At 40.9% G+C, this 72,089-nt stretch overlaps 3 protein-coding genes and 1 long non-coding RNA gene across 6 annotated transcripts; 1 reads left to right on the top strand and 3 right to left on the bottom strand.

The window, feature by feature from the left end:
• Positions 1-1,016: 1,016 nt before the first annotated feature.
• LOC131257850 (uncharacterized) lies at positions 1,017-40,861 on the bottom strand. Its single transcript, XR_009177669.1, has 2 exons — positions 40,641-40,861; positions 1,017-1,187 (listed from the first exon to the last, which is right to left on the bottom strand). It is a non-coding gene; the product is annotated as an uncharacterized LOC131257850 (long non-coding RNA).
• On the bottom strand, positions 1,426-15,979 carry LOC131257837 (disease resistance protein RPM1-like). 3 transcript variants are annotated; one of them, XM_058258748.1, is made up of 3 exons: positions 15,777-15,979; positions 2,842-5,787; positions 1,426-1,492 (listed from the first exon to the last, which is right to left on the bottom strand). In XM_058258748.1, the coding sequence occupies exon 2, from the start codon at positions 5,647-5,649 to the stop codon at positions 2,899-2,901; it is 2,751 nt and encodes a 916-aa protein (XP_058114731.1). In that variant the 5' UTR covers positions 5,650-5,787; positions 15,777-15,979; the 3' UTR covers positions 1,426-1,492; positions 2,842-2,898. The 3 variants fall into 3 exon arrangements, with proteins under 3 accessions (XP_058114731.1, XP_058114730.1, XP_058114732.1); XM_058258747.1 differs by having other exon boundaries at positions 2,842-5,801; XM_058258749.1 differs by lacking the exon at positions 15,777-15,979 and adding an exon at positions 5,964-6,119 and having other exon boundaries at positions 2,842-5,801.
• A 2,697-nt stretch (positions 40,862-43,558) lies between the features above and the next one.
• On the bottom strand, positions 43,559-46,678 carry LOC131257645 (putative disease resistance protein At1g50180). Its single transcript, XM_058258425.1, has 2 exons — positions 46,419-46,678; positions 43,559-45,488 (listed from the first exon to the last, which is right to left on the bottom strand). Exons 1-2 carry the CDS (start codon positions 46,676-46,678, stop codon positions 43,559-43,561), a joined length of 2,190 nt encoding a protein of 729 aa, XP_058114408.1.
• A 13,438-nt stretch (positions 46,679-60,116) lies between these two features.
• On the top strand, positions 60,117-71,069 carry LOC131257846 (protein COP1 SUPPRESSOR 2-like). Its single transcript, XM_058258760.1, is given in 7 exon segments — positions 60,117-60,295; positions 60,355-60,558; positions 61,315-61,347; positions 61,349-61,436; positions 61,966-62,039; positions 70,646-70,695; positions 70,975-71,069. Coding segments are annotated over 7 exon segments (612 nt in total). The 5' UTR covers positions 60,117-60,212; the 3' UTR covers positions 71,055-71,069.
• The last annotated feature ends 1,020 nt before the right edge of the window (positions 71,070-72,089 follow it).

Below are 72,089 nucleotides of genomic sequence, written 5' to 3' on the forward strand. Positions count from 1 at the left end.
TAGAAATTCAGCCCGCTTCGAGGGCCACTCTATGTCGGAGAATGCTATCATCATCAGAGTCACTAACTAGTTAAGAGAGCTTGGCTCGTCCATAGATTCGGAAAAGAAGCTCCCTATGGACTCCCTCATCACTCTGCAAATCCTTCAGATCAAAAATCTATAGCCCCGAGTGTAAGTCCCACTCTCGTCAAATGGTCCAAGCCTCCTGTGGGCTGGCTAAAGTTAAACATCGATGGTTCATTCAGAAACAACCCGGGTATTAGCGAAGGAAAAATGTGAATGAATCACCACGGTGGGCAATCACCTACCTGTTGAGAATAACAGGCTACTTCTGAGAGTGATATACTGATGAGCGAAGCAAAAGTAATGCTTGAGATTACAATTATAGTCGGCCCATCGTAAGAGAGTAGGCAAACGGGTTCTTAAACTACTGTTTTCCTTAAGGGGATCCCCATTCGACTTGCCCTTGGAGCATCTGGTATAGAATGGGCAATATTCTCTCCAAAAGGCACTCTCTTAATCTTACCTTTCAGCACATCTTTCGTGAAGGCAATGCTGTGGCGGATGCTCTAGCTCGTTTGGCCAGTGAGGGTTGCCCAGACAGAACCTTCTGGCATCCATTTGACCTTCTCAGGCTTATCAGAGGTGCTCTTGTTTTGGACAACTCTGGCCTTGGATCCTTGAGAAGGCCTTAGTTCGGTTTGTATAGGCTCTTTTGGAGTCTCTTGTTGTTCAGTTTCTTTGTATTTAGAGGGGTGATACGATAGGAGTGGTCCGTAGCCTTTTTTGTTTGAGGTCCATGTGTCTAAAAAAAGTATCCATGGACCCTGTATGGCCCATGATCCCATACAATTCTAGCCTGTTTAACTTTGCAATATGTGATCCTTTAAGCATGATATTCATAAAAGATTATATACCTTAGACAACTGCATAAGAAACTCATTGGAACGTTTTCTTTTGACAAGTACTGGAATTTTATTAGAAAAACACCACACAAAGACGCACACACATATATAAACAATAATGTCAGCCCAAATCAAGAAAGAAAGATACACTTGTCAAGAGCTTCTAAACTAGAAGCCCATCCCAAAATACATCACTTGGCACTAGAAAATAATACAGAGACCACTCTACTTATATTCTAAAAACACTGGCGAACAAAGCCAAGCATCACAACACCCTACCTTCTTTCTTTCTTTCTTTCCTTTTTTTTTTTTTCCCTCCAAATCTCACTGTCATGCCATGCTAGGAACAAGCCATCAGTCACTGAGCACCTATTCCTACTCACTTGCCAAGTGAAAGCCAATACCTTATAAGCAGCAGCATAATGTCACATGAAAGCGGTGTGATGCAAGCTCTCTGTGATGATAACTGAAATAGCAACCCATAAAAAGATCGGACAGAAAATTGACTGGACTTTTCCTCCCTCCTAACCTTGCGAACGGTGGTAGCCTTGAAGACGCTCCAAGAGTACAATGAAATCAACCACCTCCTTATCCATTGAACATAAAACCATATACAACTCAGCTGGGGTAAAAAGAACTTTATTATGTAAAAAAAAAAAAAAGGAATGGAAAACGTCTTTTAGTCCGTGGAAGTTGGGTCCATTGCTCAACAGGCTAGACCATTAATCTAATGCACTAGATCATGAATGGGTCCCCACAATCTCTTAGATTAAATATTCTGAATCCTCCGATTTGCCTGGTAGAACTTGGCAATCAAGAAGGAAATATGGCAGTGATCCACATTCAACTGAACCAAAAACCAAATGTCAGAGCCATGTGATCTTTGTGGATTGGGAGTGACCCCAACACTGCTTGCGCTGTGTGGCCCACCGTAATGTATATGTTTTATATCCACGCCGTCCATCCATTTTGCTAACTCAATGTTTTAGCATAAGCCATGGCAGAAATGAAGAAGTCAAAAGCTCAAGTGAAACATACCACACAAAGCAGTGGTGATTGAATGCCCACCATTAAAAAGTTCTTAGACTCACAGTATTTTTGGATCAAGCTGATATTTGTGTTTTCCTCTTCAACCAGGCTGAATTGCCTTACCTATAGGTTGGATGACAAATAAACATCTTACGATAGGCCTGGGAAAGGTTTCAAGGGTAAGTGTCATTATCTCTACTGTTTCTTTTGGTCTGATCCACTTGAGCTTTGGATCTGTTTCATTTTTGGGCTCGTGTCCTAAAATAAGCTAACAAAGTGGATGAATGGCGTGGATATAAAACACATACATCATGGTAGGATCCGGACCAGGTGGTGTTGCGGTAGTCAACCAATTCGCTTCCATCAGACGGACTCGTCTCGGGTAGGAATCCCTCCCGTACGAGCTCCAGTGCTGGAAATACTTTGTGGGCCCCCCATGATGTATTTGTCTTATCTACACCGTCTATCTATTTTTCCAGTTCATTGGAGGGCAAGAGCCCAAAAATGAGTTATATCAAAATCTTGAATGTACCACACCACATGAAACAGCGGTAATTGGACGCTTGCCATTAAAAACTTCCTAAGGCCCACTATAATGTTTATTTTCCATCCAACCTGTTGATCAGGTCACACAGTGTCAGCTACAGGAGACAGTGGTGATTGACCATTAAAAACTTCACATGAGTCAACAATGTTTCCTGTGGTGTGGTCTACCTAAGATTTGGATCTGCTTCATTTTTTGGTAACATGCATTAAAATTATCTGAAAAACGGATGGACGGTGGGGATTTAAGGATAATATATTACCGTGGGCCCCACACTAAGGGGATCCACCCACCTCGGTGGATCCAAGTATCCACTTAAGCCGCGCCCTACAATACCTGGGAGAGAGAGAGAGAGAGGAGTACAGCTGTTGATTGTTGTACCTCCTTGCGAAGACAGTACAACCCGCATGGATGACGGTATTAGTTCTTTTCTCCATCCCAGACTGATTCCTGATTACCATCTTCACCTATTGCAATAATTTTAGGGATGTGGCGCACTTTGAAATGGTCATCACCGCCTCTCCTTACCCTCTTTATAAATTCTTCTGACATGCCGTTGAAAATTAGTAGTTGGATGGCAGCGAGGTGCTGAAAGCCATCTGGGAGCATCTTTAGCTTTGGACAACTGACGATAAACAGATGCTGCAGAGATTTCATTGTACCCTCCTCTATTCTACTCCACTCTTCCAAATCTTTCATACCTATGAATGCCATGCTTTTGAGCTTCGGAAATCCATCAGACGTGCAACAAATCTGCTTCCCCACGTACGCATTATTGAGACTCAGGACAACCAGATTGGGTAACTGTCCAAGGGTAATGAGCGGATCTTTCACAAATTGGCTATTCGTCAGTATTATCCCCCGGAGACAGTTGTGTGAACCAACCCATTGGGGAAACTCTTTCATCACACATACCAAATAAAGTTTCTCAAGGTAAATTAGCTCTGACAATTCTTGTAAATTGAGTTCTTCATCTTGCCCCTGGCCCGCTATTTTGAGAGATCGCAACCATTTCAACTGACTAATGGAATCACATAGTTGTCTACAATCTTCCCCTTTTACGTCTCCAATTGATAATCCCTTAAGTTGGGTTAAGTTACCCAACTCTCTTGAAAAGCCACTGTCGACTGATGCACCTGATAGTGTTTGGAGGTTGCTTAAACTGGCTGTTTGCTTAGGCATTTTATAGAATTCACTTCTTTTAGAAAATTTCATCAACTTAAGATGCCTCAACTTTGTAAGCATCTCTATTCCAGTGGGTAAACCTTTCAAGTGGGAATCTCTAACGTCCAGCGTCTGTAGGTTGTGCAGTCTTTGCAATGAAACAGGTAGTTCCTCAATCTGTGTCCTCCTCAAGCTCAAATACCGTAAGTGAATCAACCCTCCAACTTCATTCGGCAAAATCTTTATCTTAGTGCCTTCTAGATCTAATACCCTCAATAATTTGAATTTTGAAAACATTCTACAGAAAGAGGAAGAGGGAAATTCCTGGTCGTTAAATAGAAGAATTGACCGAGGATTCAATTCACGCATGCTTCCTGGAATATCAATTGCAGTGTTTTGGATGGCCAACCGACGCTGTGCTTCTTCGAAATTATTTCTTCGGTTTGTTAGGATTGCTGCGAATTCTTCCTTCTTAAGCATGTGAATAGCAATGTCACGCATGAGGTCATGCACTTGACACGCTATCAAATCGCCCGTGTACTCATCAATGACAGGTTGGAGTAGGTTCCTATCAATGAGCTGAGCAAAGTAATTACTTGAAACTTCTTCAGGTGTCTTCTGTTGATGTTCCTTAATGAAGCCCTCGGCCACCCACATGCAAATCAGCTTCTTTCTCTTAATCACATAATCCCCAGGAAATAGACCACAATACAAGAAACAATATTTGAGGTAAAAAGGTAAATAGTTGTAACTCGTTAACAGGGCTCGATTTAATCTTGCAAGATCTTCATTATCTTTCAGTTCCCAACAAAGATTTTCAAGCACGTCATTCCATTCAGCTGGATCAGTGCTCTTCTTTGACATGAGGCCACCAATTACCACAATGGCGAGTGGTAACCCTTTGCATCTTTTGACCATGGCATTTCCCACTTCGACTAAGTGTGGCGGGCAAGTTCCCTGAGTGTCTTGCTTCATAAATGCCTTTTTTTGGAAGAGTTCCCAAGACAATTCATGAGATAATGGCTCTACTCTGTGTATAGAGCACTTCTCATGGACAGGACGGGCTGTATTTTCAATGCGAGTGGTGAAGATGATCTTGCTTCCACCCTCATGAGGCAAAGCATGTTTCACATCTTCCCAAACACTAGTATCCCATATATCATCAAGGAACAGAGCGTACCTTTTTCCTTGCAAGTAGTCGTTGATCATCTCTGCTATGTTTGTCTCATCCATTGTCTCCCCATGATTTGGAGCCACCTCCTTCCTACTCTTATAAAATCCTTCAAGAATGCGCTTCAAGATATCCTTCTTTTGGAATGATTGAGACACATAAATCCATGCATGGCAATCAAAACTGGTCTTCGCTGTTTTGTAGATTTTCTTTGCAAGAGTCGTCTTCCCTGAACCGCCCATCCCCACAATCGAGATGATTGTACGCTGCTGTGTCTCCTCTTTTTCCAGCAACAATTTCTCGAGTTTCATGGTGTCATTCTCGAGCCCCATGATGTCTGCTTCTTCAACCCAATAAGCAGCAATTCCAGGATCTCGATGTCCGTTATCTGTAGCAATTGAGCTTTTCCCTTCCTGAAATGCAGTGTGAAACCCAAACCGATCGCCTCTTTCTTGTATCTCCTTCACCTCCTTTCTAATCTTTTGAATTTGAGTACTGAATCGGTGCCGAAATATCAACCGCTCGATGAAGCAGGCATGAAAGACAAAGCAGCCCATGTGTCCATTCCGAAGACGGCATTGCGAATCCATTCGGATCATGAACTCATCAACTGCATCTTCGGCATTGAAGACTGAGTACCTTACTTGGGTAATCCAAGCCTCCACAAGTTCCTCCCTGTCCTTTCTTCGATCAGCGTCCTTTAAGAAAGCTCTCATGGTTTGGAGCTCATTCCTGATCCACACAACATCATCATGAACTCCAGTGAGGAGCTCCACTTCATGGACGAGTTGCTCACCCAATTTTTGAACGAAAAATGAAAGAACGGCCTCAGCCATTGCTATACTCTCGTTTCACTAGTAACTGAATCAACTAAAACTTCTGCTTTCGAATTTTGGATGGAGAGAACTCCAATTCCTCCACCTCTTACTTTAACCTCTCCTTGCTTTCTTTCTTTCTTCACTCCTTCCTTTATTCTGCACTACGATTACTGTAAAGAAGAAGAAGGGGGAAAAAAAAAACCATTCAGGATCTTTTTTGCATTTCCTGGATTGTTTCCCAAGTCCCTTGTGGGGAGCCAAAGAAAACAAAGATGCAGCTCGTGAGCTTAAGCTAATCTGGGCTTTATTACAAATAAAATATTAACGTGTACTTATGACTTATATCGATAATGATAAGAAGATATCTTCAGAGGATTACGTTGGAATTGAATGGTAGCTTTCTTGGCCTTCATTACAAGTTTCTTGTGAAGATAATGAAATTTCTGAGCGATATAATATTTCTTGGCCTTCAGTAACGTTTTCTGGTCCCAGTGTTTGGATGGTATGCCTAGAATTGGGCGATCCTGAAGGGAAATAGAGAAGTTATTTGATACATTGGTAGAGTGTGAAGCTCCATGTGCATGCATATTGAAATTGTACACTTGGCATCCATATGCCTCAAATTAATCAGCCCAAATAGTGGGACCCACAGTAGATGGGGATATATCCCCAGACTCAGATCAATAGAGATTTGTTTGTTGAACATTGAATATTGACTATTTTAGTTATAATCATCCATTGCATGTCCTCAAAATCGGTCAACTAGGATGGTAAGTTCAGGGCCATTGGGTATCTCTACTAATGATAGCTTATTGCCTGATTTTATTTTTTTTTAAGGGCAAAAAGTCTTTTTTTAATAGGTTGTTAAGTAATTAATTGTTTAATTTTACACCTACATAATTTAGAAATAAGAGATTTATTTCATAATTCTTAAGAGAAGTTTAATTGTTATTCTGAGATTTATTTTGCCAAGGGGTAGACATTTTTAAATTAATTTTGGAACAAGTTTGGTCTCCATGTAATGGCTACGACGGAGGTCCTGAAGTAGGTGTTAGCCAAGTTAGAAAAATGTCTATTGAGATTCTTTTGGGGATGTGCGGATGGGAAAAGGATGTTCCACTGGATAGCTTAGAATAAAATGGCTAGCCCTATAGAGGAGGGTGGATTGGGAATTAGGAAGCTTCAAGAGGTGGTGGATGTTATGAGAATGAAGAAGGCTAAGGACGTAAAATTCGGCGACTCGAGTGGCCCATGGGTTCTACTCATGAGAGCCAAACACGGCTCAGAGATTCTCCCTTTGCAAGCAGCCCCTGCGGCTGCTATTGTGTCTCCTTTGTGGAGCAAAATCAGACAGATGTTGCCCAAGATAGATAATATTGTTCAGTGGACCGTGGGTATTGGCGAGAGAAGCCTTTGGTCTGAAAATTGGACCAGGTTAGGTCCCCTGTTGTAGAGCACCGTCAGGCCAATCCCAACCGCTTTCCTTTCTCTGGCAATCAAAGATTTTCTGGGGCCAGCTGGACCACTGTCTCCATCCTCGGTTTTCTCTTTCCTGTCACAAGAAGTGATGTTTCCAATCTAGGCTCATAAATACACCTTGCATCAAAAACACGATTAAAGCAGGGCGTTAAATGGTATCATGCTTGTAAATCCAGGCAATAACTAGGGTCTAGCATGCAATATTTGACCCTCAATACTGTGGATGACAGAATTCAAGAGAAAGGAATTCACATGGTGTCTAGGTGTGTCTGCTGTAGCGAGGGGAGTGATCAGTATCCAAGTACAGAATCGATCAACCATCTCTTCCTTTATGGCCATCTAGCAAAGAAGATTTGGTCCCATTTCAGTGCATTGTTTGGGATCTCCTTCATGCAAAACCAATCGGTGGTGGATAGGGTCAGACAATGGTGGATAGCGTCGGCTATTGGGAGAGTCCCCACCTCCATCCGTAAATCCCCTCCAGGCCTTCTTTTCTAGGAGATATGGCAAGCCAGAAATCCAGCCAGGCATGACCAAAAAAAGGTGCGTTTTGAAGCGTGCTTGGCCCAAATCTAGTGGTGGATGAGGGAGTTGGCAGGATCAAAGACTAAGGGAAAGGTTGGGCCTCAAGGGCAACGTCAAATTTAGGAGAGTTTTGGTTTGCCTGACCCCCCGCATAGAAAAGCTCGGTTGGAAATCATTAGATGGGTTAAGCCAGCCAGCAACTGGGTTAAACTCAACATTGATGGCTCCGTCAGAGGGAACCTAGGAAAGTCAGGAGGTGGAGGCCTTACGAGAGATGAAAAGGGGGATTTTCTTTTCGCTTTTGGATCTGGCTATGGGTTTGGATCCAACAACCGAGCAGAATTGAGAGCAACATATGACGGCCTTCTTTTATCTCTTACCAGGGGGTTCCACAAGGTCGAGCTAAAATCGGATTCAAAGTTGATTATTGACCTCCTTTCTGGTAGATCCTCTCCCTCGTGGCAAGGGAGACCTTGGGTTGCTAGGATTGAGAACCTCATGAAAAGAGGTACTATATCTCTCAGTTTCATCCATCGAGAAGGCAACGGCCTAGCTGATGGTTTGGCTCGCTAGGGATGTGAGTTGCAAGTGTCCCTCGTCGTTGATAGATACAATGACCTTTTGGCTTCCATTAGGGGATTGATTTTCCTTGATCGGGTGGGCCTTGGGTCTATTAGGGTCGTTCCTGAGTCTGCATAGGTTTTTAATAGGTTGTTAAGTAATTAATTGTTTAATTTTACACCTACATAATTTAGAAATAAGAGATTTATTTCATAATTCTTTAGATAAGAGAAGTTTAATTGTTATTCTGAGATTTATTTTGCCAAGGGGTAGACATTTTTAAATTAATTTTGGAACAAGTTTGGTCATAAACTTTTTAAATAATTTCTTACCTTCTTCTCCTCTTTACTACCTCTCTCTCTCTCTCTCTCTCTCTCTCTAGGACCTCTTTCTCTCTCTCTCAAGTGTGCCCACATGGAGAATGGAAATATTGAAGGTGGGCCCCACATGATGAATGGCCCACATTAAGGAGGGCCCACATTATGCATGGTTTACAACAAAAGTAGGCCCCTCGTGATGGATTGCCCAATCAAAGTGTGGCCTCCTAGGATCGATGATTCACATCAAGTGGACCCTACCTAATAGAAATCCACATTGAAGGTGGAACCCACATGATGGATGGTAGATGTTGACGCAAAAATTTGAACGTCCTCCTTTGACCACTTGATGCCTACAAGAGAAGATGAAGATGGAGACTCTGGTTGCAGCAGGGAACCCTCTGATGCCAAAGTCAGATAGGAAAAACTAGGTCTAGTAGAACGTAAGGTTTTGGAGAACATTTTCTGCATGAGATTGTGTTAAGAGATGGCGGTGGCATAGGGGATGATCTCCCTATTTAGCAGGAGTGTATTGTAGAGGAATTCAGATCTCAGGCGTATCGGGGTGATCTTCCGAGATCTTTGCCGAAGATCTCAGACAGACCCGTGTTGCAGCTATTTTCCGAGATCCTCGGCTGAGATCTCAGACGTGTAGTTTTTGGTAATATCTGGATAGTCGATACCAGTTCAGAACTAGTAGAAGCGCGCGACAGGAGGCCAAGGTGGAGAGTCTAAGGTGACTTACACGGTTGCTTCTGAGAGTGGTTTGCCAACTTAAATTCTCTAGTGAACCGTGGTCAGGCTTTCCCTAATGGTGAAAGGTACAAGGTCCTGAGAGCGGTTGCTTCTAAGAGCAGTTTGCCAACCTGCCAATTTCCTTAGTGGAATATATATGGAATTGAGGATGACCTTCCTCTTCATCTTACCACATGGGGGTAGGGTTTCCCTGAATGTAGCGGCTCAGACTCTTACTTCGTGCAGGGTCATCCCTTAAGGGCCCTCACTAAGAGACGTTCCGAGCAGCACTCGGAAATAAATGGGATCGTAGAAGGGTTCAACATATGACAAAACTGTAGATACTTCATCTTCTAACGGCCGAGCTTGAGTAAGTTGTTTCCCCAGCAGTGGATTACTGCTTTCGCCATTGAGGGACTCCTTGGTTGTGATTAGTCTTTGGCAATTCATACAACGTGTACAGAGGTCCGAACTAACCTCTCTTCCTTAGTAAGTCTGTTTTTACCCATAACAATGGACATTGAAGGTGGGCCCTCATGATGGAAGGTTGACATCAAAGGTGGGCCCACATGATTAGTGACCCATATTGAAGGTGGGCCCCACATGATGAATGGTCCACATCAAGATAGGCCCACATAATTCTGTAGACACATCACGGGTGGGCCCAACATGATGGATGACCCACATCAAAGTGTGGCCTTGCATGATGAACTATCTACATTAAGTAGGGATGTAGAGAGGGTCGCAGACACTTTTATGGCAAAGATGGACTAGAGAAGGCTCGATTGGAGGTAGAAGTCATAAACAAATATTATATTAAATCAGTCATATCTAGCAAACCGGGATGAGTTTTCGACATATCATATATGATTTTAGGGTATGAGAAACTACTTTAGCCAATTTGCAATGGATTTGCGAGATTCCATTAGATCGACGGTCGAAAACCCATTTTATTTTCATTTTTAATATAAATAGTAAGTTTTTGTTCGATCATAACTTTTGATCCTTTGAGTTTTAGAAGTCGTGCCCAATGTGAAAAGGGCTTAGAAAAATTAGGAGAACAACGTAGTTTGGCCAAATTAGAAACTTACTATTTTTAGAAAACTATTAGTAGGAATCATGACTATCTATAAAATAGTAAGTTTTCTATTTATAGTGTTTGAGTCTAAAAATCCATCCCTAGGTTTGAGTACACTATTTAAAGGATTGGAATTTCATTTTTTCATCATCAATCAAATTATTTCAAATTTATTAAAATTTATCCCTCATGGATTCAAGGAATCTCTATGAGGAGTCCGGATAAACTCCATGGATTTGGAATAGTTATCCCCGAGGAAGACAGTGATCAACCTCATCATGCCCATCCCTATGTCAGTTGGTAATACATGATGGATAGTCCACAACAAAGTGAGACCCACATGATGTAGGGTTGACATTGAAATTGGGCCCACATGATGGACGATTGACATAGAAGGTGGGCCGACTTGATAAACGATCCATATTGAAGATGGGGACCCCATATGATGAATGGTCTACATCAAGGTGAGCCCACATAATGGATAGAGTGGGCCTCACATGATAGATGGCCCACATCAAAGTATGGCCTGCATGATGGATACCACCTCAAGTTATCTCCACTGTAGACAACCCACTCGAGTCGAAAAGATTATTAGATTGGATTGGTTCAACCCAACCAAATGTGTACAGAACAGTCCAACACCTAACCTAAACCCTAACCCAATCCAACCTAGTCAAACTCAACCCAATCCAACCTAGTCCAACTCGGTGAAAACTCAACCAAAACCTCCGGTCCTACATCCGAGTCAACTCACCGGTCAACCTACCTAGTCAATTTACTCGGCCAACCCATTCAAGAAAACCAACCACGAAGCTAGGCCCGAAATAAGCCCAAACCCAAAGCCTAGAGGAAAATAATCCTACAATGGTATGACCTTGAGGAAACCAAAGCCACCACATGTGCATAAACACCCACCGCCAAAACAAGGGGTGTGGAGTGGCTTGGCGGCACACTATGTACCTCTTGCTATGTGGCATGCCTCCTAGCTTGGATGGAGGGTGTAGCACATATGAGGTTGCTCCTAGCTTGGGGTGCAAGCATGTGGAATTATAAAAGACTCGGTGCCCTTTCATTGAGCCACGGTGACCACTATACTCTTCCATATAGCCACCAAGATCCCGCCATGTGGAAATCTTAAATCTTAGTTATTCATTGCTAACCCCGGACATTGTAAGAATTACCAGAAAATCAGGCTGGAAGGCTATAAATAGCCCCCTCCCTTCTCATTTCAAGCATCGGAAAATCATAAGAAACATCTTAAGCTCCCCTTTAAGCCCTTAGCCTAGCCATTCCATTCCTCTACCAAGGAGAGTGAGAGTCATAGAGAGAGCCCAACCTTGGTCTAGCCTAGCCTAACCAGAGCCCAAGTTTCCTGAGCCACTTGAGCCCTAATCCACGCCACTCAATCTAGCCTTTGCGATACTACCGTCTATCCAACCATTCAACCTTCAAATGTATTCCTTTATGCAAAATCTTCAATCGCAGATCAATGAGTCATTTGAGGACAAAGAACTTTTGGATTCTCAATCCTAACATTTCTATAGGTTCTAGCCAACTGTGGAATCGAACCAATTGGCTAATGGCAGCTCCATTCATAAATAACATCCCTCTCTCATATACAACAAAAAATCACACCTGTGAGCTTGGTCCGCCCTCTGCGATCCAGTGTCCACACCCACTTAATGGACGGTGCACATCTAAGGTCTTACATGATGGATGAGTCACATCCAAAGTAGCCTAGATGATCCACATAGAAGGTGTGAGAGAGAGATTGCTGGTGCTTGGACTCACTGCCATCTTGAGCTGAGCTGAGGGCTCACCCTCTGGATGACCACGTCAAGGTGAACTGCACATAATGGACAGTATACATCAAAGACCAACCCCTAAAGATGAATGACACACATCCAAGGCAAGCCCTACGTGATGGACAACCCGCTTCGAAAGTCAGGCCCACCCAATGGACACATCAAATGTGGACTCCAAATGATGGATAGTAAACATTGAAGGGGCCCACGTGAATGAAAATTAACATTAATGGTGGGCCTCACATGATAGATGACCTACATCATGGTGGGCCCCATTAATAGATGGTTCACCTTAATGGTTGGCCTCTACTGATGAATAGTCTACATCTAAGGTGGGTCCCACATGATGGACGAACCATTTTGAAAGTTTAACCTACATTATGGATGGTCAATATCAAAGGTGAGACCTACATTATTAACAATCGACATCCAATCTGGCATAATGGATGGCCCACATCCGAGATGTAAAATGGAGTGCTTGTTGGAAATGAAATCGTTGCAAATTTTAAAATGACGGTAACTACTCATTAAAAAAAAAAAAAAAAAGCTCTCATTTGAATATTTTATCAAACACGCTTTTCTCAAATAAGCTTTTTCAGTTCTTAAAAAGTGGTTTTACCCAATGAGTTTATTGTAAAAATAAGTGGTAAAATAATATATATAAAATATTATTATTATCTAGTTTTTATTAGGTAACTCTTATTCTTTTAGATAAGCGATGCCAAACAAGCAATTAATGCTTCTTCTTTTTTAATTCTTTTTGGACACATGCATACACTGCAATGGGCTGCAATATTTAGATAGTTTGAATTTGAGTCATATGTGTGCCGCATGATGTTCAGATCTAATTGTGCATGCTGCCGTTTGGTTTTTCCTCTGCAGGGAGATATTTTTCCTCAAAACTAACCACATGATCTTTACAGATCTTTACAGGAGGCAGATGTTGATCGAAGGGTTTCATGTGTTAAGCTTTGTGAGCCCTATTGGACATTATTGATACATGTAAATAACTATTAACTTAATTAATATTAAGATTTTCCCATGTTCAAGTTTAAATGTAGGAACATCAGTGATGTTGAGATGGTTGCAGATACTTTCATGGCAAAGATGGACCAAGAGAAGACCCGATTCCAAAAATGAGCAATAATTACAAATGGACAGCATGGATATATAATAAATCCATCAAGATGGCCCACACTCTTAGAAAGGCTTTAACCGTGAACGCATTATCCTCACTATTTCCTGTGGTGTGGTCCACTTGATCTATCTTTGATATGCTTCAATTTTGAACTTTGTCCTTAAACGAGCTGGTAAAATAGATAGACGGCTTGGGTTTTAAAGATCTAGCCACCTAAATTAAAACCAAAGGGCAATTGAGGATTTCTCAGGTGCCACGTCCTAGAGAAGCTCCTCAAAGCACGTGAACATAGGCTGGCATCGTACACGGGATACTGAAGTGACGTCACCATGTTCTGTGGGACCCACCATGATATATGTGTTGTATCCACACGGTTGATCCATTTGGAGAGATCATTTTAGGGCATTAGAGAAAGAACGAGTCATATCCAAAGCTGTAGTGGACCCCACAACAGAAAACAGTGGAGAGAGTGATGCCCACAGTTGAAACCTTTCTGAGGTCCACCATGATGTTTATTTGATATCTAACCTGTTCATAAGTTAACACGGATATGAAAGAAGGGAAAAATACAAATATCAACTTGGTCGAAAACTTGTGGCCCTTGGAAAATTTTAATGGTAGGCATCACCATCCCCACTGTTTTCTGTGGTGAGGTCCATCGAAGCTTTGGATCTAAATCATTCTTTGTCTCATACTTCAAATTGATATCCCCAGGTGAATGGACTGTATGGATATAACACATACATCATGGTGAGTCCCACATAACTCGGTGATGTGGTGGAACTCAACCTTTTGGTAGCTAATCCGTGTCCGTGTATAAGAAGGTATCAACTGGATTCCGTAGGTGGAGAGAGCAGTGTGAATTGAACTTTTATCATTGAGAAATTCTTTAACAGAACTTTTAGATCAAGCTTATATTTGTGTTTTCCTTTATGTAGATTCAATGGTTAGAATCATTATTCCCACGGTTTCTGTGGTATGATCTAGAGCCACTTGAGATTTGGATTTGGCTCAATTTTAGGCTTAACCCCTTAAATGATATGGAAAACATATGGACAGGTGGATTTCTCAAAAAATCATGGTAGGTCCCACATAGGTCTTTAACGCAAGGCTTTTGCAGAAAATACGCAAGAGAGAAGTGGATGGGTATTTTAAAATTTCATCTAGTTTAAAATTTTCACCATCCACCAATAACTTGCTACCACCACTAGACCTCATGGGAAGGTAACGTATAGTCAAGCGCATATTACCTTTTTCCCCACACACACACACACACACACACACACACACACACATATATATAGGCATGCTCACCTATGCACCTATGCACGTGTGCACCTTTGCATACGTGTCATGGGTGTCGAATCTAAACGGTCCATAAGATGCGAAATCCCATCAAACCTTTAGGGGTGAATTTTCACCCTGATCTAAGATTCTGGTGGACCATAGCAAAGAAAAATTCAAAGCAAGGGAAGAAATTGTTTGTAATTTTCATGGCCTAAGGAAGTTTTGGTTCAAAGTAAAAATTGGTACCAAGGGATTTCAAGAAGTTATGCTTCATGTAGACTGTTCAGATTTTCAAGACTCATTAGATACGACGAGTTCTCAAAAAAGTTCGTATGTAGTTAGTACGAACTAGTTCGCAGTGAACGTTCCGCTATATATACACACACACACACACAAGAGAGAGAGAGAGAGAGAGAGAGAGAGAGAGAGAGAGAGAGAGAGAGAGAGAATCATGCTCCTTGCGCACCTACGCACGTGCGTACCTTTGCACACGTGTTATGGGTGTCTGTCTGAACGGTCCATGTGATGCGAGAATCCCATGAAACCTCCTATGGCAAATTTTCACCCGATCTAAAATTCTGGTGGGCTATAGCAAAGAGAAATGCAAATCACGAGAGAAGCTGTTTTCATTTTTCATGGCCCAACAAAGTTTTAGATCAAAGTAAAACTTGGTCCGGGGTTTCACGAGGTGTTGCTTCACATGAACGGTTCAGATTTTGGTTCCACGTCATGTATGATGGGTTCTCAAAAAGTCCGTATGTAGTACGTACGAACGTGGTTCCCAGGTGAGCGTTTCCGTGTGTGTGTGTGTGTATGTGTGTGTGTGTGTATTAGCTTCATGTCGCACGTTTGACCAATATTGGTTGATTGAAGGCTTGATCTACTTCTTGCATAAAGTAAACTATTGTGCAAGTGCATATTGCTTAAGTATGCATAACAGGAAGGGTGCAGAATTAAAATGCATATGCCGAAGAGAGGTAGCTGTCTTAATTTATGAAATGATCATGATGAGAAGTTCGGCTCTGTATGTCCTCAAAATCATTCAATTGCAGCATATGAATCTTCAGATCTGTAGTAGTCAAAATCATTCAAGCATATATATTGCAGCAGGAATAGATCATTGATTGATCAGAAGGATCCCACCTAATGATTGTGTATACAATAAACACTTGAATATTATGATGTATAAATTGAATCACATGTATTGCTAGGCCAATTACCTGTATATGACAGATCGATTTCAAGAAGAACTTCACATCATCGACGAGCTGCTTGCTCATTTTTTGAACGAGAATGGAAAGAATAGCATCAGCCATTGCTATATACTCCGGTCTCACTTCCCATCTCTCCGAATAAATACAAATAAGGAAACAACACGATCAGCGTCTCTCCCAGATTTGCTTCTTCCTTCTTCCTTCTTCCTTCTTCCTTCTTCTTCTTCTTTTTATTTTTTCAGGACGGTTGGAATTTGGAAGACCAGTAAGGAAAGGAAAAGGAGCCGTTTTCTATGTACTCCTTCGCACACGAGTAGTATGATTGCCTGCTGCCCCTGCGTGCCAAAGCTGTTGGCCCACCGTGATGTAATATTTTATCCACGCTGTCCATCTATTTTTATAGCTCATTTTAGGATATGAACCAAAAACTGAGGCAGATCCAAATTTAAAGTAGGCCACACAGTGGGGATTGAATTCTTATCATCCAAAACTTCTTGAGGGACGTAGAAGTTTTGGATCAATCTGATATTTGTATTTTTCATTTATCTGAGCCTATCTGACCTTATGAACAGGTTGGATGGTAAATAAACATCACGGTAGCGCCTAGGAAAGAATCAACTGTGGGTGTCTATCTTCACTTCTTCATATGGTGTGTTCCGCTTGAGCTTTGGACCTACCTCATTTTTGGGATCATTCCATAAAATAGTCTCAGGAAACGAATGGACGGTGTTGATATAACACATACATCATGGTGGGACCATAGAACTTTGCATCAACACACCACGGTCACTGCCGATCCGAGTCCTTTTTCTTGGATCACGTATCTTCGATAACGCGCTTTGGTGGACCCATATCCTGCGCAACGCGCAATGGCAGATCTTTCAATAATTGCACTAATGCGGAGTCCGCAGATGGAAGTGGATTGCATACTGGCACGCTTTGGACGCATTAAGTGGACATCACGACAGAAGCAGAAAAGAGATAGTGAAACTTACTATTGAAGTTTTCTAAGGGGCCACCTTATGTCTATTTGCCATCCAACTTGTTTATAAAGTCATATAGACCTTGATGAACAGAAAAAACAGATATCAGATTGATCAAAAACTTCCACCGCTCATGTAAAGTTTTCAATGGCGGGAGTTCAATCCCCACTGTGTGGTACACTTGAGATTTGAATCTAATTCATTTTTGAGTTCATATCCTAAAATGATCTAGAAAAATGAAATGAATCCCATACATCACGGTTGGACCCACATAGCCCTTCCTGGATGGATCGGGCGGGGGCAGTACGCAATCCACTTCGGTGCCCAAGGAGAAATGCCACGGCTAGTGGGAGCAGATTAGGTGTAACCCTTAGTGCGTGTTTGGGCGGTGGGATTAGAAGGGATTGGGTGGGATGGGATTCAAAAAATATAATTATTACCCATGGCAGAGATTGTCCCTGTTGCCATAGGATAAGATTAATTTCATGCTTTGTTAGTAATATGGTGGTACATTGAATGGATATACCCGCCATCATTTGAAATTACTATGGATAACACGTGTTATATATAAACCATTCATCTGTTTTGTAACTTGGTTTTATGGCATAGGCCTAAAAATGAGGCAGATGCAAAACTTATGTGGCACCAAAGAAGTTTTCAATGGCAAGTATTCAATACTCGTTGCTTTTCCTGGTGGGGTCCACTTGAGCCTTAGATTTACCTGATTTTTTGATCCATGCTCTAAAATAATCCCGAAAAATGAGTGGACAGTGTGGATATGGTCCACACATCATGGTGGGACCTACACAACTTGCTAACATTGAGTAAAATTGGCACAGAAACCAATGCAATTCCAATAAATTCTAACTCAAGCTTTTCCATACTCCCCAAACATGGAGTAGAATTGGCACGGGACCAGGTGAATCCCATCCCACCTAATACCATCTAATCCCACTGCCTAAACACGCCCTTAGGGGGCATTCCCTATATTTATTATTATATATCCATGCCGTCCATACGGTATCTTTTCAAGATGTGATCTCAAAAATTAAGCAGATCCAAATCTTAAGTAAACTACACAATTGAAAACAGTGTGGTAAATGACCATTAAAAGATTTTTATGAGTCACAACCGTGTTGGATCAAGACGATATTTGTATTTTCCTGATGGAGGTCTGGTTGACCTTATCAGCAGGTTGGATGGAAAGGAAACATTACAGTGGGCATTACTGTGGGCCCTAGAAAGTTTTTAATGGTACAAGTTCAATCACCACTGTTTCCTGTGGTGTGGTCCACCTGGAATTTGGATCTGCCTAATTTTTGACAAAACTTCTTAAACTGGGATAGAGAAATGGACAGACGGCATGGATATACAACACATCATTAAGGGGCCACTATAATATTTGTTTGTCATCCAACCTATTTGTAAGGTTATATAGACATAGATGAAAACATAAATATCGAATTGATCTAAAACTTTGGCCACTCACGTAAAGTTTTTAATGGTGGGGAGTTCAATCTCCACGGTGTGATCCACTTAGAGCTTTGAATCTATCTATATTTGGGTTCCTATCCTAAAATGATCTCAAAAAAATAGATGGACAGTGTAGATAAAGCCCATACATCACGGTGTGGCTCACTGGTGACTAATCAAATGTTAATTTACGAGGTTTTGCCGGTGGGAGTGGATTAGGTGTTAGATGAGTTTTTTGGTACATCTATGTTGTCCATCTATTTTCCCATATCATTCCCAGGTGTGATCCCAAAAATAAAGCAAATCCAAATCTCAGTTGGAACATACATATGGAAACAGTGGTGAATGGCCATTAAAAGATTTTCATGGCCACAAACAAACGTTTTGGATCAAGATGATATTTATATTTTCCCTTCATCCATCCAGATTTGGTTGACATTATCAAATGGTTAGATGGATATTAAATATTATTGTGGGCATTACTATGGGCCTTAGGAAGTTGTTTTATGGTGTAAGTTCAATCACCATCGTTTCCTATGGTGTGGTCCACCTGGGATTTGGATATGCTTAATTTTTGTCATAACGTCCTAAACTGGTTGAAGAAACATACAGACATCACTAAGGTGGGCGCTAGGGTAAGGGTAACACCACTAATGTATTATCCTGGTGGTTTGGCTGCTGACCGCCAGGGCAACGAGTCGAGCTGGACGACTTAGGGCTGACCTGACTTGACCCTGTTTTGAAATAGACCTGACTCGAACTCGATTGACTCGGTACCGAGTTCAACATGCTTGGCCGAATCCAAGTTCAGGTCTAGCCTGGACTAACTCGAACCGAGTCCGACCCAGTCACAAGTACCGAGTCGGGTCGAGTCAACACGGAGTCGGTTTGGGTGCGGTGCGTATCTATAGGCTGAAATCACAGCTCAGAACCTCAATGCACATGCTGGAATTACAACCTCTCCATCAGCTACACGGTATCTCATATCTGAAATGTCAAATCTGTGTTTTTTCTTTTTACACGTAGGTGCTGGGTTTCGGATTGAGTTGAGTTAGTACTAAGTTGGATTTTGGGTTGAGTCGAGTCGAGTCACTGGCTGACCCGAACTTGACTCAATTTGAGTTGGGAAGTCTACTCGGTTTGGATCGACTCACCCTCTCAGTTCGGGCCGAGTTAGGTCTAAACAAGTTGGATGAGACAAGTTTGCCAAATCCAGTCGTCCCGTGCCCAACTTTATTCATCATTTCTCAAGTTTAGATGTGAGAAAGGAACAATAGAGGCGGCATACATAAATGATTATTTTTATTAGAGATTAACTTAGAATTTATTTGAGAGAAATTGACCAATGTAGACGCCATCTTTTACCCAGTGTCTTTTCTAAATGTTTCCAAACTTTACTTTTCCAAAGTAAACCATTCTGTACGGATACACTGTAAGACCCGTGTCCTAGTCCGTACCATTCCATTAGCTTCCGCGGTCCTTCCGGTCGAATTCCGGCAACCTTCGTACCGTATCCGACGTTTGCACGTGATCCTAAACCGGGTCCCGCATACCTAAGTCGGTTCGAACCGAAACCTGTATCTTAGCGACCACGTCGTTGCCGCGGTTCCAACGCCGCGACTCGCGCACCGAACAGATACCCAGGCCAGGAGATTTAGGCCAGCGTTTGTTTCTAAGAAACGCCGCGTGTTGCAAATATCGAGGGAATCTCTACGATATGTCCCATCAATCAATCAATCAATCAATCAAGTACACTCCATACCTCAAGTACAAGTCAAGTACAACAACCCATCCCCACCTTGTCAAAAGTCTACACTCTCTCCCCTCACCATTCCTCTTTAACCAAAATTTCAACCCAACCCATACCTCTCCTTACAACCACCACTCCACCCATCCCTTCATCCATTAATTCTCCATTTTCCCTTATTTCTTAAAAACTCTCTCCCAAGCAACAACACTCTCACACGTCCAAGCTCTCTCCCTCCCAAATGCCAAGTTTGGCCCACTTTTTCTACTCTCTCATCTCCCATCTCAACCGTTGATTCATCATTTACCACCATCAAAAGTAAAGATAAGGAGCCTAAGAGTCTAAGGGATCAAGAAGAAGGAAGATAAGGTGGGTGATCTACCATTGTTTCTAATTTTAAGGGCCACTTGTTGTGGAACCCACTTGATGTATGTGTTGTATCAATGGAGGGCCCATAGTGGCGAGGTCCCTCCTCTCCATCACCGTCTCTCTCTCTCTCTCTCAGTCTCTCTCTCTCTCTCTCTCTCTCTCTCTCTCTCTCATTGTATTGGTGTGGATCCCACCAAAATGTGTTATATCTACTCCATCCATCAACATCAGATGGTGTGGCCCACCCTACTGTAGGTGAAGATCCGCACCATCCACTGTTGAAATGGATCCAATGCCCTTCTTGTTATATGTTATATTTTATATGATATATAATATAATATTATATATATATATATATAAAATAAAAGATATATATATTATATATGTATATAGGTGTAGGTGGGCCACATGCATGTGGAGCCCCACCATGATGCTGTGTCTATCCCAGCGTCTGGACACTGGACGTGAGGCAGAGGGAAGGATGGGCGTGGCTAATAGTGAAGTGTAAACTGACATGGGGTGTATTAGGCTTAGGGTAGGCCACTCATGCAAGCCCCACCTTGATGTATGTACTCAATCAAAGTCGTCTATCCGTTTCTTCAGGCCATTTTAGGCGTTGAGCAAAATTTTGGAACCAATCCGATTCTTGGGTGGGTCATACCATAGGAAATAGCAGTAATACCATTAAAATCCACCTTGAATTTTCCATTTGCCTAGAACACCTTACATATTGGTCTCATTTGGTCGATCATGGGCCGTAGAATCCAATGGCTAGGTCGAATCGAACTGATGTGGGCCCTACCACGGAAAAACTGCAGAAAAATTGATTTTAAAAAAAAACAAAAAGAGAAGGCAGCGCTGACGCTGCTGCAGAGCGTCCGCAGGCAGTGCCTACGCCTGACGCACAGATGGGCGGGCTGAGCCTCACGGCCCCGGTTGTGGGCCCCACCATGATGTGTTTCGAACATCAACACCATGCATTTGATGGGTCCCCTCGGACCAGGAGGCCGCCCCAAAAATCAGCTGTATATGGAACTCAGGTGGGCCACACCATCTAAAATCATGTGAAGACATGCCTAAAACATATAAAATCACTTGGTGGGGCCTACCTGAAATTTGGATGCAGATGAAACTTGGTCTGAACCCTCAGCCAAGTGGGACACACATAATGGGTGGGCTGGATTTGCGGACCACATTCCAGTGGGCCCCATTTTCCCAGGTCCACGTGACCTTTTAAATAGTTTGGATGGCAAATAAACATATCACGGTGAGCCCAGGTCCACGTGACCTTAAGAATAATTTAAGTGGCAAATAAACATCACTGTGGCCCCTAGTCAGTTTGGATGGCAAATAAACATTCGGTGGGCCCCAGGTTTGCATGACCCTATCAACAATTTGGATGGAAAATACACATTACAGTGGGCCCCATATCTGTGTGACTTTGTCAACAGGTTAGGTGGAAAATAACATAAGCATTATGGTGGGCCCCACGTGGGACCCATTGATGATTGTATTATATCCACTCCTTCTAATAGTGTGGAACCCCCACCATGATGCATGTGTTGCATCCAAACCATCCAACCATTTGGCAAGCTTGACTTACAGGCTTGAGAATAAAGCGAGACAGATCTATAATCGAAGTGGACCCCCCACCATTGAAAATAGTGGGGATAGTGACATTCACCGTTCAAAACCTCTTATGAGCCACGGTAGTTCCGATCAAGCTGGTGTTCTGCTTTCACTTCATCTATCCTCATGAGAATTTATGTATAGGTTGAATCTCAAAACACCTAAGGGTGGGCCTGATTGGTATACATGAGGCCCACTTTGATGCATATATGAAGCCCATGTGATTAGGCCCACCTTGATGCATTTGTGGACCGTTGTTGAGGCCCACCTTGATATATATATATATATATATATATATATATATATATATATATAAGACACATTTTATGAGGCCATTTGATGTATTGGAGGCTCATGGGTCGAGGCCCAATAGGCTATACATAAGGCCCATTGTAATGCGATTCCACTATGGTATATGTGTCGACCCTTATAGCGGGCTATGCTTTGGGAGCAATGATGGTTTAATGTCCACATTGCAAGGATGATGTTAGTTAAATGTCCACATTGTCACTCTCCTTAGGGCCTTTTGATAAGCCCATACCTGTAATGTGTAGGCCGTCTAGGCCCATCTTCTTTTTTATCAGAGCCCATCACTACATAACATGCTTAATATAGATCCATTATTCATGATCATATGCATCGTATGTATGCCTGATGTGAGGATTGACTAATCATTACACATGCCTTCGGGTAGATTGTTTATGGACTCCCTGATAAGCGGAGTTGCCCTACATGAGCGCGTGGTGCGCGCAGGATTGTTGCATATCTGATAGTATGATTCATGCACTTGCATTTGTGTGATTGTGATTATTGTATGCCCTAGCGACATCAGGGCCATAGCCTCCACAGACACATCGTGGGTGGCTGGATTGGATACCGAAAATATTGTTACTAAGCATCGGGGCGCCATAGATGTCCTTGGGTGAAAATCCTTAAACCTGATGGTACCAGAGGATGACTCTAACGTCGAGACTGAGTGGATATATAAGTGCACGAGGGTTCGGCCAGGAGGCCGCGTCTCCCATTGTGTCATGGTCGGTTGGAAATGGGTGTGACCTTACTCGCCCGAGAGTAGGGGGTAATACTAGGCTGAGTTTGACCAGCTCGTGAATGGATCGGCTATCGACGTGCCGGATAGGTATTAGCAGACTATTAGCCAGGCGGATAGTGAGGTTTCTTACGCTCACTTGGACTGTGCGGCTAGGAGAGCGGTAGTACCATTTAGAGTGTACTGAACCCTAGTGATTATCCAGAGAGAAGCTGTCTTGATATATGATGAGGATTGACATGCTTGACTTGCATCTCGCATCACATGGCCGCATTATGGCCGATAGCATTCATATCTTGCACCGCATAGCCTTGGTACGGTGATTGCATTCACGTATTCATCACCATGATTCCGCATTACTCGACCTTACATTTTCGAGCACGCTTATATTGCGTACACACTTACACCACCCTCTAAGCTTTTCTATAAGCTTATGCACGATTGATGCGTGCGGGTGACGCCACACAGCCGTAGCATAGTAGCAACAGGAGCGGCAAGCTTTTGGAGTTTCTATCTTTTGCATTATCTTGTATTCCCTTCAGATGCATTGTACTTAAAAGTTTTTTATCATAGTGAATTTTGTGATGGTGTTCTTGTGGTTATTGTTCGTGGGTTATGCTTATGGTTATGCTCATTATGAATTAAATTGATATTAGAAATCCTCCTTGTAGGATCCCAGGATCGGAACCTGGTAAATGGGTGCCGGGAGCCGAGAATGGGGTTCTACGGAGGCTGTCGGCGCCGGATTCGGCGATCGAAAATTTTGTGAGCCCGGTTTTCAAGTTCGGGGCTTATTATCCATCCAACCTGTTGATTATGTCACTTAAGCTAGGATGAAAGGAAAACACAAATATTAGCTTGATCCTAAACTTCTAAGAACTCACCAGAATTTTTCACTAGTAATCATTCAATCCCCATTGCCTCCTATGATGTGATCCACTCGAGCTTTGAATCCGCCATATTTTTAGGCTCATGCCCTAAAATGATTTCCAAAAATGGATGGACAACGTAGGGGGGCCATAGAACTTTGTGTCAACACACCAACGAAGGAAGGTGATCCGCGTCCCCTTTTGTTAGATCCCATGTTCTTGACTCTTGAGACGATATCAGGAGCGCCACTTGCCTGCATGCTTAGGAACCAGCAATATGGGTGAGACCTGATTGTGGGGCCCACTTTGATGGATGAATTGTATATCCATACTGTTCATCTGTTTTTCCTGCTTATTTTAGACCATTTTTTACAAATGAAGCTGATAAAAATTTCAGGTGGACCACACTGTAGCAAACAGTGGTTATTGAATACTAAAAACCTTTCATCAGCCACAAAAGTTTTGGATCAATTTGATATTTGTTTTTAGTTTTGTCCAGGTCCAGGTCTTTGTTACCTTATCAACCGGTTTGATGGACAGCCACGAACGCAAACTCATTTTGACGAGTCCCCTCCTGCCACGAAAGTTATTTCGCATGTCCATCAATGGCTTTTCCGGATGGGGTCATCACTCCCCATTCCCAAAAGTGCCACATTGGCTTCAGTCACTGCCCTTGCTGAGATAGTGATTTTCGGTGCGGTGTCTTCTATGAGGTTGACCCGGGTGATCAAATGGACTGGACCCAAAAGGGATTGAGTCAAAATTAATGTAGATGGATCAGCCATGGGGAACCTCAGCCCATCGGGGGGAGGCGGCGACATTGCTAGAAACGGCGAGGGAGATTTCCTATTCGCCTTCACTTCCGGTTACGGGTTTGGCATCAAATCTCGGGTGGAGATCAAGGCAATTTGGGAGTGCCTGTCCCATTTTGCGGAACTAGGCTTTGCCAAGGTGGCCGGAGGTGGAGAGTGACTCCAAGTCTGTTGTAGATATCCTCTTCGTCGACCATGTTCTACTGGTGGACAAGGATCAGGAACCTCATGACACATCCAGAGGTGGCCATAAACCACTCCCCTAGGTAAGTAAATGGTGTGGTAGATGATCTAGCTCGAATGGGCAGCAACAGCCAATCCATATTATTTTTCCAATCCTCGGCGTGTCTCCCCAAAATGACCAAAGCTCTTTTATTTCTAGATAGGGTGGGGCTGGGTAATTTGAGGGAGGATTCATTTTATACAAGTGTTCAGCTATTCTTTTATTTTCTCACGGTGGGTGACCTTTTTACCTTTTTGATGTTAGGTCCGCTCGAATATCCCCCGTAAAATTTATCCCTTTTAATGAAAAATATCATTTCCCAAAAAAAAAAAAAAAAAACTCAAACTAAACCATCTAAAAAAAATACTAATTTGATTGCCAATAAACATTACACTGGATGTGAGGAAGTTTTAAACGGTGGGTGTTCAATGACCACTGTTTCGTGCGGTCTGTCTACTTGAAATTTACATCTGCATCATTGTAAAGCCATATCCTAAAATAATATGAAAAAACAGATGGTCGGCATGGATATTCAATTCATACATTGGTGTGAACCCTACTGTCAGAGCCAAGTCACGATCGGATCCCACGCCCTCAATAATGCACCATGGTGGACCCATATCGTTCTTTTCCTGGAATCCATGTCCTTTAATAATACACTACGGTAGATCCCATGTCTTTCAATAATTGCACTATGGTGTGCTGCATGATGTTGACTGACCTAGTGCTATATATGGCGGCGGATTGGCAGCTGTAACACACACCAGCTATGTAGCTTCTGTAGGCACGTTGAAGCATATAAAAAAGCTCAACTGAACTGTACCACAGGAAACAGTGAGAAAAATGATTTCCACCTTTGAAACCTTGTTAGGCCCCACATTGAAGTTTATTTGTCATCTAAACTGTTCATAAGATTTTAAGAAAAAAAACATGGATGAAGGGAAAACATAAATACAAGCTTGATCCAAAACTTTAGTGGCAAGAAATTTTCAACGGTAGACGTTCAATTCACACTTTTTCCCATGGTGTGGTCCATTTGCGATTTGTATATGCTTAATTTTTAGGATTAAGCCATATAATTATCTAGTACAATGGATGGAAGGAGTGGATAAAATATATAAATTACGACGGACCCTCTCTGTATACAATCCACCTGCTTCCCCTCTCTGTATACAATACGTTGAATCCGCCAACACCCCAGTCCACACACGGATTGCGTCCTACCGCCGCCGGTCTCCAACTAGGAATGGGCAGGAGCTTTGAGTGGTGGTCGCTTGATGTATGGGTTTTATCTACACTGTCCATCCATTTTTCCTTATCATTTTAGGGCATTATCCCAAATCTCAAGCGGACCACACCACATGAAGCAGCGGTGATAATGATTCTCATCGTGAAATATTTTTTAGGGTCCACCGTGATGTTTATTTGACATCCAACTAGTAGATTAGGTCATACAGACTTGGATGATGGCAAAAAACAAATACCAGCTTGATCCAAAAATTTGATATCCCCATGAAGTTTTTAATAGTGAGAGTTCAATCAATACTGTGTGGCCCACTTGAGAGTCTGATCTACCTCAGTTTTGAGTTCATATTATAAAAATATTTTTAAAAATGTATGGACGACATAGATTTATTACTAACATCTTGGTGGGACCCATCTAGCATCTCAGAGAAAGAACTTCATGTGAAAGGCTTCCGTCGCATCCTTCGGAGAGTTAGAGAATATGGTAAAGACTGAATCCTTACTCCTGTAGGAGTATCCATAGGTGATGAAATCCCACTACAAAAACAAGGGTGAAGATGGGTGTGAGAGAACGGAGCACTGATCATCCTTTCAAACTCGCACATAAGAGCACTTTCATGCGCTTTCATTGAGACCGCCTGCCTTATCCCTCATGGCATGTTTGACTAATATTGGTTGATTGAATGCTTGATCTACTTCTTGCATAAAGTAAACTACTGTGCAAGTGCATATTGTTTAAGTATGCATAACAGGAAGGGTGTATAATTAAAATGCATATGCCGATGAGAGAGATAGGTGTTTTAATTTATGAAATGAACACGATGAGATCTTCAGCTTTGTAGTAGTCAAAATCATTCAAGCATATGTATTGCAGCAGGAATGGATCATTGATTGATCAGAATGATCCCACCTAATGATTGTGCAGTATACAATAAACACTTGAATATTATGATGCATAAATTGAATCACATGTATTGCCAGGCCAATTACATGTAAATGACAGATCGGTTACTTCAAGAAGAACTCCACAACATTGACAAGCTGTTGCTCATTTTTTGAACCAGAAAGGAAAGAATAGCATGATCAGCCATTGCTATACTCTCGTCTCACTTCCCATTTCTCCTAGTAAATACAAATTAGGAAACAACACGATCAGCGTCTCCTCCAAGAATTGCTTCTTCCTTCTCCTTCTTCCTTCTTCCTTCTTCCTTCTTCTTCTTCTTTTTATTTTTTATTTCTGGAATTTGGAAGACTAGTAAGAGAGCAGTTGGAGAATGGAAAGGAAATGGAGTCGTTTTCAATGCACTCCTTCGCACACGAGTAGTATGATTGCCTGCTGCTCCTGCCTGCCAAAGTTGTGGGTCCACCATGAGAACGCTCATCATCCAAAACTTATTGAGGGCCGTAGAAATAATGGATCAAATCCATCTGACCTTATAAACACGTTAGATGGCAAATAGACATCACAGCGAGCCCTACGAAAGAATCAACGGTGGGCGTTTATCTTCACTGCTTTTTACGGTGTGTTTCGCTTGAGCTTTGGACCCGCCTCATTTTTGGGGTCATAACATAAAATAATCTCATTTTTGGGGTCATTTTTGGGCGTTTATCTTCACTGCTTTTTACGGTGGGCAGTACGGATCCGAGTCCTTTTCCATGGATCCCATATTCTTCAATAACGCGCTTTGGTGCATCCCATACCCTTAGATAAAACTATGGGATCCCATAGCCTTCAACAATAATTGAACTAATCTTCAATAATTGGACTAATGCAGAGTCTGCAGGATGTTGCGTCGACGACGGAAGCGAATTGCGTCCTGGCACGCTTGGACGCATTAGGTGGACCGCACCACAGAAGCAAAAGAGATATTGAAACTCACCGTTGATGTTTATTTGTCATCCAACCTGTTCGTAAGGTTGCATAGACCTGGATGAACAGGAAACAAAAATATCAGATTGATCTAAAACTTCCACCACTCATATAAAGTTTTTAACGGTGGGAGTTCAATCCCCGCTGCATGGTCCACTTAACCTTTCAATCTACTTCCGTGTTATCTACGGTAAGAGATCTGCAAATTACAAAGAAGAGCTACACATACAAAGTTTGGATACGTGTGCACGACTGGGTACGTTCATCAGGCGAGCCTTCGCTGCTTGTGCCCTGAAAATAAATAATAATAAAAAAAAAATTAAACACGTGGAACACCGGTGTAAGGTAAGCCAACTCTCTCTCTCTCTCTCTCTCTCTCTCTCTCTCTCTCTCTCTCTCTCTCTCTCTCTCTCTCTCTCTCTCTATATATATATATATATTCATGCTGTCCATCCGTTTTTTCATATTATTCTAACGATGTGATCCAAAAAATTAAACAGATCTATATCCTAGGTGGACCGTACAATTGAAAACACCGGTAAATGATTACTAAAATCTTTTTACGAGCCACAACCGTTTGGATCAAGATAATATTTATATTTTCCCCATCTAGCTAGGTCTGGTTGGCCTTATCGTTGGGTTGGATGGAAAGCAAAAGTTACGGTGAGCATTACCGTGGGTCTTGGGAAGTTTTTAATGCTATAAGTTCAATCACCACTGTTTCCTATGGGGTGGTCCACCTGAGATTTGGATATGCGTAATTTTTGACAAAACATCTTAAACTGGGCTAGAGAAATGGACAGACAGCATGGATATACAACGCATGTTAAGGTGGGCCCTAGGGTATTAACACCTAATCCGCTAGGGGACACGCTTTTGGCTGGTGCAGTTAGTTTGTGTCAAAGCCCTGTGGGCCCACAATGATATACGTGTTTTATGGGTTGTTCGTTCATTTTTGTAAGTTCATTTTAGGGCTTAGGTATGATCCCAAAAACAAGATAAATTTAAATCTCATGTGGATCACACCACAGGAAACAGTGGTGATTGAACTCCCATGGTTAACAGTTTGCTAGGGCACACCATAATGTTTATTTACCATTCAATGTGTTGATTAGGTCACCGTATCCTAGATGTAGGGAAAACACAAATATAAGCTTAATCCAAAACATTTGTGACCCTTAAGAAGTTTTCAGCCGTAAGCATCCAATCTTCATTGATTCCTAAGGTGTGTGGTCTACTTCAGCTTTGAATCCGCCACATTTTTATTCTCATGTTCTAAAATGATCTCTAAATCAAACGGATGGACAATATGGATATAACGCATACATTATGGTAAATACATCACCAAAACTAGATCTGCCGTCCCCTTTTTGTTGGATCTCATATTCTTAGACAGTCTGCGTTGGTGGACCATATCGTTCTTTTTCCTTGGACTTCATGTACTTTAATATTGAACTATGGTGGATCCCATATCTTTCAATAAGTGCACTATGGCGTGCAGCACGATGATGTGTCGATGACTGACCAAGTCCATTACGTGTTTTTCCAGTGAAGGACGCAGTTTGGCTGGTGAGCCAACATCAGCCAGTCCGCAGTGATGCATGTGTTTTATCCACGCATTAATCCATTTGGTAGGGGGAAACGGATTGGCTACTCTCCCTACCACCAGCCAATGGCTGGTGGGTCCCACCATGATTTATGTATTTCATCCATGCTGTTTATCTATTTTTCTAGATCATTTTACGCTATGAAACCAAAAATGAGGTATATTGCATTCTCGAATGAACACATTACATGAAGCAGTGTTGAATGAATGTCGACAATAAAAACTTTTTGAGGGCCATAAAAGTTTTGGATCAAGTTTTGGATCAAGTTGTTTTTTTTTTTTTTCCTTTCATTTGGGTCTGTATGACATAATAGATAGATTGGATGTCAAATAGACAGTACAGTGGGCCTCAGGAGGATTTTTAATGGTAGATATCTAATCACTATTGTTTCCTGTGGTGTGGTCCACCTGGCATTTATAGCCCTCTCATTTTTGGAATTAAGTACTACAATAATTTATAAAAATAAATGAACGGAATGGATGAAATGCATACATCATGGTGGGACCCACAGAGCACCGACCACTAGCCACCGGGCTGTTGGCAAGGGGAGTAGCCAAATGGTTATCTTGGTGGGGTATGAGCCGAAAAATAAGGTAGATCTAAATCTCATGTTTACCACACGAAACAGTGGTGATTAAACTCACATTGTTAAAAAATTCTTAGGTTTAGTAATGTTTATTTGTCATCCAACCCGTTGATTAGGTCACCTCATTCTGGGTGAAGGGAAAACACAAATATCATCTCAATCCAAAACTTCTTAGGCCCTTAAGAAGTTTTCAATGATAAGTATTCAATCCCCACTATTTCATGTGGTGTGGTCCACTTGAGCTTTGGATCTACTTCATTTTGAGCTTATGGCCTAAAATAAGCTAGTGAAATGAACAGGTATAGAACACATATCATGGTGGGACCCACAAAGCCTTGACACCAGCTAGCTGACTGGTGTTGAGGTCATCTGTAGAACCGCGACAGCCACCGAATGATCTGTCTTGGGCCCCGTGTCCTATAATAATTGGGACACGGATTGCATCCTACCCCCACCGGTCTCTAGCTAGGAACCGGCAGGAGCTTTAAGTGGCCACCATCATGTAGGGGTCTTATCCACATTGTGTAGTCGATTTCTTGTTGAGGGTCAAATATTACATATCGGACCCGATTATTGCCTGGATTTATGAACATGGTACCATTGAATAACCCATTTTAATCATGTTTGTGTTGCAAGGTGAAATTGCGAGCTGAGACTGGATCGGGATGCTAAAAGCACGGATTTAACGTTCAGAATGCACCAAGGCAAGGGACGGACTCCAGGGGACTAAGATCGATGGAACTACACGCCAGGGATCCGCGGAAATTGGGAAACTAAAGCTCAAGTGGCCCGAAATTGGTCCAGAATGCAAGATCACAGGGTTCCCACCATCTGTTTAGCTCAAAAATTTATTCATGGCTCGAGGACCAAAAATTAACCGCACACCTAAAATTTCATCCATTGGATCCCTCTAGAAGTGGCCCAATAGACAGATCAGCTCCTTTAATCATATAGTGGGGCCCACCTGATATCTGGATATGCTTCAATTTTGTTCTCAACACGTTAAATAGGATGAGGAAGGGAATGGACGGAACGGATTCCACATGTACATCACAGATGACCCCGCATATACAGAGCGTGTACATAGGGTACATGCACGCGCGCCTCACCATACACCAAAACAGTCCACAGACGGTTGACCCGTCTTCTTCCGCACCAGCGTCCAGCGGACGGACGTGGGCTGGCCGTTTTTGGCTAGTGGGCCCCACCCATCGGGTATTCTGGTAATCTGGACCATCCATTCGATCAATAGGTGGGGCGTAATCCCTACCTAGATGTCCTTTTTGTCCCATTATGCACACACGTGTAAAAAAAAGATCAAACGAAAGATGGACGGTGGACTGAACCAGCTTGTGGGCCACACTGAAATCTAACCAAAACTATCCTTTCCTGAACAGTTTTTTGTCCTGAATCCAATGGACGGCTTAGATTTCCCAGAAAAACAGTGAAGGGGGCCCCACCATCGTCACAGCGTCAATGACGCTCCTCTGTTTTTGCATCCGGAAAAACCGGGTTTTCCGTGCGGTTCTGGCCCACCATAGTTGATTAGAGGTATGATCCAAACTGTCCATCGTGTATCTCGTCTAAATATTTCCCAAGTGACGTTATTTATTTGGAAAGAAAGTGAGAGAAGTGGAAGTTTTTCTTCCGTTTTCTTGGCTGCGGAAAGGCCTACGCATCGGCCTTGTTGTGTAAGGAGTCTTCCTCTCGTGAAACTTCCGCAGGGAGTGCAGAAATCTGTCCCGGACGACAGCTCTATAAAGAGAAAAAAAGGAAAGGAAGGAAGGGGGGAGGAGTTTTGGAAAAAAAGAAGGAAAAAGCTTGGAGGAACGTGGAAGCCAACCAGGGAACGTGGAAGAAAAGGAGCTTGGCTTGGTTTTTCAGGACGTGAGCTGAGCTTGGTGAGAGGGAGCTCAGTTGGGGTTTTGGCGGGAACAGAGGACTTTTTGCTGGACGTCAGGGAAAGATCCAAAGGGATTGGTTTTGGAGATGAGAAAGGATTGAGAAGGAAGACGGACGTGGAGCAAGGCTTGGGCTGGACCTGGACCTGGTTTTTTTCCTATTTCCTTTCTCCTTCTTCTGTTGTTGATTTTGAATTTAGCCCATTCATGTGTGGCTAAACCTCTTAGCTAGGGCTAAGAGGTGAAGCCTGTAGCGAGATGAGAGATTTTACATTGTGCCTTTAATTTATAAACTGAATTTGATTTAGTTGATTATTAAAGGAATATTTTTCTTAGTCTTTTATGGTCTGTTGTGACTGAAATTACAATGGGTTTGCAATAGCTTTGAGTATTTCTTTTTCCTTTTTATGTTCATGAAGTCAGGAACCCCTGTTGTTCATCATTGTCCCATGGGCATGGTAGGATGACAGTACCTTTCCTAATCCTCATACATTATTGGTTGGTTGGTAATTAGCTTAATTCTGTTGTTTGCTTTGTCTCCTGGGCATGGCTTGGTGATGGAATCCATTCTAATTCATATACCTTTCACCCCTTGAAAACTATATGAAAGGAAGTCTAGTAAATTTCCATGATTTCTGAAGCAGGTATAAGTTCTCCCTGATCTCTACAAGTGGATCCTCTGAATCCTTAGTTTTCTTCCTCTGAATTCCTTAAAGTTTTACATTAATCTCTCCCCATTATTCATCAATTTACATTTGATTTTGATTGCATCCTAGGCTAGTTCTATTACTACCTAGTTTCAGGAAACGTACAAGTTTCAGTCCCTGTGGATTCGACCTCGGTCTTACCGAGTTTTACTACATCACAACCCTAGACTTGGGGAGTGAACAAGTTTTTGGCGCCGTTGGGGCGAGACCAACTTTGAAGCGTATCCAGATCTCAGGTGGGCCCCAAATCACACATTCTTTGATTTCTAGATACTAACTTGTTTTCTTGTTTTGTAGGATCCTGACATAAACTTCTAAATTGGTAATTCTTTTCTAATTCCTCTACTTTTTCTATTTTTAGAATTAGGGTTTGAATTTTAGAAATTTTCTAATTCTAGTATTTTCCTATTCTTATTTTATTTTATTTTATTTATTTATTTATTTATTTATTTATTTATTTTATTTATTTATTTATTTATATATTTATTTTTTTTGAATAGTTTATTTTTAGAAACTTTCCTCTTTTGTTTTTAGAAACTTGGTTAGTTATTTCCTTTTTTTTAGAGTTTCTTTCTAATTTTAGAAACTATCTGGAACTTTCCTTTTAGAAACTAACTTTCTATTTTTATTAACTTTCTAATTCTAACTCTTTTAGAATCTAACTTTGTTTCCTAATTTATTTTTAGAAATTTCCTACTTGTAGACTTTTTGTTTAAAAACTAACATTACTTTAGAATTTTTAAATTTAGAAACTAATTTCTGTTGTTTTCTTTTGCAGGATCTTAATATAAGAATCTCTAGTCTGGTAACATCTTTCTAACTTCTCCTCTTATTTTATGTATTGCTGTAGGATTTTTCTTTCTTCTAGGATTAGACTCAGAGTTAGGGTTCTACCATGGAAGCGTGGGTACATGCATATGCCGAGATGGATAAGAGATATTGGGGAATGCCTGAGGGTTGTGGAATTCAACGTATACCTCAAGATTCTTCTCCATCAAGAACAGACATTGAGAACCGACTAGAACGTTATGTTCCATCGGTTAATAGGGCCGTATATGATCGTAATTATGGAAACGAGGATTATTATCAACCATCATATTCTCCCATGTATGATCAGTATGACTATTACCAGGGGAAACATCAAAATTTGGAAGATGAACCAACTATATGTTATAATGATTATCCTCTTGGATACCCTACCATTGATATCCAACCAGAAACAATCCAAGAAGCGTAGCCTGGCCTATCTCACGGAAATGAGAAAATCGTTGGAAGCGCTTAATTCGCGCCTTGATAAGATAGAGGAGGCTCGGTTATCTCAACCACAATTCATTCCAGAAATACAATGCGAGAAAAGTGATCCTAACTCGCTTTGGAAGAACTCTGGAATTACAAATGAGGAGTTGGATTCTATCAATGAGCATATGGTTCAATTTTCCGATGAGTTGATCTCGATGACTGTTCAAAGGAATGGTCAAGATGCGTGGGTATCTTTCAAATACAGTGATGATGACACACTTTCCTCACATGACACACAGGATCTCAATGATGACGTAGAGGTTAGTTTTTTCAAACCTTAACCGAACTTAGGTGTAGAATGTGAGGAGAGCGATCCCATCCCAAGTGTGTACTGCACAGAATTAGACGATGATGCTTATTGGGATAATGATCATGAATATACAGCCCAAAGTCCCCTAGAATCAATCTCAAGTTTGGTCCAGGTCAATGATCAAGATGTACATGAAGTGGTCGGTCATAATGAGCCACTCCCCTCACCTGACATGTCTGATTTTAAGGTGGAGGATGAGCCCCTTACAATCGACCCTTCTAACTCTTGTGAAACATGTTTGGACCACTCCTCTGAATTAAATGATGATGTGATTCGGGAGAAGGACGAGTTGCTCGCTACGACCTTGGAAATTGAAACCACTAAGTTGAGGCCACCATCTGAGCTGTACACGTTTGACAATTCAACACCTCGATTGAGTAGTTTCAATGAACAAAGTGATCACATCGATGCTTCCCCTATTGATTTTCAATCTATCTGTGTAGGGCTGGAGCAAGAGAGCACACCTCCGTTTACCTTTAAAGACAATGGATTCCTTGGGCAGATCATCACAAGTTTTAATGTGGAAAATGAGTCACCCTCAGCTGAATGTCCCAACTCTTTTGATGATTGTTTGGCACACTTTACAGATTCAAATGATCCCATGATAAGAGACATAGTGAATGCCTTGCAAGACAACATCTCGGTAGTCATCACTGACCGAGAGAACCCTTACTTTGAAGCCCCTTCTTCCACAGATCCTGAATGTTTACCATTAAGGGAGGAGGAGCTGAAAATTGAACCGAAGTCTGACACTTCGGAATGTGTTGAGACTACATTACTTCTTGTGAAGTTTTCTAAACTTTATCTACCTGGAGTTTCTGATTCACTATGGGATACTAACGTTGAAACTTCTTCTGTCACAGGTGAATCGTATATACTATGGATACCTCAAGCACTTCAACGAAAAATTTCTTATGAGGTACATAAGTTTCTATGGAAGGTCATGCTCCAAGGCGTCCAAGCCTATTGCAAAAAGGGCTTTTGGATGATCCTGTTGAGGAACTTACTGAGAAACTTATCAAGATACTGGCCGAAAGAGGAACCTTGCGGCTTGACTCAGTAGTTTTTCCTTGCTTTCTTAGGACTAGGGTAGTTTCCTTTATGCTGTTTTAGGATAGACGGTAAACTTAGTGCTCCTGGGAGGCAACTCAGCTCTTCATTTCATTTCATTTTTATCATTAGTTAGTTTAATGTTTGTGGGTAACATTACTGCAAACCCTCACGAGACTACAACTCGTCCACTAGGGGCAACCTAGGGGTTTAAAGGCTTGTTGCATACGCTAAATGTAATCGAGAGCACCTACGAAAGTGGTATAGGTAGGATTTTATTTTTGTTATTTTTGTGTTACTTTCTCTCTCATGCTGACCGACGCCTATGCTACGATCTCTTGGAAAGTGTCTCTCGATTCATCATCCAGGTACTATCTTCCCATCACTTCATATTCACTTTTCGTTGTCCCAAGTGCATTGCGCGCTCATATCTTTTACATTGAGGACAATGTAGATTTTTGGTTGGGGGTGGGAGATTAGGTTTCCTAATCAGTGTTTTCTTGGTCTTGAGCAAAAGTTGTGAAATTTTTTTAATTTTTCAGGATTTCTGATGAATTCGAAGTGATTTTGACGGCCATCTAGGGCACTTAGAATTTCAAGATGCATGATGTTGGTACTTTATGACTCTTGGATTCAGTTATCTATTAAATTTCACAGCTAAGTTTGAATTGTTAATCTATAATTAAAAGTTGTAAACATTGATTGAGTCATGGATTCACAGGTCACATCTCGCTTGCACATTAAGGTTTCAGTTCGATATTGAATTGTAACTTGGTGATCATTAAGCATGGAAGGAATCAACCTGGGGAATTGTCCATCTTGTTCAATACAAAGAATAAGGAAAAAAAAGAGAGAGAAGAAAAAAAAACCGGATGCCTTTGGAAAGGGTTGGGCAAATAATCTTCACCATAGGTTTGCTCCCTTTAGGTGTAGATTTAATTCCCTATGAATGATATGTGAAAAAAAATTTGGGTGTACAGTCTTCATCATAGGTTTGCTCCCTTTAGGTGAGGATTTGATTCCCCTTCTTGGCATTACTTTTAATGGAAAAATTAAAAATTAAAAAGAATAAAAAGATAATGTGTGAGGCAAGTTTGAGTTATCGTGAATTCTTTTATTGGTTACTAATGATATCCTTAAATAGAGAGGTGAATTTTAATGTTGACAAGTCGAGATTAGACTATACATCCATGGAATTCAATATTTAGAATCGTTCAAATTAATGGATTAATATCTGAGCTTGATTAAGAAGTACCATGAGCTTGATTCCAGGAGAAAAGTAATGCCAACATTCATGAATCTAAAATTCTAGTATTTGATTTGTTTTTTCAAAAATCACTCGAGTTCACATAAATTGTCCCGTAATTTTCAACTTATTTTTCGCATACTTTGCTCGGGACTAGCAAAATGCTGGTTAGGGGTTGTGTTGAGGGTCAAATATTACATATCAGACCCAGTTATTGCTTGGATTTATGAACATGGTACCATTAAATAACCCATTTTAATCATGTTTGTGTTGCAAGGTGAAATTGCGAGCTGAGACTGGATCGGGATGCTAAAAGTATGGATTTAACGTTTAGAATGCACCAAGGCAAGGGACGGACTCCAAGGGACCAAGATCGATAGAACTACACACCGGGGATCCGCGGAAATCGGGAAACTGAAGCTCAAGTGGCCCGAAATTGGTCCAGAATGCAAGATCACAAGGTTCTCACCATCCGTTTAGCTCGAAACCTTATTCATGGCTCAAGGACCAAAAATTAACCGCACACGTAAAATTTCATCCATTGGATCCCTCTGGAAGTGGCCCAACGGACAGATCAGCCCCTTTAATCATTATGTGGGGCCCGCCTGATATCTGGATATGCTTCAATTTTGTTCTCAACGCGTTAAATAGGATGAGGAAGGGAATGGACGGAACGGATTCCACATGTACATCACAGATGACCCCGCATGTACACGCATGTACATAGGGTACATGCACGCGCGCCGCACCATACGACCAAAACAGTCCACAGACGGTTGACCCGTCTTCTTCCACACCAGCGTCCAGCGGACGGACGTGGGCTGGCCGTTTTTGGCTAGTGGGCCCCACCCATCGGGTATTCTGGTAATCTGGACCATCCATTCGATCAATAGGTGGGGCGTAATCCCTACCTAGATGTCCTTTTCGTCCCATTATGCACACACGTGTAAAAAAAGATCGAACGAAAGATGGACGGTGGACTGAACCAGCTTGTGGGCCACACTGAAATCTAACCAAAACTATCCTTTCCTGAACAGTTTTTCATCCTGAATCCAATGGACGGCTTGGATTTCCCAGAAAAACACTGAAGGGGGCCCCACCATCGTCATAGCGTCAATGACGCTCCTCTATTTTTGCGTCCGGAAAAATCGGGTTTTCCGTGCGGTTCTGGCCCACCATAGTTGATCAGAGGTATGATCCAAACCGTCCATCGTGTATCTCGTCCAAATATTTCCCAAGTGACGTTATTTATTTGGAAAGAAAATGAGGGAGTGGAAGTTTTTCTTCCGTTTTCTTGGCTGCGGAAAGGCCTACGCACCGGCCTTGTCGTGTAAGGAGTCTTCCTCTCGTGAAACTTCCGCAGGGAGTGCGGAAATCCGTCCCGGATGATAGCTCTATAAAGAGAAAAAAAGGAAAGGAAGGAAGGGGGGAGGAGTTTTGGAAAAAGGAAGGAAAAAGCTTGGAGGAACGTGGAGGCCAACCAAGGAACGTGGAAGAAAAGGAGCTTGGCTTGGTTTTTCAGGACGTGAGCTGAGCTTGGTGAGAGGGAGCTCAGTTGGGGTTTTGGCTGGAACAGAGAGCTTTTTGCTGGACGTCAGGGAAAGATCCAAAGGGATTGGTTTTGGAGATGAGAATGGATTGAGAAGGAAGACGAACGTGGAGCGAGGCTTGGGCTGGACTTGGACCTGGTTTTTTTTCCTATTTCCTTTCTCCTTCTTCTGTTGTTGATTTTGAATTTAGCCCATTCATGTGTGGCTAAACCTCTTAGCTAGGGCTAAGAGGTGAAGCCTGTAGCGAGATGGGAGATTTTACATTGTGCCTTTAATTCATAAACTGAATTTGATCTAGTTGATTATTAAAGGAATATTTTTCTTAGTCTTTTATGGTCTGTTGTGACTGAAATTACAATGGGTTTGCAATGGCTTTGAGTATTTCTTTTCCCTTTTTATGTTCATGAAGTCAGGAACCCCTGTTGTTCATCATTGTCCCATGGGCATGGTAGGATGACAGTACCCTTCCTGATCCTCATACATTATTGGTTGGTTGTTAATTAGTTTAATTCTGTTGTTTACTTTGTCTCCTGGGCATGGTATGGTGATGGAATCCATTCTAATTTATATACCTTTTATCTCTTGAAAACTATATCAAAGGAAGTTCAGTTTGATGGTTATACCCTTCAACTGGATGAAGATAAGTGGATCCTCTGAATCCCTAGTTTTCTTCCTCTGAATTCCTTAAAGTTTTACATTAATCTCTCCCCATTATTCATCAATTTACATTTGATTTTGATTGCATCTTAAGCTAGTTCTATTACTACCTAGTTTCAGAAAACGTACAAGTTTCAGTCCCTGTGGATTCGACCTCGGTCTTACCGAGTTTATTACTACATCACAACCCTATACTTGGGGAGTGAACAAGTTTTTGTTTTTTCTTTCCTATTATTTTAGGGCATAAACCTAATTTTCAGATACAAGGCTCAAATGGACTACACAATGGGGATTAAACTCTTAAGGTTGAAAACTTCTTGTGGGCCAAAGAAGTTTTGTGTTTTCTCTTCATCTAGGTCTATGTAACTTTACGAATAGGTTGGCTGGCAAATAAACATCAGGGTGGGTCCTAGAAAGTTTCAATAGTGAGAATTATCACTTTTGCTTCCCATCGTGTGGTTCACTTGGGCCTTGTACCTGCCTCATTTTTAGGCATGTACCCTAAAATGATACTAAAAAAAATTGATGGATAGTGTGGATAAGACCCATACATCAAGGTGGCACTCAAAGCTCTAGCCCATTCCTAGCTAGAGACGGGCAGGGGTATGTCGCAATCCGGTCCTAATAATTGTTAGGGCTGAAATGCAGGTTACATTTTAACTAAAACCCTTTTCTCTTTAACCATTCATACTAAAGCTGGCCGCATTCGGAATTCTTGCAAAGGACAATCAGATGAACAAAAAGGGCCCAACTACTGCCAGAATAAGGGTCGGGCCAACTCAATGGTCTGATGGACAGAGATCCGCATATTCAATTAAAAACTTCCTAGCACCCACTATAATGTTTATTTGACATCCAACCTGTTGATAATGTCATAGAGACCAGGATGAGGGGAAAACACAAATTATCAGCTTGATCCAAAATTTCTGTGGCCCCTAAAAAATTTTCACCTGTAAGTGTTCAATCCCCACTGTTTCCCATGGTGTGGTGGATATTAGATTTAGATCTACCTCATTTTTAGCCTCAAGCTCTAAAACGAGCTAGAAAAATGGATGGACAGCATGGATAAAACACATACATCATGGTGGTTCTTCAAGTGACCTGATGATTATCACGTCTTGTGGCCCATGGAGCCAGGTGCACTGTAGACTCTGTCCATTCTAAATCTGCACATGTTGTGGTCCACATGTTATGCATTTAGATGATATCAGATCTAACCTATAAGGCCCCATGGATACACCACCTGACGTGCAGATTTGGTGGATGTCCTAGTTTGTAATGATAACAACATTGAATATGGCCTGGTTTGAGGTCCATGTGTCTAAAAAAAGTATCCATGGACCCATATGGCTCATGATCCCATACAATTCTAGCCTGTTTAACCTTGCAATATGTGATCCTTTCAGCATGATATTCATAAAAGATTATATACCTTAGACAACTGTATAAGTAAAAACTCATTCGAACATTTTCTTTTGACAAGTACTGGAATTTTATTAGAAAAACACCACACACAGACCCACACATATATAAACAATAATGTCAGCCCAAATCAAGAAAGAAAGATACACTTGTCAAGAGCTTCTAAACTAGAAGCCCATCCCAGAATACATCAATTGGCACTAGAAAATAATACAGAGACAACTCTACTTTTATTCTAAAAACACTGGCAAACAAAGCCAACAACACCCTACCTTTTTTTTTTTTTTTCCAAATCTGACTGTCATGCCATGCTAGGAACAAGCCATCAGTCTCTAAGCACCTATTCCTACTCACTTGCCACGTGAAAGCCAATACCTTATAAGCAGTAGCATAATGTCACATGAAAGCGGTGTGACGCAAGCTCTCTGTGATGATAACTGAAATAGCAACACAAAAAAAGGGCGGACAGAAAATTGACTGGACTTTTCCTTCCTTCTAACCTTGCGAACGGTGGTAGCCATGAAGCCGCTCCAAGAGTACAATGAAATCAACCACCTCCTTATCCATTGAACATAAAACCATATACAACTCAGCTGGGGCAAAAAGAACTTTATTATGTAAAAAGAAAAAGAAAAAGAAAAAGAAAAAAAAACAAAGAATGGAAAACGTCTTTTAGTCCATGGAAGTTGGGTCCATTGCTCAACAGGCTAGACCATTAGTCTAATGCACTAGATCATGAATGGGGTCCCCACAATCTCTTAGATTAAATAATCTGAATCCTCCGATCTGCCTGGTAGAACTTGGCAATCAAGAAGGAAATAGAGCAGTGGTCCACATTCAACTGAACAAAAAACCAAATGTCAGAGCCATGTGATCTTTGTGGATTGGGGGTGACCCCAACACTGCTTGGGCCCTGTGTGGCCCACCCGTAATGTATATGTTTTATATCCCCACCGTCCATCCATTTTGCCAACTCAATTTTTTTAGCAGCGGTGATTGAATGTCCACCATTAAAAAGTTCTTAGAGTCATAGTATTTTTGGATCAAGCTTATATTTGTGTTTTCCTCTTCATCCAGGCTGAACTGCCTTATCTATAGGTTGGATGACAAATAAACATCTTACGATAGGCCTTAGAAAGGTTTCAAGGGTAAGTGTCATTATCTCTACTGATTCTTTTGGTGTGGTCTACTTGAGCGTTGGATCTGTTTCATTTTTGGGCTCATGTCCTAAAATGAGCTGACAAAGTGGATAGATGGCATGGATATAAAACATATACATCATGGTAGGATCTGGACCAGGTGGTGTTGTGGTAGTCAACCAATTCGCTTCCATCAGACGGACTCGTCTCGGGTAGGAATCCCTCCCGTACGAGCTCCAGTGCTGGAAATACTTTGTGGGCACCACCATGATGTATTTGTCTTATCTACACCGGCTATCTATTTTTCCAGTTCATTTAGTGCACAAGCCCAAAAATGAGTTATATCAAAATCTCGGGTGTACCACACCACAGGAAACAGTGGTAATTGGACGCTTGCCATTAAAAACTTCCTAAGGCCCACTATAATGTTTATTTTCCATCCAACCTGTTGATCAGGTCACACAGTGTCAGCCGAACAGAAAACCAAATGTCAGAGCAATGTGATCTTTGTGGATTGGGGGTGACCCCAACACCGCTTGGGAGCAGTGTGGCCCACTGTAATGTATATGTTATCCACACCGTTCATCCATTTTGCCAATTCATTGATTTTTTTGGTATAAGCCAAAAAAAAATTAAGAATTCAAAAGCTCAAGTGAAACATATATGCCCCACAGTACTTTTGGATCAAGCTTATATTTGTGTTTTCCTCTTCATCCATGCCATCCATCCGTTTTGCCAACCCATTTTAAGTAAAGATCCTAAAAATTAAGTAGATCAAAATGTCAAGTGGACCACACTACAAAAAACAGTGGTGATCGACCATTAAAAACTTGGTAAGAGTTGCAAAAGTTTCGAATGAATTGATATTTTTGTGCCACCTTTATCTAGATCTCTGTGACTTTATCAATAAGTTGGATGGTAAATAAACATTCTGGTGGCCCCGAGAAGCATTTAATGCTGGGAATTCAATCAACAATGTTTCCTGTGGTGTGATCTACCTAAGATCTTCATCTGCTTCATTTATTGTAACATGCATTAAAATGATCTGAAAAACGGATGGACGGTGGGGATTTAAGGATAATACATTACCGTGGGCCCCACAGTAAGGGGATCCACCCACCTCCGTGGATCCAAGTATCCACTTAAGCCGCGCCCTACAATACTGGAGAGAGAGAGAGAGAGAGAGAGAGAGAGAGAGATTGTTGTACCTCCTTGCGAAGACAGCACTGCCTGCATAGATGACGGTATTAGTTCTTTTCTCCTTACGAGAGTGTTTCAAATATGTATTTCCCATCACCATCTTCACCCATTGTCTTAATTACAGGGATGTGACGCACTTTGAAATGGTCATCTCCGCCTCTCCTTACCCTCTTCATGAATTCTTCTGACATGCCTTCTAAATATAGTTGTTTGATGGCAGCGAGGTGCTGAAAGCCATCTGGGAGCATCTTTAGCTTTGGACAACTGTCAATAACGAGATACTGGAGAGATTTCATTGTACCCTCCTCTATTCTACTCCACTCTTCCAATACTTTCATACCTACGATTCCCATGAATCTGAGCTTCGGGAATCCTCCAGACGTGCAATTAATCTGCTTCCCTACGTAAGCATTACTGAGACCTAAGCACACCAGATTGGGTAACTGTCCAAGGGTAATAAGTGGATCTTTCTCAAATTGGCTATTCGTCAGTATTATCCCCCGGAGACAGTTGTGTGAACCAACCCATTGGGGAAACTCTTTCATCACACATGCCAAATAAAGCTTCTCAAGGTACTGTGGAGGCTGCGACAATTCTTGTAAATCGACTTCTTCATCTTGCCCCTGGCCCGCTATTTTGAGAGATCGCAACCATTTCAACTGACTAATGGAATCACATAGTTGTCTACAATCTTCCCCTTTTACGTCTCCAATTGATAGTCCCTTAAGTTGGGTTAAGTAACCCAACTCTCTCGAAAAGCCACTGTCAACTGATGCACCTGATAGTGTTTGGAGATTGCTTAAACTGGCTGTTCGCTTAGGCATCTTATAGAATCCCCTGTTGTCTCTAAATTTCTTTAAATAAAGATGCCTCAATTTCGTAAGCATCTATTCCAGTGGGTAAACCTTTCAATTGGGAATCTCTAACTTCCAGCGTCTGTAGGTTGTGCAGTCTTTGCAATGAAACAGGGAGTTCCTCAATCTGTGTCCTCCTCAAGCTCAAATACCGTAAGTGAATCAACCCTCCAACTTCATTCGGCAAAATCTTTATTTTAGTGCCTTCTAGATCTAATACCCTCAAAAATTTGAATTTTGAAAACATTCTACAGAAAGAGGAAGAGGGAAATTCCTGGTCGTTAAATACAAGAAGTGACCGAGTATTCAATTCAGGCATGCTTCTTGGAATATCAATTGCAGCGTTTTGGATGGCCAACCGACGTTGCGCTTCTTCAAAATTATTTCTTCGGCTTGTTAGGATTGCTGCGAATTCTTCCTTCTTAAACATGTGAACAGCAACGTCACGCATGAGGTCATGCACTTGACATGCTTTCAATTCCCCTTTTCTCTCATCAATGACAGGTTGGAGCAGGTTCCTATCAATGAGCTGAGCAAAGTAATTACTTGAAACTTCTTCAGGTGTCTTCCGTGGATGTTCCTCAATGAAGCCCTCGGCCAGCCACATGCGAATCAGCTTCTTTCTCTTAAACACATAATCCTCTGGAAATAGACCACAATACAAGAAACAATATTTGAGGTAAAAAGGTAAATAGTTGTAACTCGTTAACAGGGCTCGATTTAATCTTGCAAGATCTTCATTATCTTTCAGTTCCGAATCAAGATTTTCAAGCACATCATTCCATTCAGCTGGATCAGTGCTCTTCTTTGACATGAGGCCACCAATTACCACAATGGCGAGTGGTAACCCTTTGCATCTTTTGACCATGGCATTTCCCACTTCGACTAAGTGTTGCGGACAAGTTCCTTGAGTGTCTTGGTTCAGAAATACCTTTTTTTGGAAGAGTTCCCAAGCCAATTCATAAGATAATGGCTTCACTTTGTGTATATGGAACTTCTCATGGACAGGACGGGCTCTATTTTCACTGCGAGTCGTGAAGATGATCTTGCTTCCACCCTCATGAGGCAAAGCATGTTTCACATCTTCCCAAACACTAGTATCCCATATATCATCAAGGAACAGAGCGTACCTTTTTCCTTGCAAGTAGTCGTTGATCATCTTTGCTATGTTTGTCTCATCCAATGTCTCCACATGATTTGGAGCCGCCTCCTTCCTACTCTCATAAAATCCTTCAAGCATGCGCTTCAAGATATTCTTCTTTTGGAATGATTGAGACACATAAATCCATGCATGGCAATCAAAACTTGTCGTTGCAGTTCTATAGAATCTCTTTGCAAGAGTAGTCTTCCCCAGACCACCCATACCAACAATTGAAATGACAGCACGCTGTTGTATCTCCTCTTCTCTCAGCAACAATTGCCCAAGTTTCATGACATAGTTCTCAAGCCCCACGATGTCTGCTTCTTCGACCCAAGAAGCGGCAACTCCTGGATCTCGATTCCCACCATCAGTAGCATATGAACTACTCCCTTCCTGAAATGCAGCCTGTAACCCAAATCGATCACCTATTTCTTGAATCTCCTTCACCTCCTTTCTAATTTTTTGAATTCGTTTATTGTTTTGTTGTAGAACTTTTAAGTGCTTTATGAAGAAGGCTTGAAAGAGAATGCAGCCCATGTGTACATTCTGAAGACCCCGTTGTGACTCCATTCGGATCATGAACTCATCGACTGCATCTTCGGCATTGAAGACTAAGTACCTTACTTGGGTAATCCAAGCCGCCACAACTTCCTCCCTCTCCTTTCTTTGATCGGCGTCCTTTAAGAAAGCTCTAATGGTTTGGAGCTCTTTCCTGATCCACTCAACATCATCATGAACTCCAGTGAGGAGCTCCACTTCATGGATGACTTGCTCACTCAACCTAGCTATGCCAGGTTATGCAGCTCGGAATTGTGAAAAACCCCTGGATCGACGGTCATTTTCCTGTTTTAATTTCATTTTTACTATAAATAGTAAGTTTTAGTTTGATTATAACTCTTCATCCGTCGGGCTTTAGGAGTTGCGCCCAACATGAAAAGAGCTTAGAATAATTAGGAGATCAGTTTGGTGAAGCCAAATAGGACACTTACTATTTTTAGCCGAAAACCTTGCACACTAGTAGACATCACGACCGTCTATAAATAATAAGTCATGAATTCTAGGAGTTTTAGTTGTAGTTTGATTCTGATTTCTTTCCCATTGCCTAGTACCCCTATTTAAAGGGTTGTGAACTTGTTTTTATGGATTCATTAATTAAATTTAAATTTATTAGAATTTACTTCTATTTCCTGCTTTCTTTCCTCGTGGATTCAAGAAGTCTCTGTAAGGAGTCCAAAGAAGTTCCGTAGATTCGGAATGGATATCCTCTTGAGAAAGACGGTGCTCGACCTCACGTCCTCCCTACGTCATCCAAGCCTCCACAAGTTCCTCCCGTAGTGATGAACATGATGAGGATAACTACTCCGAATCCACGAGCTTCTCTGGACTCCTCGTAAAGACTTCTCGAATCCACGAGGAAAGAAAGCAAAAATAGAAATAAATTCAAAATTGATTAATTAATTAATAAAAATAAGTTACAACCCTTTAAATAGGGTACTAAGCAATGAGAAAGAAATCGAATCAAACTACAACTAAAACTCCTAGAATCTGCGACTTACTATAAATAGTAAACTTACTATTTATAGTAAAAATGAAATTAAAACAGGAAACGACCATCGATACAGGATATTTCGCAAATCCAACTTGCATAACCCGGCCTAGTGGGGTTGGTTGGCTAAAGTAGCTCGTTCTACCCCAAAACCATATATTTTACGCCTGAGAATCCATTCGGATCATGAACTCATCAACTGCATCTTCGGCATTGAAGACTGAGTACCTTACTTGGGTAATCCAAGCCTCCACAAGTTCCTCCCTGTCCTTTCTTCGATCAGCGTCCTTTAAGAAAGCTCTCATGGTTTGGAGCTCATTCCTGATCCACACAACATCATCATGAACTCCAGTGAGGAGCTCCACTTCATGGACGAGTTGCTCGCCCAATTTTTGAACAAAAAAGGAAAGAACAGCCTCAGCCATTGCAACACACTTGTTTCACTTTCTGCTGAATTAATGAAAACTTCTCCTTCTTTGAATTTGGGATGGAGAGAACTCCAATTCATCCACTACCTATAGAACGTTTGCCTTCTTGGTCACTTGAATAAAATGCTTAGCTTGTTCAATTTATCTTTTGCATCTTGTTTTAACCTCTCCTTGCTTTATCTCTTTCTTCACTCCTTCCTTTATTATGCACTATGATTACTAAAAACACAAAAACAAATATATATATATATATATATATATATATATATATATATATATATATATATATATATATATATATATATATATATATATATATAATCCCCATTTCTACTGTGGGGAGCTATAGGAAACAAAGATGCAGCTTGTGAGCTTAAGCTAATCTGGGCTCTATGACAAATAAGGAATTTAATTAGTTTATTGCTTATGACTTAATTCGATTATGATAAGAAGATTTGTTTAAAGGATTGCTTTGGATTTAAATGGTGGCTTTCGTGGTCTTCATTACAAGTTTCTTGTGAAGATAATGGAATATCTAAGTGATATAATGTCTTACTTTTATGAAATTTATATATTTATATAAGACTCATGCATATAATTATTGTACTTTCTTGCAATGCATAGTCTCTGCATCTCTGGCTTTGCTCAAAATGTTTAGTTGGATCATAGTTGCTAGCAACGGGCTGATTTTGTTAAAACCTAACTAGAACATTCTTCAACTGAAAATGCTTCCTCAGATTTTTCCTTATCCCTTGGTGTTTTTGGGAATCAGGATGTCACATAATTCAATAGTGTTATGCAGTGCAAATATAACCTTCTGTAATTCTGACTAGATAGCATGTTGGTCAGTAAACACTAAAATTCTGACTATGCGTTAATTGTTTGAAGAAATGCTTCAATTTTTAGACTCAAACTCCTTAAAAACGTGACTTACTATAAATAGTAGATGGTCATGATTCCTACTAGACTTCATTGTTTTCGACCAAAAAATAGTAAGTGACCAATTTGGCCTAAGCACATTATTCTCCTAATTTTTCTAAGCCCTTTTCATGTTGGGCACAACTCCTAAAACTCAAAGGATCAAAAGTTAATTATAATCAAACTAAAACTTACTATTTATAGTAAAAACGTAAATAAAATGGACTTTTGACCACCGATCTGATGGGATCTCACAAATCCGGCATGGACACCCCAGAATAGCGGGTTAGCGGGCTAAAGTAGCTTCTCCTACCCTAAAATCATATATGATACGTCAAAACACTCATTCCGCTTTGTGAGAAGGTTCCGACGGTCCAGATCACTTCTGCCCATGAGAGATATGACTGGTTTAGTGTTTTGTTCAATACCATCGATTGTTTGTTGATGCCATCAAGTACCATCAAACGATCACGTAAAAACTATGCACTGCGTCGGTGCAGGATTTGTGTTCCTATATATATATATATATATATATATATATATATATATATATATATATATATATATATATATATATATATATATATATATCAACTTTCTAATTCGTTCCTAGGGTTTTAAGGGTATAACTTGGGTGATTCGATGCTTATTTGAATTGGGTAATCTCTATCTCTTGTATTTTCTACTTTCATAGTAATATATGCCACTTTATGTTGTGCTTTTTTACTGAAAAGGTTTTTTCACTTTAAATTCAGAGTATTTATGATTGTGCTTGATTTTTCTATTGGAATTCTCTACTTGATTCATCTCTATGTGCTTTCATGGTCTCCCAACAAGTGGTATTAGAGCATACACTTTATGTTAGGGTTGTATATCGGTGAGTATTAATGGCTGTCAATCCTAATTTTGATGTTGAGAAATATTCCAAGAAAAATAACTTTGAATTATAGAAGGTCGGGATGGTGATCTCCTACTTCGACACGAATTAGATGATGCGTTCCTTGAGAAATGACCAGAATCTTTGATAGATGAAGAATGAAACAAGATATATAAGAAAGCGAGAACCTTTATCCAATTGTGTCTCACGGATGAGGTCCTCTATAATGTCATGAGAGAGAAACCGCAACAGGTTTTCAGGTGAAGTTAGAGGACATCTATGTGAAGAAATCTCTTGAGAATCGCCTATACTTAAAGCTTCAATTGTTCAATCTGAAGATGACGGAGGTAAGTGATGTTGAGGCCCACATTAGTAACTTTAACAAGATGATTTGCAAATTGCTGGATGTGGAGGAAGTGATCAAAAGATGAGGATCAGGCATGCATCTTGTTGAATTATCTCTCGACTTCGTATGAGTAATTCAAGGACTCGTTGTGCACCGATAGATCGAACCTTAGTTTCGATACAGTTATCTTAGCCCTTCAAAGAAAGACGATGAGAAAGAAAAACAGGGACATGGGCGCCTCTACTGATGCATTGGTTACGAAGGGGTAGAACTCTGAGCGAGACACTGGATTTTCTCAATCGAAATCCAAATCCAAAGGCAAGGGCAAAGGAAAGTTGAAGTGCTGTAATTGTAGGATGTCTGGGCATATGAAGAAGGATTGTACTAATCCTAAGGTAAGAAGAGAGAACTCAGAGGCTTCTTCTAGGGAGGCTAACACTACCGAGTCCGATGAAGGTACGAGTGGAAGTGACATGTTGTTAGTATCTATGGTTAGACACTTTTAAGATGATCGTAAGGATGAGTGGATTTTGGACACTGGGGTTTCATATCACATGACTCCTCATCGGAGTTGGTTCACCACTATAGAAAGTGTGGCGATGGTGGCCAAGTATTTATGGGCAATGACAATGCCTATAATGTGGTGGGTGTTGGATTGGTGCACATAAAGATATTTGATGGCATAGAGCATACCTTGACTAAGGTAAGACATGTTCCTGAGATGTAGAAGAGCTTAGAATCTCTTGAAGCACTCGAGGCACTTGGGTGCAAGTTCACCGGCTTTGATCATGTCATTAAAGTCTCAAAGGGGGGCACTCATAGTCATAAAGACACAAAGGAAATGGGAATCTTTGTAGGTTGATCGGGAGCACTTCATCGGGTAGAGCTACAATGTTTGTAACGCATGTCTGCACGTATATGGCATGCACGTCTAGGTCACATGAACGAGCGGGGCATGAAGGTGAAGGAGGCGTAACTTTGGAGAAGATTCACATCAGCTTGAATTCAATGGACATGCTCACTAAGGTAGTTTCCTTAGAAGAAGTTCAAGTTCTATCCAACTTCTCTAGCTTGGCGAAAGCATAAAAGGAAGATGGAGGATGCACAAGAAGCGATAGTAGAGCTATGATGCAAGGCAAGAATTAGAGATGAGGAAAAATGGGCTATAAAGAATGGAATCAAGACATGGTGGAGATTGTTGATTAATGTGTCTTAAATTTGTAAATTAATAGGTCTGTTGATGACAACTCGATGCCATCGAAGGTGCTATCAAACTATTGCAGAAATTACACAAAATTGCGTAAGTGCAGGATTTATTTCTTATTTCGATTGTGATTCACCTAGAGGCTATATATATGGGTGTAATCAAGAATAGGGGGTATCATGAGCTTTCTAATTCATTCATAGGGTTTCAAGGGTGTAGCTTGGGTGATTCGAGGCTTCTTTGAATCGGGTAATCTCTTTCTCTTGTAATTTTTGCTTTCATATAGGATATCTATCGCTTTGTACCATGGTATTTTTTTTTCCCGAAAGGGTTTTTCCACGTTAAATTCAAGTCTTTGTGATTGGGCTTGGTTGTACGATTGGCATACTTTGCTTGATTCATCTCTTAATGCTTCGGAAATTCGTCCGTCGATCTGATGGAATCTCGCAAATCCAACATGGGAACCCAGCATAGCAAGGTTGGTTGGCTAAAGTAGCTTCTCCTACCCAAAATCATATATTATATGTCAAAAACTTATTCCGGTTTGCGAGATACAAATGTTTTAAGGTTCGATGGTCCGAATCATTTCCTCCTCCGATCGGGCCTTCTCTAGTCCATCCTAGCCATGAAAGTGTCCGTGACCCACTTTATATCAAGGATGCACAATGTTTACAGATTGGTCCCTATGATGAACTAGCCGGCCTTAGCCCAAAAAATTCGGCCCATGAGACCCACCCAATGGTTGGCTTGGATCTCCTTTGTTTTATGTTGTTATCATTTTTTATGTGGACTATTGGTGGATTCATCAGGTGAGGCTATGGTTTCCTTTGTCATAGCAAACCAAATTAAAAAATATCTGCAGATGCCATTTAAAAAAAAAAAAAATTTATGTGATACAAAAAAGATTCACATACATGCTAGACAATGCTGTGATATGGCTATTTTAAAATTGTCAGATAGAAATGCTGGCTCGGACCAGTGAAGCCCGAGACTATCCTGCTAGTGTACTTCAAAAGAAAAATAAAAGAACAGGTAATTTAAAATTCACAACGGGTGACCATTATGTGGTGTTTTAAATTCATAATGGTTAGCCAATCTTTTAAATTTTGAACATTTTCGAACCAGTTATATGCAAGAACTATATTCTTCGTGCAGTGTCAAACTAGTTACATGAGATTATGATAACTCAGCTAAAATCTGAAAAAGCCCTAAAGAAGAAGTACAAAACCTAAGATGTGGACGTGAAGAAATCTACCATCAGTAGATACTTTAATTCTAGATGGTAGATGAGAAATTTGTGGTAAAATAGGTGAATGAGTTTGATCTCATAGTCCATGAAATTATATATGAATGAATTTAGTTAAACAAATTCTTCCAAGTAGTGGCTTGGAATGATAAATTGTTACTTTTTTTAAAGGATTTCAAAATTTTCTTACAACATAAAATATAAAATAGAAGAACTCTCTATGGAACAACAAGTCATTTGTCTTTAAATCAAGGAAGAGGCTAGGCTCCAAGATAATGACTATTTGAAGAGGTGAATATGTATACAAACACATCCTTAGCTCATGAAGTATAGCCAAAATCAAAACATAGTTAGCTGATAGAGATTCCTAGCAAAATAAGTTAGGATCATCAAGAGATAGCACTCACTGAACAATTTCATCATTTGTGGTTCCCCAATTCCCACGACCAGCCCCGTCACGTTTAATCTCGAAAATATAAAATAGAAGAACTCTCTATGGAACAACAAGTCATTTGTCTTTAAATCAAGGAAGAGGCTAGGCTCCAAGATAATGACTATTTGAAGAGGTGAATATGTTCATATTGATCCTCGCAATGGTTGGTGGATAGTCATATGTACTAGCACACGTGATACAATCGCAAATTGTTTAACTAGTATAAAGAGGTTTCTTCATTAAAAATGTTTCTAATGGGGAATGTTGTCACTGTAAACCTATTCAGACATAGAAAGTTTGAATTAGTTTTTACCTCTGGAAAAAATATTATCTTGGCAAATGTCCTTCACATGGCAGACATATGCAAGAATTTGGTTTCAAATTAATTATCTTTTGAAGAAGTTAGGTATAAAGCAGGTTATTTAGTCGGATTAAATAATAATAATTAACAATGGCTCTTGTTTTAATTCACTACATAAATGCTAAAATTATTTTCTTAAATGATAAATTGAAAGAAGATATATATATATATATATATAACCACTATAATATACACCAGCTTGCATTTCATTTGACTTTAATATAAAGCTAAAATATAATACTAGTGAAGGAAAATCTCTGACTAAATATGCCAGCATCATTAGTAGTTTAACCCATGCTATAAACGCACACTAGACTAGATATTGCCTTTGTTGTAAGTAGATTCGAGTTACCTCTTGATGCAGGGATGAACGTGATGAGGATAACTACTCTGAATCCACGGAGCTTCTTTGGACTCCTCACAGAGACTTCTCGAATCCACGAGGAAAGAAAACAGAAAATAGAAATAAATTCTAATAAATTTGAAATTGATTAATTGATGAATAAAAATGAGTTCACAACGCTTTAAATAGGGGTACCAAGCAATGGGAAAGAAATCAGAATCAAACTACAACTCAAACTCTTAGAATCCACGACTTACTATAAATAGTAAGCTTACTATTTATAGACGGTCGTGATGTCTACTAGTGCGCAAGGTTTTCGGCCAAAAATAGTAAGTGTCCTATTTGGTTTCACCAAACCGTTCTCCTAATTATTCTAAGCTCTTTTCACATTGGGCACAACTCCTAAAGCCCGACGGATGAAGAGTTATAATCAAACTAAAACTTACTATTTATAGTAAAAACGAAATTAAAACAGGGAAACGACCGTCGATCCAGGGGTTTTTCGCAATTCCGGGCTGCGCAATCCGGAATAGTGGGTTGGTTGGCTTCAGGAGCTCGTTCTACCCCAAAATCATATATTTTACGTCAGATAACTTATTTCGAATTGCAAGATACACCCGATTTAAGGTTTGATGGTCTGGATCACTTCTGTCGTTGACCGGCCTTTTCTGATCCATCTTGGCCATGTAACTGTCCGCGACCGGCTCTACATCAGTCTCCTCCACTTCAAAAGAACTCGTCCTCGAGTTCTCGTCATGCTCTGGTTCATGATACTCGGTCAGGTCCGCGACATTGAAAGTCTGTGAGATTGCCATGTCATCTGGAAGATCAACAATATAAGCGTTATCATTAATCTTTCGGATGATTGGGACAGGTCCAATTTTTTTATTTTTCAACTTGTTGTACGTTCCGGTCGGAAATCTCTCTTTGCGCAGATGGACCATAACGCGGTCGCCCACCTCGAACACTTTTTGTCGCCGATGCTTGTCCGCTTGTTCCTTGTACTTCTCGTTCGAGGCATGTAGCTTGGTCTGCACTTCTGCATGGATGCCCATGATCTTGTCTGCCATATGTTCTGCTGCAATGCTCGTGCCTGGATGCTTGGGCAGAGGGACCAAGTCAAGTGTTTGGCGAGGCACTCGTCCGTATATAATCTGGAATGGTGATCTCCCTGTTGAGCGGTTCACCATGTTGTTGAATGCAAACTCTGCTTGAGACAAGGCCAAATCCCACTGCTTCGGTTTTTCTCCTGAAATACAGCGAAGGAGGTTTCCCAACGTGCGATTCACAACTTCGGTCTGCCCATTAGTCTGTGGGTGGTAAGCACTGCTGAATTGAAGTCGTGTATCGAATCGATTCCATAAAGTTCGCCAAAAGTGGCTAATGAACTTCGTGTCACGATCGGAAGTAATGGTCTTGGGGACCCCGTGTAGCCGAACGACCTCCCTGAAAAATAAATTCGCCACGTGTGTTGCATCGAGGGTCTTCTTGCATGGGATAAAGTGCGCCATCTTTGAGAAACGATCTACCACCACGAACACCGAATCCATGCCGCGTTGTGTTCGTGGGAGACCAAGCACGAAGTCCATTGATAAATTCTCCCAAGGACCATTAGGTACAGGTTACAGGGTGTTGAGGCTCGTATTCTGAGACTGCCCCTCGGAGGTCTGACAAACATGACAATGTTGTCAGCTTTTACCACATCAAATACCAATTACAGCCAGTAATACCGCTCTTCCACAAGAGCTCGCGTCTTGTCTCGTCCCAGGTGTCCAGCAAGGCCACCTCCATGTAGCTCTTGAATAATCTGCTCCCTCAGAGAACTTTGGGGGATGCACAATCGATTCCCTTTGAAGAGAAAACCGTCCTGTATATGAAGGTCACTGGGGTGACCTTCTTGACACTTCATCCAAGAATCTTTGAAGTCCTCATCCTCGGCATACAGCTCCTTGAGACAGTCGAAGCCGACTACTTCGTTGCTCATTGTAACTAGTAGTGATGCACGACGGCTAAGTGCATCAGCCACCTTGTTCTGCTGCCCTGACTTGTGCTTCAGAACGAACGTGAATTCCTGTAAAAACACAACCCATCTAGCATGCACACGATTCACGTTAGTCTGACTATTAATAAATTTTAATGCTTGATGGTCAGTGTACAAAACAAACTCTCTTTGAATCAGATAATGCCGCCAATGTCGCAGCGCCTGAACAACTGCGTACAACTCAAGCTCATAAGTCGACCACTTCTTTCGGGCTTCGCTGAGCTTCTCACTGTAGAAGGCTACCGGCCTGCCTTCCTGTGATAATACTCCTCCACTTCCGACATATGAAGCGTCACACTCAACCTCAAACAACTTGTCGAAATTAGGAAGCACCAAGACCGGTGTTGTAGACAAACGATGCTTGATCTCATGAAAGCTCTTATCAGCTTTATCGGTCCACTGGAACGGTCCTTTTTTCATGCAATCTGTTATAGGCGCGACTATGGTACTAAAATCTCGCACAAATCGACGATAGAAAGTCGCCAACCCATGAAAACTCCTCACCTCATGAATGTTTGTCGGGATCGGCCATTCCCTAATAGCTCGCACCTTTTCATCGTCCACACGAATGCCTGTGGACGTTACAACAAATCCTAGAAACAATAGGCTGTCAGTTAAAAAACTACACTTCTTCAAGTTGAGGTACAACTTGTTAAGTTGTAGGACTTGTAGCACCTGCCTGAGATGTTTCCTGTGCTCCGCCTCATCCTGGCTATATATCAATATGTCATCAAAATATACTACCACAAATCGGCCAGTGAACGGTTTTAGAACTTGATTCATTAAACGCATAAAAGTACTTGGTGCGTTCGATAGGCCGAAGGGCATGACCAGCCACTCATACAACCCTTCCTTGGTCTTGAATGCCGTTTTCCACTCATCACCGGGTCGAATACGAATCTGATGGTACCCGCTCCTTAGATCTAGTTTAGAGAACACCTTGGCCCCTTCTAACATATCGAGCATGTCGTCCAACCGTGGTATTGGAAACCGATATTTGATGGTAATTTTGTTGATTGCTCGGCTGTCGACACACATGCGCCAGCTTTCATCTTTTTTTGGCGTTAATAATGCTGGTACGGCACATGGGCTCATGCTCTCTCTCAAGAGACCCTTACGGATCAATTCCTCCACTTGCCCCTGAAGTATCTCACACTCCTTCGGACTCATCCGATAATGAGGGCGATTGGGCAGGCTAGCCCCAGGGACGAGGTCTATGTGATGTTGGATGTCCCTCATGGGGGGCAATCCATCAGGTAAATCCTCAGGCCAGACTTCTTTGAATTCGTTTAGCAACAGTCTTAAACTTGGAGGGATGTTTGAGGGTTCCTCTTCCTCGCCCTTCACTACTACGGCGTATACCTCGCCAGTTTCCTTAGATTCCTCCATGAAATCCCAAATGGTCAAGAGAGAACTCCCCTCCACTTTAGAGGCTTCAGGGTGGTTCTCTGGTGCCATAGGGGCAAGGATTATTTTTCGACTATCCTTGACAAATACGTAGACATTATCTCGTCCCCGATGGGTCGCATCACGGTCCGACTGCCAGGGTCGACCGAGTAACATATGACAAGCTTCCATATCGACCACGTCACAAAGTATTTGATCCTTATAATTTTTGCCAATTGAAAACGAGATAGTGCATTGTTCAGTTACCTTGGTCTCATTCACCTTTTTTATCCAGCCAATAGAGTATGGGGAAGGATGTTTCATCGTTGGTAGCCGCAACTTGTCCACCATTACTCTTGAGACGATGTTTTCGCTACTACCACTGTCTATGATCACATCACAGACCTTTCCATTGACGGTGCACCGAGTACGAAATATATTGTGTCGCTGTGGATGTAATTCCTTTCGTGGGACATACAGTAATCGCCTCACAACTAGAAATTCGCCACGATCCTCGCCCGTCACTTCATCACCACCTGCTATTTCTTCAGTGGTTTGTTCATGTTCATTAAAGCAATGGTCTTCTTCTATGGCCTCATCTTTAGTGCCCCCTTCGTTTATAGTCAAGTGCGCTGCGGGATGTTGAAGACAAATGTTTGATAAGTGGCCTGGTTGGCCACAGCGATAACAATTGTTCAACCTTGGCTGAGTATAAGGATTTGGAATCCTACTCGAACCTGCTGTTGTGGGTGCTACACGTTGAGGTCTGGATGAGCCACTCCCCGTATCACGGTTTGCGGTTGTAGGAAGTTGAGGTACTGGATCTTTTCCTCATGGCAGTACTGAATCCTGCGTGGGACCCGTCATTGGAGGTCTATTTGAAGGATATGGACGAGCAGGAGCTCTTGCAAGTTGTGTTTCTGCCCTACCCGCCAATTGAACTGCTTCATCCACGGTCCCGACTGGGTACATCTGAAGTCGGTCCTGAATTATCGGTCGCAACCCACCTATAAATCGTGCCACCTTCTGTGACTCAGATTCTGACAGATCGTTTCGTGTAGCCAACCGTTGAAATTCTTCAGTGTAATCTGTGACAGTTCGATTTTCTTGTCTACAATTTTGATATTGCTTGAAGATACACTATCTGCCCTCATAATCACCGGGGAGAAATCGTGATCGAAGAAGGCGTCTCATCCGTGGCCACGATGAGATGGGTGCCTTGTTCTAGCAGGCTTGTGAGAGTTGTAATTGTTCCCACCATGCAGAAACACCAGATTTTAATTTAAACGCTACCAATTTCACCCTTTTATGATCTGGCACGTCCATATAATCGAAATATCTCTCTACTTCGGCTAGCCAATCGAGAAAATCTTCGATACGTAATAAACCGTTAAAACTAGGAAGTTCAGCGTAACCTCGATAGTCTCTTTCAGCACGATCTAGATGATTGCCTCCATGGATTGGTCGTCGGGCAAAACCCTCATTAATGTCCTCGTCGCTGGAACTTAAATCATCTGGTGTAGCCCTACGGTTTGCCACTAGTAGTGCTCTGTGATAATCGGGGTTGTGTCGTACAGCAACCATAGGTGGTAGAGCACCGCCTAGGGCTCGGGACAGAAGTAGCGCATTCGCAAGACGGTCGAGGGTTGCCTACAGCCCTTGCATGGTCAACTGACTCTCCGATGGAAAGCTTCCATTCTTTCCGAAAGATAACGAATCTCTGGATCACCATGTACATGATTTTGATTCATACCTTCGTTGTTTGACATCGGCCTGAGGGGAATCCTTGCTTTGATACCAATTGACGCAGGGATGAACAAGATGAGGATAACTACTCCGAATCCATGGAGCTTCTTTGGACTCCTCACAGAGACTTCTCGAATCCACGAGGAAAGAAAACAGAAAATAGAAATAAATTCTGATAAATTCGAAATTGATTAATAAATCAGTAAAAACGAATTCACAACCCTTTAAATAGGTGTACCGGGAAAGAAATCAGAATCAAACTACAACTCAAACTCCTAGAATTCGCGACTTACTATAAATAGTAAACTTACTATTTATAGACGGTCGTGATGTCTACCAGTGCGCAAGGTTTTTGGCCAAAAATAGTAAGTGTCCTATTTGGCTTCACCAAACTGTTCTCCTAATTATTCTAAGCTCTTTTCACCTTGGGCGCAACTCCTAAAGCCTGACAGATGAAGAGTTATAATCAAACTAAAACTTATTATTTATAGTAAAAACGAAATTAAAACAGGAAACGACCATCGATTAAGGGGTTTTTCACAATTTCGGGTTGCGCAACCCGGCATAGCAGGGTTGGTTGGCTAAAGTAGCTCGTTCTACCCCAAAATCATATATTTTACATCAAATAACTCATTCCGGATTGCGAGATACGCCCGATCTAAGGTCCGATGGTCCGGATCACTTCTGTCGTCGACCGGGCCTTTTCTGATCCATCTTGGCCATAAAACTGTCTGCGACCCGCTCTACATCAGTTAAGTAGAGACACAATATAAAGAGTCCTTAGATATCTTAAAGGGACTTATGACTTGGATCTTTGTTATCAAATATTTTTAGCAGTAATTAAAAGTTACAGCAACATTGATCGACATTTAAGATCAAATGATTCTAAATCTTCTAATAGTTTTATTTTCAATGGTAGACAGAGTTATGGAAATAAAAAAATAAACCTATACAGCTCAATCCACTATGAAATCTGAATTGGTTAGCTTTATAGCAGTTGGTGATGAGACAGAAAGGATTAAAACCTTAATAATCAATGCACCTTTTTGGGCGAAACTAGTACCACCTATATTCATTCAATGTCATAACTTGCCCACTATAGCGAAAGCTAATAACAAGTGTTACAGTGAAAAATATAGGTAAACCCGTCTGAAGCATGGTTATGTGAGACAATTACTAAACAATGGTGTGATAACTATGAACTTTATATAATCCAATGATCATATTGCAAATCCTTTAACGAAAGTTCTAGGTAGAGAAAATGTCTAAAAAGCATCAAGAAAGATGAGACTTAAATGCATAAAAATGAATCATTCAAAATAATAACCTAACATGAGAATTATATATTTCAAGAATTTGGTTTAATAAAAAAGAAAAGTTTCTATGTGATTCATTGGTTGAACAACTTTATATAATTAGGAGAAAATATTTCTCTAAGACCCTTTATGTGATATTAGTAATGCAAATTTCAGTAACATCTTGAGGTTGGGTATTTCCCTTGATGAATTTATAGTATTGACTAAAGGAGGGATGAAAAGTTGTTATAAAAACATCATTGATGAACTCACCTATAAGAGTGTGGAAATAGGGCCTCTTTCTATAAGAATTAAGTTAATTCTCTTGTGCACTCACAGAGATATTGCACATCACCATAACATGCAATTATGAACACCTTGTAAGATCTAAACTACGGTAGTATATGTTCTATATACAATATACTTTTAAAGAATTTAAAAGACTCAATTTACTAATTTCTTATACTCTAAACACGGTTCACTAAGTGAGGTTCAAGTACCCTAAAATGATTAGGAAAAACGGATGACAGCATGGATACATAATGCATACATCAAAGTGGGGCCCACTGTAAGGTCCACACTGTCTTGGGTTAGTCCAAGGTCTCACCTAATTCACTCCCCCCGTAGATAAAACATATACGTAATGGTGGGTCTCACAGAACTTGGTCAGCGGGGAGGGGACGGATGTAGGGTTTTGGAGAGGGAAACGGATTGGCTACTCCCACAGCCATCAGCCAATGGCAGATGGTCGGTGCTCTGTGGGTCCCACCATGATGTATGTGTTTCATCCCTGGTATGAGACAAAAATGAGGTATATCCCAAGAGCACATTACAGAAACAATGTTAAATGAGCGTCAACCATTAAAAACCTTTTGGGGGCCATAAAAGTTTTAGATCAAGCTGATTTTTGTTTTTTCCTTTCATCTAGGCCTTTATGACCTAATAAATAGATTGGATGTCAAATAAACAGTACGGTGGGCCTTAGGAGGATTTTAATGGTGGATATCCAATCACTATTGTTTCCTGTGGTGTGGTCGACTTGAGATTTATATCCTTCTCGTTTTTTCGATCAAGCACTAAAATGATCTATAAAAATGGATGAACGGAATGATTAAAACACGTACATCATGGTGGGGCCCACATAGCACCGACCACTAGCCACCGGGCTGGTGGCAGGGGCAGTAGCCAATCCATTTCCTCATCCCGGCCATTACCCAAAAGTGGGCTCCGCCTGCGAGAATTAATAACCCGCATATACGACGCGGGCCGTGTATCATATAATCCTAACGAGTTAGGGTAAGCTTTTCAGTATCGTCGACGAAAAAGAAAATTCCAATGGGAAAGAATTATAGGAAGAGAAATCTCGTAGATGAGGAAAAACAGAAAGATACTCTATCCGAAGATGAAGAGGAAAGGAGGTAAATTTCTCTATTTCTCTCTCTTTTATTTTCTGGAATTGGATTTTGATTTTTCTTAGATTTGTATTGGAGGAGGTAAAATTCCTTCAGAAGCAGCGGGAGAGGAAATTAGGAATCCCTGCGATCTCGACCGTTCAAACAGTCGTCGGCGTAGTTACGAAGCCAAGCGAGAAGACTGAAGGAGGTGATGGGGAGAAGGATGATTTGGTGTTGCAGGATACATTCGCTCAGGAGACTGCAGTTACAGTTGAAGATCCTAATATGTAAGATTTCCATTCTTGGGTTGTGTCTGGATGCGCGATTTATTTTTAGTGTTTTCATTAGCTTTTCCCCTTTTCATAGATGAATCTAGTGATGAAATGCTAATGAGTTGCTCGGTGGTACCATTACAGCTCATGAAGCTTAGGGTGCATTTAGTCAGGCTGAATCGAGAGGAAATGATGAGATTGTGGTGACTTTTCCTTGCATCTATGATGAGAATGTAACTCTCAGATTGCATTTAATTTCTTTCAAGTCAAACTTAAAAGTAATATAATCATATTTTGGAGACTGATCCCTCAGTATTAAAGCAATTTGGTCATTTCCATTTTATGGAACTATTATACAAGTCAAATTTCAATGCAATAGAGCATCCTGTCGCAGCTGTATTTTCACAAAGTAGAAGCTAGTCAGTAAAGAAGGATATGCATTAATTCTCATATCTTCTTTAACCCATATTTCCACCACCACCACCACCACCACCACCACCACCACCGTCATTTTAATATTAATTGAGGTTGGCTGCATGAATCATCATCATCATCATATTAATTGAGGTCGGCTACATAAATTCTGTTCTGCCATTGCACTTTATCAATGGCCATAACTTAAGTGAGACCATATGTCATCAAGTCTTTTCTTACTACCTCCACCCATGTCCTTTTGGCCCTTGCCCATGCTCTTTTAGAGCCTTCAACTTGTACCGACTGACTCCTTCAACTTGTATCAACTCCCATATTTCCATGTTTTCTTATTTATAGGTTGAAGTATGTTGAATAAGAATTGGCAAAGAAAAGGAGCTAGTATTGATGCTACAGATCAAATTGAGAATGATTTAAAAAGTGCAGAGGATGAATTGTACGTCATTCCAGAGTATCTTAAGGTGAGATTGGTGATATTATATCTCCTCATTGTTTTTATTAGAACAGTGCCTTGGGGCTGCTTTCCTTTGACAATGGTTGTATCTTGCTGCTCTAGCCCCCTCTCTTGAGATTAACAGCCCATACAGCCATGTCTATAAGGTTTTTTATGGACATGCATTTAACTGTTTTCTCCACGTGCAATCATATCCTGTTGATATTCATATGATTCTGTTATTACTCGAAGGATTGTGTATTCAACCCCTCATACTAAATAGTAATTTAAAAAAATAATTCTTGTAAATCTATCACAGACTAATTTTAGACATTGATGGGATTGTCATTATGCTCATTGTTGATGTCTTCTTCTGTTTTTACTTTTTATTTGTTTTATTTTATTTTATTTATTTTTTGCCGAGCATCTCTTGTTTGCTAAGGTCAGTAATTCTTACTTCAAATTCGCATGTCTTGTTACCAAATCTTGCAGCCATATTTTCTTTGTGGTACCATCCAATCTCTACTGAATCGTGAATTTGACAACTTCTCTTTCAGGTGAAGAGGAGGAACTCAGAAGAAAGTTCTACACAGTGGACTACTGGGATTGCAGAAGTTCAACTCCCTATTGAGTATGACAATCCCATTATAATTTTTTTGAAAAGTGAATATTATTAAAAGAAACCGGTAAGAAAACAAGATTCCAAGGAAAGGGAAAAAAGAAAGAACAAGAAAAAACCTAGAAGAAGAGGAAAAACCTAAAAACAGAAACTAAAGTACAACCCTCAGCCCCACTGCTGACAGAACTAGAAAGAACTAAAGCTATAATACTAACTTCAGCCCCACTGCTGACAGAACTAGAAAGAACTAAAGCTATAATACTAACTTCAGCCCCACTGCTGAAAGGAAGAAACCCTATATACAGAAGCAACCAGAAGCTGCAGGGGAACCTAACAGCTAGGGAGCCCAATCCCTGAACAAAACAAGGACTTTCAAGAGCACCCTGATCAAAGAAGAGCTCTGATTCCTGAAACAACGATTGTTCCTTTACACCCACACGGCCCAACACAGCCAACAGAACATCCTCCACTTTCTTTTTCCTAAGGCCCCTCTGTGCTTATTGTGCCACAAGCAGAAAAGGTCTTCGATTGCTTTAGGCATAGTCCATGAGATTCCGCAAGATTCTTGCCATCCTTAGAACCCCCCACCAAATATCCTTAGAATAGGGACAGTGGGTAAAGAGATGATCTACTGTTTCCTCTTCCTTAAAAGCACAGCGAACAAACACTTGGAATGGCCATTCCTCTCTTCTTTAAGTTGTTGATTGTCAGAACTTGTTTTCTACCCAGAAGCCAGCCAAAAGCCACCACCTTAGGGGGTACTCTGTAGTGCCAAACTGGACCTGTATGAGAGGAAGTCGAAGGAGTCTGACTCTGAGGTGCTGCTAAGGATCTATACATTGATTGTTTTCTTGATTTCCACAATTCTTTCGTTGCCGGCCTATTTTTAGTAGCGTTAACTGCATATGCAGCCATCGAAAAGAACTAATTAAAACTCTTTCCTAAGGCATTGTAACCCTTTACGGCAACATCTATAAACTTGGGAAACAAATCCAGAGGTGGACTTGTGCTCTTAGTGTACACGATTTTTCTCAGCTACCTCGTGCCTACATACTTCCAAATCTATCAAAACATACAATCGTGAATTTTAATAGAACTTTAGATTTTCATTATGATTTAAGTCAAGATTACAAACATACAAATGGTTCTGTTGCATGATTGTTGACTTAACAAAGAGAGCTGAGTACTTACATACTTTCGAAAGTTATCACACTGACGTTTTCCTTGCTGAATAATTGATGAACGTATCCGGATTTTTATTCCTTAGGCTATGCACCCAAGTAAAAGAACATGGACAAGCCTTCATAGGCGGAACTTGGTTTTGAGTGGTTAGTTGTTTCTAGATATTGTTGAACTCTTGAAAGCAGCCACTGCATTTGCTACTTCTGAGCTTTGAATCTAAGAACTGGTCGTCAAAATTATTTAGATTTTTCATAGGTGTCTCCAATTCAATGGAAGAACACGCACAAGTCTTCATATGCATTGGTATGTGTTGACAGCTTAAAATTTTGCAACATATCTTACTTTGTCGCAAGGATATTCTTGACATTTAGTCCCTTGATCAATTCGTAAAAACCAGTTGTACTGATTGAATGTTTTAAGTAAAGTGCATATGACATTATTTGGACATTTTGGAGAATTCAATGAACTTCAGAAAATGTGATATACTCATGGAATTTCCTGGATATATTTTGGGCAAACCTGCCTTTATGTAAGAAATAAGTTTTTGAGAGAGTATTAAATGTTCGAACAATTCATTGACTCTATCAAACTTGATGTCGATAGCTCAATTGGAAACCGGCTGGTATGTATGGTGTTTTTAGTGGCAATGGAGATGTAGTTGAGCTTTTCCTTCTGCTCTAATTAGGCTCAAATACTCGAATAACGCCAAGCCAAGGTGAGAACACAAAGAAGGTTTGAAGATTTTGAAGTCATCCTTGCCTTGGATCCTCATTGAGGGATGTTGTATCGTGGGCATGAAAGAAAAATGTGGTGTTGGGGATTAGGTGTGCCATCAGTGACTTGTTTGAGTGCTACCGGAGTTGAGTTTGGCGATATTTAACATTTTGAAAAAAAGTAAATTGATAAGTCTTTTAAAAATTTGTGATTAAAAAATAAATAAATAAATTCAGAACTCGGGGGAAAAAAAAGACTGTTTGAAAATTTTTTAGAAAAAAAAATGAGATTTTGAAAAAAATAAAATTGAAAAGGTTTTTAAAAATATGATTTTGAAAAACAAAGTTATATTATTTTAAAAAGAAATAATGTTTCAAAAAAATTGAGATTTTGAAAAGAATTGAGTGAGACCAAATTTGGGATGAAAGTTGTTTCTAGCATGGACTGGGTGGTATGTTATTTGGTTGTGTTCAATGGAAAAAATAAGGTTACTGAATTTCATGTTCATGATACATGCAAAATGAGTTTCCTTTCACTACAGCTACTTGTGTCATTTGGATGGGCAGGGTATGCGTGTGGATTGCATAGTTGTTGTTCTTATTTGCTATTTTGGGGGCATGCTCCATTATCAATAGGTTTACCTGCATAGCCGGTGAGCTGTTTGGTCTCCTTATCGCGATACTCTTCATGCAACAGGATATAAAAATAAGGATTTTAATGCTTATTTTGGCAGGCTTCATGTATTATGATGTCTTTTAAGAAGACCCATAAACTAATTCTTTCAAATATATTGATGACTATTTTCTATCATTGATGGCACTTGGATAACTTCTAAATTCAGCTAAAACAGGGTTGTTGAGTTCTTATTGTTCTTTTCCACCATCATTTGAGATTTTCAATCAAGCCAAAATATATTGATCCTTACTCTTGCTCGGGTGGTAGACTCTCAGGAGTTTTAATACCCAGTCAAGGGTTTGAGTATCCATAGGTGGTGAAATCCCACTATGGCGTGAGTGTGTGGGGGTGTGTGTGCATGTGTACACCTTTATCATTTGAGATTTTCAATCAAGCCAACATGAGAACATGTTAGAAAAATCTGATCCTTCAAGCAATTATCTTATTGAAATGTATCTTTTGTGTCAGTACATTATTATGAGATGTAAGCCATTACTCTTTTCATAAACTCGACCTTATCATTAATTCATGGATTGGCTGCTATATAGGTTCTTGTGGATTAGTTGTGTATACCCAAACGAGAAAATCAAAATTTAATAGAATTCATACCTTCATGGAGGTTTTCCAATGGAATGTTTGCTTTGGTCCTGTCATTTGGACTTCTTCTAATCAAAGCAATAAGAAGTCAAAAAGCACAATCATAGTGATATGGGGCTGGTAAGTATAACTACTAGATTTGAGCATATTTTTTGAACTTGAGAGAGTCCCTTGATAATATACAAGAGATGTTCATAACTAATGCATGTTTGACACACTTAAATGATAAGATGGCAATGCTGCCATACTTCAATTTTGGCTATTTACTACATATGTTGTTCAGTTTCCTATTCAGGCCAACCAAGCATCCAAACACACCCAAAATTATATTTACTCTAGTTTCGTTTTTAGGCCAAATTCTTGATTTTTGTTCCTTCTAAATCTAACACTCTCAAAAAATTAAATTGTGATAACATTCGGTGGAAAGATAAAGGGAGCAAGCCATTTACATTAAATGTGAGGAATGACTGAGGATTTGACTCGACTATGCTAGCAGGAATGTCAATTGCATCATTTTGAATTGGTAAGCGACGTTGTTTTTCTTTGACATTATTGTTTCGGTTTGTTATGATCGCTGCAAAATTCTTCCTTCTTAAACATGTGAATAGCAATGTCACGCATAAGGTCATGCACTTGACAGGACTTCAACTCCCATGTACCCTGTTGGATGACAGGTTGGAGCATGTTTCTATCAATGAGCTGAGCAAAGTAATTACTTGAAACCTCTTCAGGGGTCTTTCTTGGATGTTCTTCAATGAAGCCCTCAGCCACCCACATTCGAATCAGCTTGTTTCTCTTTATCTCATGATCCTCAGGAAACAAACCACAATACAAGAAACAGTATTTGAGGTGAAAAGGTAAATAGTTATAACTTATTAGCAGCACTCTATTTAATCTTGCAAGATCCTCATTATCATTCAGTTCTAAATCAAGATTTTCAAGTACATCATACCAGTCAGAAGGATGGGTGCTCTTCTTTGACATGAGGCCACCAATTGCCACAATGGCGAGTGGTAATCCCTTGCATCTTTTGACCATGGCATCTCCCACTCCAACCAAATGTTGCGGGCAAGTACCTTGAGTGTTTTTGTTCATAAATGCCTTTTTGCTGAAGAGTTCCCAAGCCAATTCATGAGATAATGGCTCGAGTTTGTTTAAATAGCATCTCTCATTTGCAGGAGAAGCTACTTTTTCAATGCGAGTTGTGAAGATGATCCTGCCTGCGCCCTCGCGAGGCAAAGCATGTTTCACATTTTCCCAAACTCGAATATCCCAAATATCGTCGAGGACGAGAGCGTACCTTTTCTGTTGCAAGTAGCTGTGGATCATCCTTGCTAGCTCTATCTCATTTGATGACTCTGAGATATTTGGAGCCATCTCCCTCCTGCTCTCATAGAAATCCTTCAACATGTGCTTCAAGATATCCTTTATTTGGAAGGATTGAGACACATGAACCCATGCATAACATTGAAAGCGCCTCTCTGCAACTTTGTAAACTTTCTCCGCGAGAGTGGTCTTGCCCTGACCGCCCATCCCAACTATCGAAATTACTTTACGCTGATGTGCCTCTTCTTTTAGCAGCCATTCTTCTAATTGTTTGACATCTTCCTCAAGCCCCACGATATCTGATTCTTCGACCCAAGAAGCAGCAATTCCTTCATCTCCATGCCCGCCATCAGCAACATTTGAACTCGTCCCATCATGAGGTGGAGTATGAAACTCATATCGAGCTCTCCTTTCATGGATATCTTTCACTTCCTTTCTAATCATTTGCATCCGAGTACTGAATCGATGCTGAGCTATCATGTGCTTGACAAAACAAGGATGAAAAACTAGACAGCCCATGTATCGGTCCCTGAGACGGTGATGCGTCTCTGTTTTGATCATGTGCTCATCCACAGCACCTTCAACGTTGAAGACTAACCGCCGAACTTGCATAATTCAGGCCTCTGCACCTGCATCCCTCTCTCTTCGATGGTCAGCATCTTTCAGGAAGGATTTCATGGATTGAAGCTCGGCTTTGATCCATGCTATGCCGTCTTCAACTCCAGAGAGCAGCTGCGCTTCTTGTGAGAGTTGCTTCCCCAATTTTCCAAGAAAGAAGGAAACAACAGCCTCAACCATGCCTGCAAAAATGCCCTTGTTTTCTTCTTCTTCCATTTTTGATTGGAGAGCTATTGGAGAGAGAGAGAGAGAGAGAGAGAGAGAGAGAGAGAGAGAGAATGCTCTTCCTCCTCCTTGTGTACGTATGCAGGGTGGGGGGCGTGCGTGTGCGCATGATGTCCCCATCAGCTATGAATCCTCTTCCTCCATTCCACTATCAAGGGCCATATGTTGAAACCTGTTAACAAAAAAGGTCATTTTAACCATAGGTAATCAAGTCTTTTCTTCTTCTTCATCTTCGTCTTCTTCTTCATCTTCATCATCTTCTTCTTCTTCTTCTTCTCTCTCTCTCTCTCTCTCTCTCTCTCTCTCTCTCTCTCTTCCAGAATAGTGGGAGCACATCACCTGAAAATTTATTAAATTGAAAAACTCAATGAACAATCATCTGGATGGGTGAGACAAAAATAACAGGGCCTCACCTATCATATAATCCACACGAAACAAATTTACAAAAGGAAGAGACCAAGCCCAAGGTGGTGACAAAAAGAATATGCTGCCTCACCGTTGGCCAACCAGTCATACCTGTTATATATGACCACACCCATCAAATAAAATGATGATTTCCATGTTTTTTTTGTTTTTTTTTTGGGATAACAAATATAAGGTATGTTGGTATTATTTCTCGAAAATTGCAACACATACTGTCATCATATATTAAGTTGGTGTATGGTACTGTTACACATACATGTATTGTATGTTGGTTGTTATTAGGCTTCTAACATTTAATTGGAATCATCAAGGACCTTAATGTCATCGGCCACGTTCTGTGCATCCATGGAAACCCCTGCCAGTCCTCTTCTTGAGAATCCTGTGCAGTAGAGGCCATGTTCTCCCTTCCAATGGTTTTGAAAGCTTGGTCGTGGCATGCCATCTTCGTCCAGGAGGTAGTCATCATTGATCATAGGTAATTACAACTGAGATTCGGGCCGGACCGCGAACAAAAAGAGACAAGGACCCGCCTATCGTAAAAAGAACTATCTCACTCTCAGGTTATCCAATCCCACTTTGTCATTGGGGATACAAGGAAGATCCGCCTGGGAGTTGAGAAATAAACTAAATTGAGAGCCACTACCAAGCTTTGTGAGGCTATCAGCAACCGCATTCGCCTCCATAGGGGTGTGGGAAATGGAAACATCGAAGACACCCCTGAGGTCGATGTTACCCCCGAGGCTAACATCCAATGATTTCCATGTTACCTGTGAACTATTAGTGATGCAGGAAGGACGTGATGAGGTCAATCACCGTCTTCCTCATGGATAACTACTCCGTATCAACGGACTTCTCTGCATTCCTCACAAAGTTTCCTTGAATCCACGAGGAAAACAAATAGAAATGATTTCTAATAAATTCAAAAATAAATTGATTGATGAATAAAAAAGAAATTATAATCGTTTAAATAGTAAGCTCAAACCTAGGATGAAGTTTTAGACTCAAACTCCCTGAAAATGTGACTTACTATAAATAGTAAACTTATTATTTATAGAAGTTCATCATTCCTACTAGACTTCATGGTTTTTGGCCAAAAATAGTCAAGTGTTTAATTTGGTCTAAGCACATTATTCTCTTAATTTTTCTAAGCCCTTTTCATGTTGGGCACGACTCCTACAACTCAAAGGATCAAAAGTTATGAATGAATTAAAACTTACTATTTATAATAAAAACGAAAATAAAATGGACTTTTGACTATCAATCTGATGGAATCTCGCAAATCTAGTGTGGGTCAGGCAACTTGACGTAGTGAGGTTGATTGGCTAAAGTAGCTTCTCCTACCCAAAATCATATATGATATGTCAAAAAACTCATTTCAGTTTGCGAGATACGACTGTTTTGAGGTTCTGACGGTCCTGATCACTTCTGCCTCTGATCGGGCCTTCTCTAGTCCATCTTTACCATAAATGTGTGTGCAACCCACTCTACATCAATTAGTGGGCCTTGATCCAATTTGTTTGTCTTCAGGTCACCAATTGAACGATTAGGAGTTTCCAATCTGTTCTATTTGTTTGGATGTTGTGACCCACTCTACATTAATTAGTGGGCCTTGGTCCATTTTGTTTTTGTCTTCATGTCACCAATTGAACGATTAGGAGTTTCTGATTTGTTCTATTTGTTTGGATGTTGTGACCCACTCTAGATAAATTAGTGGGCCTTGGTCCATTTTGTTTATACCTTCAGGTCACCAATTGAACGATTGGTGTTTCCAATTTGTTCTATTTGTTTGGATATTGTGACCTGCTCTACATCAATTAGTGGGCTTTGGTCCATTTTGTTTCTGTCTTCAGGTCACCAATTGAACAGGCAGGAGTTTCTGATTTGTTCGTTTTGTTTGGGTGTGGCCCATCCACACTTCATGAACTTTAAGTGGTCACCAATGTTGAGATCATGTTGTTGCATGGTTTTCACGCATACTGCAGTTTGGAAGATCCAAGCTGTATAATATTTTCCCTTTTCTTGGTTAATTGTGATCTGTTGTTGCATTGTCTTTCTCAACTGTTTACAATGGAGCCCATAATATCAACTGTTTAGACCATTGACCATTGAACCATGAGCCGTTCTTGCTCCACGACCCAATTAAACATTGCATAATACCATATTTTAGTTGGTAAGCTGGCCTGCGACCACATATGGATTAACAAAAGGCCTCAATTGATTTTATTATAAAACAACATATGGATTAACAAAAAGGAAGAAGAAAGAAACACAAAAAAGACATGTTTTGGCTTATGTAAACAAGATTAGTTCAAATTAGCTAGGCATACATGAATTATTTATTCTATTTGAAGGTTAAGGCTGGCACAACATCACAGGTTAATCAATCACTGGTGAGATTATGCTATTTGACTGCACAACTTGTGGGTGGTAACTCACACTAATCCAGCATGTCTTGTTGAATGGGGCCCACGTGGCTTCATTTCAGGTTATCAGGACCATCCATCCTGTTGGCAGTAACGTTGATCAACCATATCACAGAGTTCAGATAAATTATAATCTGGGCTGATGCAGGCCGCATCAGTGCTGAAATTTGATTGAGTCCAAATAAGCTCTCGGCCGTCATCATAATCTCCATTCACTATCTTCATCACAGGCCTTAACCAACCTTCCTACCCTTAAGCCTTTCCATCATCCTCTTTTCAAGCCCCCTTCAATCATAATCAAAGTTCCCTACTTACAGGCCATCTCTGGCATCCACACCACATAGTTGAACCATTTAGGTTTGCTTTCCATCATAATTAACTGAGTCTCACTCGTATGCTGATTTTGTTTGCCTTCGTTCTTCATTCTTTCCTCAGATTTTCGCATGCATCCATCTCGATGACGATGATGCTTATCTCAACATATGGTGAGTCTCAATCTGCCCTACATTCCTAGTCAAGCAACTGTCTTGTATTTATTTATTTATTTTCATAAATTCCATCAGCAGGTTGCGGTTTCACAGCACTCTAGAGGAAATCTTCACTTCATTCAAAATATACTCATCAATATCTCCCTCTTTTTCGAAACAATACTTGTAGAAATGGAATGAATTGTGTTAAGGAATCTCCTGAAATTGTATTTTAACTAAAACCCTTTGCTCTTTAACCATTCATACTAAAGCTGACCGCGTTCCGAATTCTTGCAGAGGACCATCAGATCAACAAAAATGGCCTAACTGCTGCCAGACTAAAGATTGGGCCAACTCAATGGTCTGATGGACAGTGATCCGTATATCAAATTAGATGAATTGTGTAATCGCACGACTCAGCTCTGTGGCCCACAGGTCAATGGGATGCTCTGCTTGTAGATGATTTGGCCTCAAAACCAGGCCAATCCATTCAACTAGGGTTCATGTGTGGATTTAAAACGATCTGTTGGTAAGCATCCAATGGTTTCCTACACGCTCAATGAAGGAAAAGAAACATATATACTAACCTTATAGAACTAGGATTCACGTTTTGGTTGTATTGTATTGTATCCGGTACTGTTCACGTATACGTTGGGCGATATTCAGAATACATCCAGCGGAGACGTGCCACTAACCAATGTTTGGATAGGACGTATTACTCTAGCATGTATACAATTTCATGTCAGATCAATGTTTGGAAACGATCGGATAAGGGCCACACGATGTATATGCATGCGTGTAGTGGGGCTCACTCACTATTCCATTGAATGATCTGAGCCGTTCATTCACTTCAGAGGGTGGGCATTACCCTTGCCTAGGTGTTCTTTTGTTTCTATACAAACTATTGCAGAATCTCAACCGTTAAACATGAAATGGATGGCGGAGTAAATACCCTCATGGGCCACGCTGATTTCACTCCAAAAGCACTCCCTTTCGGATGGTTTTTCGTCCTAAATCCAATGGACGGAGTGGATTTTCCAAGAAGCTTCAATAAGTGGGCCACCAAACTTCACAAAGTCGACATACGTCGACTCTGTTGCAAAACAGAGGTTCCGTCTTTTCGTTGTGGGCCACCATCATGCAGTGAAAGGTGGATCTGAACCGTTCATTAGGTAGAGGGAGAAAAACCCATCAAAAACATGTTGACCTTTCATGGCCATGTACTTCCTCATGATCGCTACAATGATCAAAAGAAGACCGTTCGGCTGTTGTTTCAGCTTGATTGTCTTAGTGGGCCACATCATCGGATGATCAGAGCTCATCATTCATGGTTTAAATCTCGAGAAGAAGATGATGGATGGTGTGGATTTGTCAAAAGACGGCCATACTGGGCATTACCAGCAACACAGTGA

This window comes from Magnolia sinica, chromosome 10 (assembly GCF_029962835.1).
Source record: "Magnolia sinica isolate HGM2019 chromosome 10, MsV1, whole genome shotgun sequence".
NCBI lineage: Eukaryota > Viridiplantae > Streptophyta > Magnoliopsida > Magnoliales > Magnoliaceae > Magnolia > Magnolia sinica.

What these genes read in the sequence shown, in the direction of transcription:
- LOC131257645 (XM_058258425.1), bottom strand. Translation starts at nt 46,678, where the DNA reads ATGGCTGAGGCTGTTCTTTCCTTTTTTGTTCAAAAATTGGGCGAGCAA. An exon ending in ATCCGAATGGATTCTCAGGC is followed by an intron (nt 45,489 to 46,418) that starts GTAAAATATATG and finishes TGGCATAGCTAG; the next exon opens with GTTGAGTGAGCAAGTCATCC.
- LOC131257837 (XM_058258748.1), bottom strand. Translation starts at nt 5,649, where the DNA reads ATGGCTGAGGCCGTTCTTTCATTTTTCGTTCAAAAATTGGGTGAGCAA.